Source organism: Lolium perenne, chromosome 4, assembly GCF_019359855.2.
Source record: "Lolium perenne isolate Kyuss_39 chromosome 4, Kyuss_2.0, whole genome shotgun sequence".
Lineage (NCBI taxonomy): Eukaryota > Viridiplantae > Streptophyta > Magnoliopsida > Poales > Poaceae > Lolium > Lolium perenne.
The window spans coordinates 37,021,395-37,093,483 of record NC_067247.2 but is presented as its reverse complement, the minus strand read 5'-3'; the positions used below and the strand labels follow the sequence as shown (position 1 = coordinate 37,093,483).

At 46.8% G+C, this 72,089-nt stretch overlaps 2 protein-coding genes across 2 annotated transcripts; both read left to right on the top strand.

Annotated features, from left to right (window-relative positions):
* Positions 1–42,787: 42,787 nt before the first annotated feature.
* On the top strand, positions 42,788–50,121 carry LOC127292184 (uncharacterized). The gene is made up of 5 exons (XM_051321544.2): positions 42,788–43,092; positions 43,205–43,461; positions 46,941–47,176; positions 47,733–49,015; positions 49,753–50,121. The coding sequence occupies exons 1-4, from the start codon at positions 42,890–42,892 to the stop codon at positions 48,315–48,317; spliced, it is 1,281 nt and encodes a 426-aa protein (XP_051177504.1). The 5' UTR covers positions 42,788–42,889; the 3' UTR covers positions 48,318–49,015; positions 49,753–50,121.
* A 727-nt stretch (positions 50,122–50,848) lies between these two features.
* LOC127346692 (F-box protein SKIP19-like) lies at positions 50,849–52,049 on the top strand. The gene is made up of 2 exons (XM_051372969.1): positions 50,849–51,180; positions 51,734–52,049. The coding sequence occupies exons 1-2, from the start codon at positions 50,849–50,851 to the stop codon at positions 52,047–52,049; spliced, it is 648 nt and encodes a 215-aa protein (XP_051228929.1).
* Positions 52,050–72,089: the final 20,040 nt, after the last annotated feature.

Here is a 72,089-nt window from a genome sequence, read left to right as displayed (position 1 = left end):
GCCCAAGCGCGGAAGCGCTTCGCCGGCGGATACCCAGCGGAGGAGGAGGAATCATCCTCCTCTTCTTCCTCTACTTCTTCTTCTTCCTCCTCCTCGTCGGAGGAGGTGGGGTTCGCCCAGGAGTGGAGGTCGTCTTCGCTCTCGCTCTTCAGTTCCCCTTCGAGGAGGAACCCGAGGTCGTCTTCCCCATCGGTCAGAGGTAAGTCACCATCTGACCCGACGAGTGCTTCGGGTGGGCCATCTGGCACGTGATCAAAGTTCCATTCCTGCTCGCTCGAGGAGGAAGATTGGAGGGAGAGGCCTGAGGAGATGGAGGAAGAAGAAGACATTGCTACAAGGAAAGAGGGTTTTTTAGATGCCGATGGCTGGAACAGAGCGAGGGGATGAAGTGGCGAACCATTCGGCGCAGTTAAATAAAGGGGGTGTAGTGGAGATTCAATGCCACGGCAGTTTCCGAGGAGATGGTGCCCAACAAATTAAGAATTTTTTCCAGCTCACGCGAAGAAGTGGAAGGGGTAAGGCATCATGATGAAGGATATTGCGACGGTTCTGCTCTGCCAACACATGACCCGACGAAGAAAGAGCGGAGTGATTTTGGAATTATCAATTCCAAAACCAGGGGGGCATGTGTTATCACCAGAATTTGACCGAGTCAGAGGTGGGCCGCGATCAAGATGGGCTTGAAGAATATACATGGAAGAAATACGTGAATCGGCCTTATATGCAAAGTTTGGGCTAGTTTGCCCGTGTATCTGTAATATAGTAGGATACGTGTCGGTTAGATAGAGTTTGGCTCGTGCCCGGTTGGGATTATTCCCACGATTAGAAAGTCTACGGACTATAAATATGTATCTAGGGTTTATGAAATAAACAACAATCACGTTCACCACAAACCAATCTAGGCGCATCGCCAACTCCCTTGTCTCGAGGGTTTCTTCCGGGTAAGCATCATGCTGCCTAGATCGCATCTTGCGATCTAGGCAGTACACGTTTATTCACTGTCCATGCGTTGCTCGTACTGAAGCCTTTTTGATGGCGAGCAACGTAGTTATCTTAGATGTGTTAGGGTTAGCATTGTTCATCGTATCATATGCTATCGTCGTGCAACCCTTAGACATCTAGCCGCCCTTACGCCTATCCTAGGTGTAAGGGCGGCACCCCGCTTGATCATTATTTAGTAGATCCGATCCGTTATGGTTGCTCCTTGTTCTTCAAGGATTAGTTTAATATCTGCATAGTTAGGCCTTACAAATGGGTTGAAGGATCCAGTGGCGCGTAGGGTGTAGTTTGCTAGCCCTAGGCAGGATGTTCCAGGGATCAACCTCGTATTGGTTTTTAGGCCTTGTCTAGGGTCGGCTTACGATCACCGTGCGTGGCCGCCAGGCTCAATCACGAGTAGGATGTTCTGATTATGTGGTGAAAACCCTAAATCGTAGTAGGTCGTTTTAGCTTTATTTTGATCAAGCAGGACCACCATATATTCGTACACCCCGTACGGATCATGGGTGGCCGATCCACAGGACAACCTGAGAGCCGATCGAGGCTCGTATTTAATGTTTACGTGTATGCCATGCAGGAAACTAAGCGAGGCACATCCATCACCTTCCTGACCAGGTATAGGTCAGGTGGCACGCCCTTGCACCAGCATCGGACGTGCTTGCCGAGTCTTTGCGAGCCGTCGCTCGGAGAGACCAGGGCCAGCCGCAGTCCTGGGAGCCTCCCGGCTCTACTGTGTTGCCCGTCGCTGCTCGCCGGTGGGTTTTTGACCGCAACAGTCAGATAGAGGATCTCAATTCACCTTAAGATTCTGGCAGAAAGTACATGAAGGACTAGGAACCCGGCTGAAGTTCAGCACAGCCTATCACCCGCAGACTGATGGACAGACCGAGAGAGTCAACCAGATACTGGAAGACATGTTGAGAGCCTGTGTGCTAGAGTAGGGGTCTAAGTGGGAAGACTGCTTGCCTTATGCAGAATTCTCACACAACAACAGCTATCAAGCCAACTTACAAATGCCCCCCTTTGAAGCCCTGTACGGAATGAAGTGTCGTACCCCTCTGAACTGGTCAGAAGTCGGAGATAGTCAAGTCTTCGGCCCAGATATTCTTCGAGAAGCCGAAGATAAGGTTCACAAGATCCGTGAATACCTCAAGACTGCCCAGTCAAGACAGAAGAGTTACGCCGACAAGAGACGCCGAGAGATGACCTTCGATATAGGAGATTTCGTGTATCTCAAAGTATCACCCCTAAAAGGAATGTAGAGATTCCAACTCCGAGGAAAGCTTGCACCCAGATATGTCGGACCCTTCAAAGTTCTGAGCCACCGAGGAGAAGTATCATATCAGCTTGAACTACCAGAAGAAATGTCCGCTGTGCACAATGTGTTTCACATATCACTACTTCGGAAGTGCTTAGAAGTGCCGGAGAAGACGGAGGTGTTCAAGAATATCGATCACAGATCAGTGGATATTAACAAGGACTTTACTTATCGCGAAGTACCTATTCGCATCCTGGAAGAAGCTTTCAGAACCACCCGCACCAGAAGTATCAAATTCCTGAAGATTCAGTGGAGCAATCATACCGAAGAAGAAGCCACTTGGGAGCGAGAAGAAGATATGAAGAAGGAATTCCCAGATCTCTTTAGTACCTAGTTTTCTTTTAGATCTCGGGACGAGATCTTTTGTAAGGGGGAAGGGTTTGTAACATCCCAAATTTCAAATCAATGAGAAAAGGTGGTTTCCCAAATTTCAAATTTTAGACCTAACAAAAACTTTTTTTTGCATATAGTGCTATGCATAGTAATTGTGCATTTATGTGACATTGCCATGGTGTGTGTGTGCAACTCTTGCCAAGCTACCAAAACCCTACCTTTGATCCTTGGAAGATCACAAAGAAAAACAAAGAAGAAGAAAAGAAAGAAAAGAGAAAATCACAAAAACCCTCACATATGGTTTATGCCATTTTTGAAAATCTTCAACCTAGACCAATTTGACTTGTGCCATTGGTTGGAGATTGTTACTAAACACTAATTAACACTTTTGGAGTCAAAGAAACTCAAATCAAATCAAATTTGAATTCAAATTGAGCTCACATGAGATAATGGTCAAATCTGCCATTTATATCATGATGCCCTCTTTGAGCCTCTGTTTTAAGAGATTCTTAAACCAAATTTTTCCAACCCTTTGCACCTCATCCAAGACCTCATCAAGGAGAACAACTTTGGTCAATACCATCCCTGCAAACTCTCTCTGGATTCAAAGTTATGCTCAAGCAAAGTGGAGACATCAAAGCAGATTCAAGATTATGCCCAATTTGGATTTTTGCAAATCAACTCCATTTTGCACCCCACCACCACCATTCTGCTCCAATCATTATTCAAATCGACTCCGCCAAAATTCATTTCAAAATTCGAAAATTACTCTCTTGTGGCCATTTGGTCGAGCACCTTGTGTGCAATGTGCTGCCAACCCTAGACATGTGAATATCCAGTGGACCATGGACTAAACCATCGAGCTTATGTCACCTTGAGTACCCCTATCTACCCCTTGCACGATGCCAAGCCTCAGATACACTTTGCAGTACACGAATTCATCACCATTGAGCCATGCCGTGGCATGACATGGACACACACATGCTCTCCCGCTCTCTGGTCAAATCCAAAGTACACCACCGTGTCAAACGCACCCCTCACACTCCCCTGCACACGCTAGACATGTTGCTCGACGAATTGGTGCACCACACGCGCCGGCACGAGCGCACGCCCAGTGACGCACGCGCACGCCAGAGCGTGCACGGACAAGCACCGGAGCGAGCCAGGCCATGACGTCGCCCCACTGCCTCTGGCCACCCCGTGCCTTCTCCGATCGCCACCAGCTCCGCCACGCCACCCTCTCCACACTAGACAAGCTCACTGGCCCGCGGGAACGCTGTAGACGACGACCACCTCGCCGACGTCCGCCACGGTACTGAGAGCCTCCGTCACGCGCCTGCCCTCGTCCTTGCCTCATTTTCACCTCCGTCAAGCGCTGCATGACCGCACTGACCCCGCCAACTCGCGCGCGTCATCGCCAGTCCATCTGCGCCCCTGTAGCGACGTCGCCATGGACGACTTCGCCGCAGCACCACGGCCTCGCCCCGCTGCTATAAAAGGAGGGCTCCCCGCTCTCAAATCTCCACACCAACAACTTCCCCTCCTCTCACTCAACCTCCTCGACCCCTCTCTACTCAACATTCGCGCCACGGTAGCCACCCACTTTGATCAACGGAGTCCGTGACGCCGCCGCGGAAGGAGGAGACGCCAGAAGCCACCCCCGGAGCTGCCGTTTGTTCCTGGAGCCTCGCCGTCGTCCACAACGCCACCGCAGCACATCGCCGACAATCGCTGCGCCGCCGGTGAGCCGCCGACCCCCTGATCTTGCCGCGCCAGTACCCTCCTCTCGCCGTCGACAACGACGCACTTGAGCCGTTGGATCGTCGCCAATTCGTGCGTCCCAGGATAGCCCTTACCGTTTCGCGTTTTAAGTGAGACTGACGGGTGGAGCCCACCTCGTCAGGCAGCCCACGCGTGCGAGACGCGTGGTGGGCTGGCTTTCTCGTTTTTAAACGGTTTTGGCCCAGTTAGGTTTCCCGCCAGGCCCAGGAATTCAAATTTTTATTTTTAGTTTATTTCCAATTTGCTTGCAGATGCTATTTTCAAATTTGAATAGAATCAAATCCACTGGGCCAAATTTGATGAATTTGGTATTGTTGGAAAGCTTGTGAAAAGCTCTACCCAACCCCACTGGTCTCAACCCTAATTTCGTTGTAGAATTAATGTGAAAAAAGAACAAGGCAGGGCCTTTTACAACTTCAATCAATTATTAAAAATCAACCCTAAGTGATTTTGAGTTGATTCCAACTCTCATAAATCACATTTCACATACTCTGCATGTTTATGTAAAAATATCACATAGTTGTTCGTATGATCATGGACTAGAGCAAAATAATGGCTATGTGGCTATTTCTAGTCCATTTAAACTTATCCAAAATTATTTCTTAAATGGTATGAGAGGTTCCCTCTCATTTAAATCATGGTGCTAAGCAATTCAAGATGAGGTGTTGACTTGGTCTATAGCATCTCATAATGGATCACTTAGAGACATTAAATTGTTGCAATAGGAGTATTTAAGATGCGTGAGGTTTAGTACCTCATTTAAATCTTTTGCCCCAAATAATAGATATGAAGTGTTGACCTTAGTCAACATGTAATCATACCTTATTATTATTTGAGGAAATTAAATCTTAAGAAGATTCAATGAGAGGAAATTATTTCTCTCCTACAAGTTTTCTTAACACACAAGCCAACCCCCTTTTTGTGATTAGTGTTGTGATGCTAGAATAGTGGAGGTGAACCAATTGAGTGATTAGTATAGCTTTAAGACTTTTTTGGTGATTGTATACCTCGTATTCGATTTTAGACGCTAGTACCGAGGAGTACCAGGAGGAGGAGGTCTACTTCCCGGAAGAAGAAGACCACTTTGATCAGTACACCAACCAAGGCAAGCTAATATTCTTGCAAGCTACCTTAGTGCAAAGCTCTCCTTGAGCAAGGCACTATTACCCTATTACCTTGGGTTCTACTTTACAAATCCCAGTTTTTATCTCTCAAAGCTTTACCTTGATTTGCAAGTTTTACTTTGATAGTTAACTTGAGTCTAGATAAGAAGTAGTACAAGAGTATCAAAGTTAGCCTAGACAGCTACAAGCTAGTTAGCACCCCTCATGCCTAGTTGCTAGTGCTAAATTAAAAGTGACTACTCTAGCTGGGAACTTGTGAAACTTTTTGAATTCTGAAAACCTTGGAATGATGAGTCATTCCATTGAAAGATTTCGAAGGTGAATGTGACTGGTTTGAAATGAGGGTTTTGATGAAAAATGATGATTGGGTTCAGATGCGATACCCTTCCAATTCTTGAGTACCCCCACAATACCTGATTATGGGTAAGGCTTTAGCTAGAAATTTATGTGTCTTAGTATGGGTTCCCTCTGAACAAGCGTCATAGAGGTTATGCCGAGGCTGCCTCTGTTGAAAGTGAAATGACGTGAAATGAGGTGACTGTCCTACCCAAGCCCTGTGCAGTTCCCAGGATAGCAGTTGGTTATCACTGGGAGGCCAAGCTCATGGGGAGAGGTGTCTATACTAGGGTGTGTAAGTGAAAGGTTAATGGTTGATGATCCGCATACTGAGTTATGATTATTCAGGGTTATCCCTGACGGATGTAATCAAATGTTGTGGCACAAGTGCGCAACCTCTGCAAAGTGTAAACCTATTCGAATAGCCGCGTCCGCGGTCATGGACAGTTGGAAAGGCCATACTGTTCCGTCATCAGAACCTTTCCCATATGTGACTTGTGTTTTGAACTTGAAAAGGTGACTTTGATTTGAATCACAACAGAGTTGTGGGAATGACACTAATGTTCCCACTTGAGTTAGTTAGCATATGAGGAGACTTTTACAAAATATCTATGAACTAAAGTTGGCTTTATGCAAATAAACCTAGAGCTTAGAACACTCTCAGTAGAACTATTAGTACTTACACTAGTATTAGTTTGCGAGTACTTGAAAGTACTCACGGCTATGTCCCTGGCTATTCAAATGGTCAGACTATGAAGCTGAACAGCAGTATGAAGATGACAGCCAACAGGACGTCTACGACAACTAGGAGCCTCTTCTAACGTCAAGCGTTGCCTGTGGAATAGATAGTCCACTACTACTTCGCTTCCGCTACGTATTATGTAATGATCATTAGAACAAGTGTTGTAATGAGACTGGATCATGGGGTCCTTTTTATTTTAAGACTATTATGGTGTTGTAATGAATGATGACTCTATGATATTCAACTGTTATGTCTCGCAAAAACAATCTTCCTGGGATTGCGATGTATGGCATAATAGGCATCTGGATTTAAAAATCCGGGTGTTGACAGCCCCAAGGAACCAGTACTCCAGCGAAGAGAAATCAGAACTCGGGCGAAGAAGGGGCGGATGCGGAGGAACAAACTGGGCGGAAGAATCGGGTGAGGAAGACTCGGTCGCTCAGCGGCGGAGATCGGGAAGAATAAGAATACTAGCGAGATATTGGGCCGGCCCAAAAGGTACGTGGGGGTGTGCGGCACTCCGTATACACCGACCCGACCTGGTCGGTGTATAGGATCCGCCCCTCCACTCCGGTTTTTCTAAGCCTAGAGGGGGGTGAATAGGCGATTTAAAACTTTTACGAGATGGGCTTAACAAATGCGGAATAAAACTAGCGTTTACTTTGTCAAGCCCAAAGCCTATATACTATGGTTCACCTATGTGCACCAACAACTTATTCTAAGCAATGGTTCATCTATGTGCACCAACAACTTATGCTAAGCAATACAATCAAGTATGAGATAGCAAGATATATATAACTTCAAGCATGATGGCTATCACAAGGTAAAGTGCATAAGTAAAGAGCTCGGGTATAGAGATAACCGAGGCACGCGGGAGACGATGATTTATCCCGGAGTTCACACTCTTGCGAGTGCTAATCTCCGGTGGAGAGGTGCGCTGGCTTAGTGCTCCCGAACACCACAAGAGGCTCACCTTGAGGTGTGGTTGCTCGATGCACACCAACGCCACAAAGGCCTCACCCCAAGATGCAGTACTCACACCACACACCGAACGCCACGAAGGCGCCTCACCTAAATCTCCGGTGACCCTCGCCACAAAGGCCTAGGTCACGGTTCCTGATGCGTGTAGTTGACACACGTCCGTTGGGAACCCCAGGAGGAAGGTGTGATGCGTACAGTAGCAAGTTTTCCCTCAGAAAGAAACCAAGGTTTGTCGAACCAGTAGGAGCCAAGAAGCACGTTGAAGGTTGATGGTGGCGGAGTGTAGTGCGGCGCAACACCAGGGATTCCGGCGCCAACGTGGAACCTGCACAACACAATCAAAGTACTTTGCCCCAACGAAACAGTGAGGTTGTCAATCTCACCGGCTTGCTGTAAACAAAGGATTAAATGTATAGTGTGGATGATGATGATTGTTTGCGAAAAACAGTAAAGAACAATTGCAATAGATTGTATTCCAGATGTAAAGAATAGGACCGGGGTCCACAGATCACTAGTGGTGTCTCTCCCATAAGATAAACAGATGTTGGGTGAACAAATTAAAGTTGGGCAATTGACAAATAAAGAAGGCATAACAATGCACATACATATATCATGATGAGTACTATGAGATTCAATCAGGGCATTACGACAAAGTACATAGACCGCTATCCAGCATGCATCTATGCCTAAAAAGTCCACCTTCAGGTTATCATCCGAACCCCCTCCAGTATTAAGTTGCAAACAACAGACAATTGCATTAAGTATGGTGCGTAATGTAATCAACACAAATATCCTTAGACAAAGCATCGATGTTTTATCCCTAGTGGCAACAGCACATCCACAACCTTAGAACTTTCTGTCACTGTCCCAGATTTAATGGAGGCATGAACCCACTATCGAGCATAAATACTCCCTCTTGGAGTCACAAGTATCAACTTGGCCAGAGCAACTTGACATAGTATTCAATATTCATCGGATCCCAACAAACACAACATGTAGGATTACAAATAGATGATCTTGATCATGATAGGCAGCTCACAAGATCTAACATGATAGCACAATGAGGAGAAACAACCATCGAGCTACTGCTATGGACCCATAGTCCAGGGGTGGACTACTCACACATCGATCCGGAGGCGATCATGGCGATGAAGAGACCTCCGGGAGATGATTCCCCTCTCCGGCAGGGTGCCGGAGGCGATCTCCTGAATCCCCCGAGATGGGATTGGCGGCGGTGGCGTCTGTGTAAGGTTTTCCGTATCGTGGCTCTCGGTACTGGGGGTTTCGCGACGAAGGCTTTAAGTAGGCAGAAGGGCAGGTATGGGGGCCACACGAGGGCCCCACACGCCAGGGCCGCGCGGCCAGCACCTGGGCCGCGCTGCCCTGCTGTGTGGTCGCCTCGTGGCCCCACTTCGTTTCCTCTCCGGACTTCTGGAAGCTTCGTGGAAAAATAGGACCCTGGGCGTTGATTTCGTCCAATTCCGAGAATATTTCCTTACTAGGATTTCTGAAACCAAAAACAACAGAAAATAGCAACTGGCTCTTCGGCATCTCGTCAATAGGTTAGTGCCGGAAAATGCATAATAATGACATATAATGTGTATAAAACATGTGAGTATCATCATAAAAGTAGCATGGAACATAAGAAATTATAGATACGTTTGGGACGTATCAAGCATCCCCAAGCTTAGTTCCTACTCGCCCTCGAGTAGGTAAACGATAACAAAGATAATTTCTGAAGTGACATGCTATCATAATCTTGATCATACTATTGTAAGCATATGAGATGAATGCAGCGATTCGAAGCAATGATGAAGATAATGAGTAAACAAATGAATCATATAGCAAAGACTTTTCATGAATAATACTTTCAAGACAAGCATCAATAATACTTGCATAAGAGTTACTCATAAAGCAATTAATTCAAAGTAAAGGCATTGAAGCAACACAAAGGAAGATATAAGTTTCAGCGGTTGCTTTCAACTTCAACATATTTATCTCATGGATAATTGTCAACACAAAGTAATATAACAAGTGCAATAGGTAAACATGTAAGAATCAATGCACACAGTTGACACAAGTGTTTGCTTCTGGGATAGAAAGAATAGGCAAACTGACTCAACAATAAAGTAAAAGATAGGCCCTTCGCAGAGGGAAGCATGGATTACTATTTTTGTGCTAGAGCTTTTCATTTTGAAAACAAGAAATAATTTTGTCAACGGTAGTAATAAAGCATATGTGTTATGTATAAGACATCTTATAAGTTGCAAGCCTCATGCATAGTATACCAATAGTGCTCGCACCTTGTCCTAATTAGCTTGGATTAACACGGATTATCATTGCATAGCATATGTTTCAACCAAGTGTCACAAAGGGGTACCTCTATGGCACCTGTACAAAGGTCTAAGGAGAAAGCTCGCATTGGATTTCTCTCTTTTGATTATTCTCAACTTAGACATCCATACCGGGACAACATAGACAACAGATAATGGACTCCTCTTTAATGCATATGCATTCAACAACAGATAATATTCTCATAAGAGATTGAGGATTAATTGTCCAAACTGAAACTTCCACCATGAATCATCGCTTTAGTTAGCGGCCCAATGTTCTTCTCTAACAATATGCATACTCAAACCATTTGATCATGAAAATCGCCCTTACTTCAGACAAGACGAACATGCATAGCAACTCACATGATATTGAACAAAGGTGTAAAAGTTGATGGCGTCCCCAGAAGCATGGTTACCGCTCAACAAGCAACTTATTAAGAAATAAGACACATAAGTACATATTCTTCACCACAATAGTTTTTAAGGCTATTTTCCCATGAGCTATATATTGCAAAGACAAAGGATAGAATTTTAAAGGTAGCACTCAAGTAATGTACTTTGGAATGGCAGAGAAATACCATGTAGTAGGTAGGTATGGTGGACACAAATGGCATAGTTTTTGGCTCAAGGATTTGGATGCACGAGAAGAATTCCTCTCAATACAAGGCTAGGCTAGCAAGGTTGTTTGAAGCAAACTCAAGTATAAAAGGTGCAGCAAAGCTCACATATGAACATATTGTAAGTATTATAAGACTTTACATTGTCTCCTTGTTGTTCAAACACCTTAACCAGAAAATATCTAGACTCTAGAGATCAATCATGCAAACCAAATTTTAACAAGCTCTATGTAGTTCTTGATTAATGGGTACAAGGTACATGATGCAAGAGCTTAAACATGATCTATATGAGCACAACAATTGCCAAGTACCACATTATTCAAGACATTAAACCATTTACCACATGCGGCATTTTCCGTTTCCAACCATATAACAATGAATGAAATAGTCCGACTTTCGCAATGAACATTAAAGATAAAGCTAAGAACATATTTGTTCATACGAAACAGCGGAGCGTGTCTCTCTCCCAAACAAAGAATGCTAGGATCCGACTTTATTCAAACAAAAACAAAAACAAACAGACGCTCCAAGTAAAGCACATAAGATGTGACGGAATAAAAATATAGTTTCACTAGAGGAACCTGATAAGTTGTCGATGAAGAAGGGATGCCTTGGGCATCCCCAAGCTTAGACGCTTGAGTCTTCTTAAAATATGCAGGGATGAACCACGGGGGCATCCCCAAGCTTTGACTTTTCACTCTTCTTGATCATATTGTATCATCCTCCTCTCTTGACCCTTGAAAACTTCCTCCACACCAAACTCAAAACAAACTCATTAGAGGGTCAGTGCATAATTCATATATTCAGAGGTGACATAATCATTCTTAACACTTCTGGACATTGCACAAAGCTACTGAAAGTTAATGGAACAAAGAAATCCATCACATATAGCAAAACAGGCAATGCGAAATAAAAGGCAGAATCTGTCAAAACAGAACAGTTCGTAAAGACAAATTTTAAAGTGGCACCAGACTTGCTCAGATGAAAATGCCCAAATTGAATGAAAGTTGCGTACATATCTGAGGATCACACACGTAAATTGGCAGATTTTTCTGAGTTACCTACAGAGAGGCATATCGAAATTCGTGACAGCAAGAAATCTGTTTGTGCGCAGCAATCCAAATCTAGTATTGGCTTTACTATCAAAGACTTTACTTGGCACAACAATGCAATAAAATAAAGATAAGGAGAGGTTGCTACAGTAGTAACAACTTCCAAGACTCAAATATAAAATAAAGTGCAGAAGTAAAATAATGGGTTGTCTCCCATAAGCGCTTTTCTTTAACGCCTTTCAGCTAGGCGCAGAAAGTGTGTATCAAGTATTATCAAGAGATGAAGCATCAACATCATAATTTGTTCTAATAATAGAATCATAAGGTAACTTCATTCTCTTTCTAGGGAAGTGTTCCATACCTTTCTTGAGAGGAAATTGATATTTAATATTACCTTCCTTCATATCAATGGTAGCACCAACAGTTCGAAGAAAAGGTCTTCCCAATATAATGGGACAAGATGCATTGCATTCAATATCCAAGACAACAAAATCAACGGGGACAAGGTTATTGTTAACCATAATACGAACATTATCAATCGTCCCCAAAGGTTTCTTTATAGCATTATCAGCAAGATTAACATGCAAATAACAATTTTTCAATGGTGGTAAGTCAAGCATATCATAAATTTTCTTAGGCATAACAGAAATACTTGCACCAAGATCACATAAAGCATTACAATCAAAATCATTGACCCTCATCTTAATGATAGGCTCCCAACCATCTTCCAACTTCCTAGGAATAGAGGTTTCAAGTTTTAGTTTCTCTTCTCTAGCTTTTATGAGAGCATTTGTAATATGTTTTGTAAAGGCCAAATTTATAGCACTAGCATTGGGACTTTTAGCAAGCTTTTGTAAGAACTTTATAACTTCAGATATGTGACAATCATCAAAGTCTAAACCATTATGATCTACAGCAATGGGATCATTGTCCCCAATATTTTGAAAAATTTCAGCAGTTTTATCAATTTCAGCAGTTTTAGCAGTTTCAGGCAATTTTGCACGCTTTGCACTAGGAGTAGAAACATTGCCAACACCAATTATTTTACCATTGATAGTAGGAGGTGTAGCAATATGTGAATCATTAACATTACTAGTGGTGGTAATAGTCCAAACTTTAGCTACATTATTCTCTTTAGCTAGTTTTCATTTTCTTCTCTTTCCCACCTAGCATGCAATTCAACCATCAATCTAATATTCTCATTAATTAGAACTTGGATGGCATTTGCTGTAGTAACAATTTTATTATCAATATCCTTATTAGGCATAACTTTCAATTTTAAAAGATCAACATCAGAGGCAAGTCTATCAACCTTAGAAGCAAGAATATCAATTTTATCAAGCTTTTCTTCAACAGATTTGTTAAAAGCAGTTTGTGTACTAATAAATTCTTTAAGCATGGCTTCAAGACCAGGGGGTACATTCCTATTATTGTTGTAAGAATTCCCATAAGAATTACCATAACTATTACCATTAGCAGCAGTATATGGCCTATAGTTGTTACCAGAATTATTCCTATAAGCATTGTTGTTGAAATTATTATTTTTAATGAAGTTCTCATCAACATGTTCTTCTTGGGCAACCAATGAAGCTAAAGGAACATTATTAGGATCAACATTAGATCTACCATTCACAAGCATAGACATAATAGCATCAATCTTATCACTCAAGGAGGAGGTTTCTTCAACAGAATTTACCTTCTTACCTTGTGGAGCTCTTTCCGTGTGCCATTCAGAGTGATTCACCATCATATCATCAAGAAGCTTTGTTGCTGCCCCCAAAGTGATGGACATAAAGGTACCTCCATCAGCTGAATCCAATAGGTTCCGCGAAGAAAAATTCAATCCTGCATAAAAGGTTTGGATGATCATCCAAGTAGTTAGTCCATGGGTTGGGCAATTCTTTACCAAAGATTTCATTCTCTCCCATGCTTGAGCAACATGTTCATTATCTAATTGCTTGAAATTCATTATGCTACTTCTCAAAGATATAACTTTAGCGGGAGGATAATATCTACCAATAAAAGCATCTTTACATTTAGTCCATGAATCAATACTATTTCTAGGCAGAGATAGCAACCAATCTTTAGCTCTTCCTCTTAAGGAGAAAGGAAACAATTTCAATTTTATAATGTCACCATATACATCCTTATACTTTTGCATTTCACATAGTTCAACAAAATTATTAAGATGGGCAGCAGCATCATCAGAACTAACACCAGAATATTGCTCTCTCATAACGAGATTTAGTAAAGCAGGTTTAATTTCAAAGAATTCTGCTGTAGTAGCAGGTGGAGCAATAGGTGTGCATAAGAAATCATTATTATTTGTGCTAGTGAAGTCACACAACTTAGTATTTTCAGGAGTACCCATTTTAGCAATAGTAAATAAAGCAAACTAAATAAAGTAAATGCAAGTAACTAATTTTTTTTTGTGTTTTTGATATAGAGAACAACACAGTAAATAAAGTAAAACTAGCAACTAATTTTTTTGTGTTTTTGATATAGTGCAGCAAACAAAGCAGTAAATAAAATAAAGTAAAGCAAGACAAAAACAAAGTAATGAGATTGGAAGTGGAAGACTCCCCTTGCAGCGTGTCTTGATCTCCCCGGCAACGGCGCCAGAAAAAATGCTTGATGCGTGTAGTTGACACACGTCCGTTGGGAACCCCAAGAGGAAGGTGTGATGCGTACAGTAGCAAGTTTTCCCTCAGAAAGAAACCAAGGTTTATCGAACCAGTAGGAGCCAAGAAGCACGTTGAAGGTTGATAGCGGCGGAGTGTAGTGCGGCGCAACACCAGGGATTCCGGCGCCAACGTGGAACCTGCACAACACAATCAAAGTACTTTGCCCCAACGTAACAGTGAGGTTGTCAATCTCACCGGCTTGCTGTAAACAAAGGATTAGATGTATAGTGTGGATGATGATGTTTGTTTGTGAAGAACAGTAAAGAACAATTGCAGTAGATTGTATTTCAGATGTAAAGAATAGGACCGGGGTCCACAGATCACTAGTGGTGTCTCTCCCATAAGATAAACAGATGTTGGGTGAACAAATTACAGTTGGGCAATTGACAAATAAAGAAGGCATAACAATGCACATACATATATCATGATGAGTACTATGAGATTCAATCAGGGCATTACGACAAAGTACATAGACCACTATCCAGCATGCATCTATGCCTAAATGTCCACCTTCAGGTTATCATCCGAACCCCCTCCAGTATGAAGTTGCAAACAACAGACAATTGCATTAAGTATGGTGCGTAATGTAATCAACACAAATATCCTTAGACAAAGAATCGATGTTTTATCCCTAGTGGCAACAACACATCCACAACCTTAGAACTTTCTGTCACTATCCCAGATTTAATGGAGGCATGAACCCACTATCGAGCATAAATACTCCCTCTTGGAGTCACAAGTATCAACTTGGCCAGAGCCTCTACTAGCAACGGAGAGCATGCAAGACCATAAATAACATATATGATAGATTGATAATCAACTTCACATAGTATTCAATATTCATCGGATCCCAACAAACACAACATGTAGGATTACAAATAGATGATCTTGATCATGATAGGCAGCTCACAAGATCTAACATGATAGCACAATGAGGAGAAGACAACCATCTAGCTACTGCTATGGACCCATAATCCAGGGGTGGACTACTCACACATCGATCCAGAGGCGATCATGGCGATGAAGAGACCTCTGGGAGATGATTCCCCTCTCCGGCAGGGTGCCGGAGGCAATCTCCTGAATCCCCCGAGATGGGATTGGCGGCGGCGGAGTCTCTGTAAGGTTTTCCGTATCGTCGCTCTCGGTACTGGGGGTTTCGCGACGAAGGCTTTAAGTAGGCGGAAGGGCAGGTCAGGGGGCCACACGAGGGCCCCACATGCCAGGGTCGCACGGCCAGCAGCTGGGCTGCGCCGCCCTGTTGTGTGGACGCCTCGTGGCCCCACTTCGTTTCCTCTCCGGACTTCTGGAAGCTTCGTGGAAAAATAGGACCCTGGGCGTTGATTTCGTCCAATTCCGAGAATATTTCCTTACTAGGATTTCTGAAACCAAAAACAGCAGAAAACAGCAACTGGCTCTTCGGCATCTCGTCAATAGGTTAGTGCCGGAAAATGCATAATAATGACATATAATGTGTATAAAACATGTGAGTATCATCATAAAAGTAGCATGGAACATATGAAATTATAGATACGTTTGGGACGTATCAGTTCCACTAAGGGATTTCCTTCGAGGCGGAAACCGGGCCTTACACAAAGGTTGGGGCACACTTCCACAACTTAATTGGCGGCTCCCAACAAATTTCCACAAAGGCCTAGAATCCGTCTAGGGTTCCAAGAACCCAAGAGTAACAACCTTCTTGCTTTCACCACCACGAATCACCGTGGAGAACTCAAACTGATGCACCAAATGCAATGGCAAGAACACCATAAAGATGCTCAAGTCCTTCTCTCTCAAATTCCAACAAAGCTACAAAAGCTATTGGGGGAATAAGAGAGGAAGAACAAAGAGGAGAACACAAAATTAATTCTCCAAGATCTAGATCTAGAGGATTCCACTCACAAAGAGAGGGATTTGATTGGTCAAGATGTAGATCTAGATCTCCTCTCTCTTTTCCCTCAAGAGTATGCAAGAATCATGGGATGAATCAAGAACTAGGGCAAGCTTTGAAGGACAACAATGGAGGGGCGAGAGAGAGAGAGTGAACCAACCAGCCCAAGGAGGAAGAAGGGGTGCTTAAATACCCCTCCCATCGAAATATGACCGTTTGGGTATGCCCAGGCCGGATTTTCCGGGCCGGATATTAGAAAACTGCTCGCGGTAAGGGGGCCGGATATTTTGAATCCGAGCCGGAATTTCCCCCCCCCCCCCCCCCCCCCGAAAACTGCAGAAACACCAAAACGAGAATGATCATAACCTGAGCATCTGGACTCCGATTTTGATGATCTTGGGCTTGTTTCGAAGCTAGTAAAAAGCTCTACAAGATCATGTTGGGAACCATCATAGTCCATCAAGGTAGGATAGAAATAAATGACGAAAGGTTTGACCTATCTAAAAAAGACATACTGGTAAAACCTCCAACCTTGAAAATGCAACAAGTAGCCCGTGCAAAAACCATTCTTTATGAACTAGAGCTTGTCATGAGAGTAAACATAAGCTCTGGAACATCACATGGATAAGATCCAAATAAAAACCAAGAAAAATGATGCAAGGATGCAAAAGTTTGAGCTCTCCGAAGGATACGATCGAGTTACTCACCCGAGAGCCCTCTTGATAGTACGACAACTAAACTATAAACCGGTCTCCAACTACACCATGAGACCGGTGAGAAAGAAACTCTATCAAGAGCAAACCTTAACCTTACGCATTCCACTTGAGCTTGATGATGACGGTCTTGACCACAACAAGATGGAACGCCTTTCTTGATTGTGCTTGCTTGACGAAGTCTTGTGGATTGCTCCCCCATAATCCACCATGGGAGGGCTTCTTCTTCGGCGCATCTTCACATATCCATGAACACCATATAGATTGCTCCCCCATAATCCACCATGGGAGAGCTTCTTCTTCGGCGCATCTTCTCATATCCATGATCACCATATGGATGGCAAGAGTCAAGCAAAGAATCTCTTCGAGATGGCTCATCTTGAACTTGCACTTCATTTCGTTGATGTCTTGAAGTTAACCTTGAGAGCTCACTTCATCTTCATCTTCAAGACATACTTGACACTTTGCACTTCATTTCGTTGATGTCTTGAAGTTAACCTTGAGAGCTCACTTCATCTTCATCTTCAAGACATACTTGACACTTTGCACTTCATTTCGTTGATGTCTTGAAGTTAACCTTGAGAGCTCACTTCATCTTCATCTTCAAGACATACTTGACACTTGATCTTCTACATTTGTTTCTTATTGCAATATTGAAGCCAACGTATGGTTCAAGCATTGCCTTCAAGCATATGATCTCTTCAAGTTGGCTCATCTTGAACTTGCACTTCATTTAGTTGATGTCTTGAAGTTAACCTTGAGAGCTCACTTCATCTTCTCCTTCAAGACATACTTGACACTTGATCTTCTTCATTTGCTTCTTATTGCAATCTTGAAGCCAACATATGTTTCAAGCATTTCCTATGAACAACTCCTACAAATATAACTCAATGCAAACATTAGTCCATAGGGATTGTCATTAATTACCAAAACCACACATGGGGGCTCCATGCACTTTCAATCTCCCCCCATTTTGGTAATTGATGACAATCTCTTTGAGAGGGTTTATATAAGGAATTTAAGTAACAAACAAGTTGAATATATAGAGCAAACTTCCCCATAACATATGCATGTGTGAATGATCTTGACTTTCATTGCATATATTGGCATTCAAAGCCTAGTGGGGTTTCCTCTAAATATTCAACTATGCAAAGCAACAAGATGCAATGCAATAAAGGCACATGCTTAAGCACAAAGCAAAGACATAACCAAATTACCTTAAACCCTCCAAACTTCTCCCCCATTGGCACCAATTGCCGAAATGGGTGAAAAATTTAGAAGGCCAATATAGTGAGAGTTCCTCCATAGCGTGTGCATTTCTCATAATTTGAGTGGATTCAAATGCACATATCCAATGACGAATATTCGGAAGGAATCACACTATAGATAGGATCAAAGATTGCAAAAAGATAACAAAGTCAAGAAGCTTCAACAAATGAAGCATGCAACCAAATGAACCACAAAGAAGATACCAAAAGAAAGATAGATATTATGATAAGATCAAGAAGATTGCTCTAAATAATATGAGGAAGCTCCCCAAGGTTTGTGCACAAAACTAGACAATTTGCATTGGAGTATAAAGTGCACAAACATGGAATCATCACTCCCATAATATCATTCAAAACAAAAGATACCAAGTGAATCAAAATCTAATGATCACCACAAAATAGTGCCTTAAATAAAATGAGGAAGCTCCCCAAGGTACATGCATAAATTAAAATGTTGCATTTGAATGCAATATGCATAACATGGAATCCTCACTCCCTCATTACCATTTAAAACGCAAACATTTGCAATAGATCATAGATAGAAAATTAAGCTTAACACTTGCAACAACCAAATGGTTGAGCAACAAGTAAGAGGCACCACAATAAACGGCTCAACCAAGAGGATATGTGAAAGGCATGATAGAGCATATTATACGACTATTACAAGGATGAGCAGAAATCATCATCATAGTCTTCAATGAATTATATTGCTTAGCATGACCAATCAACACGCAACAAATAAATAAGATATCGAATGGAGATGTATCATCTCTTATGTGTATAAGTTTCTCTAAGTGAGCAATATCACAAAGATATTTATCCACAAAGAAACATGCACACACAAAATAGATACACAAGAAATATAGCATGATATCCAAGACAAAGTCATGCAATATACCAATAAGAATTTTTGCTTAATAGCATGGCCAAAGGCTCAATTTTATCTTATAGTGCATTCATGGACTTCAACTACAAACACATCAAAGACATCACAAATATCAACAAGGGAAAGAAGATGGTTGGGATACTTTGAGAGGAGCAACAAGTATTGCAAAGAAAGAATACCAAAACAAATAACTCAATTTGCACTTTCATCGAAATTGCACATGTGATAGGTTTGAGGAATTGATATGCAATAAAATTGCTAGATAGGCATAGTCGGGATGGATGAATCATGAGCATGATTTTATATACTTCCCAACATATGTGCTCATCTCAATTTACTCACATTTGCAATAAAGAGGTTTCATTAAAAACTTTGCAAGAAGCATAATATTTGCAAATCAAGAGATTCATGCCAAGATGCAACCACATGGTTGGATGCTAGGAAAATATGCATGAGAATATACTAGTTACCGAGATAGCATAGGTGTGGATGTAGTAGATATGTGTTCGTTGACCATCCTAGCTTGCCTCAAGTTACCATTGAGTCACCACTTCTCCCCAAGAGTGAGACAAGCATCCAATGCATATCCATTGTACCTAACACAAAGGTAAGTACAAAAAGGTCCCCAAACTAATTGGGTCCAAAGTAGTTAGACACACTACAACATATAGGACAAACTCCACAATACTATGTGCATATAGATATGAAATTGAATTTCATGCACATCTTAGCCAAATTAGGATTTGATGTAGTTTACCCTATATATTGGATCAAAGAAAGTAACACATGCCATAAGATAGACATATATTGAAGATGCATGCACAATACTTTCAAGAACCAAAGAAAGATATAATTTGGACAAGACACCAAATAAATCAAGAGACAATGGTTGTCCAAATTATATCAAAGAATCAAATCAACACAAGATTGACTCCAAAGAATTATCTCATTATAAGAAGCTAATTAAACCTAAACACAAAGGAATGAGATAACCAACTCCCAAGAGAGCAAGGTTCTAACAAACAAACCAAACCCTCAACACTTTTTATGATGGCACAAAGTACCAAAAAGAAAGTTTATGTCTCCCAAAACCAATTTTTTGATAATGATCAAGAGATATTAAGCATTCTAACAAATATAGGAGAGCTCCCCCAAGATTAGTGCATTATCTAGAATTTTGTATATGAATACTAAATGCACAAAACTAGGATCATCACGCTACCTATATCTACTAAAATGCTAAGAAAGTTTGAATAGAGAAATTAGATCCATAAGATGCAAGGAAGACACATGGGAGTCAAAGCACAACACATTCATGGCAATAAATAAGACAATTTAAACACAAGAGCCAACGTAAATATGATCAATAAATTTCTACCCAAAAATAGATTGCCAATTGTCCTAAGACAAGAGGTATTAGGAAATATTTCCCGGTGGTAGTTTGTGAGTATATGTAAGATCATTTTTACACCAAATAAAGCATATGGTAAAAGATAAGAGTTAACCATTATGCAAAGAGAGTTTCTTGATAGCTTCAATTAGTCATACCAACATGCAAAGCAATTAATAGTATTCATACCAACATGCAAAGCAATTAATAGTATTCATACCAACATGCAAAGCAATTAATAGCATTCATACCAACATGCAAAGCAATTAATAGTATGACTTGAAGCACATGGTTTTCCAAAAATGTATTGAGGGACACATTGTGAAAAACCATGCCAAGAATAACTTTCACAAATAAGATCCACAAAGATATTAGCAATGAAGCCATTTAAGCAAATTGGAACTTGTTTGAGCAAACTTGCCACATATGAGAGAGATAATTTACAATATCAATTCTATGTGACACAACCTCAAATGTTCACATTTTATAGGCTTGTAATATACATAAAGCTTATTACTCCCCCATAATGTGTTAAGGAATTTATTTTCACAAGAGGCAAATAAGATCCAACTAGAGATATTAATGGACCTTAGAATTTGAATTTCTCATGAAGATGACATACCACATAGAGAGTAGATAATCTTGCAATATCAATTCTAAGTGATATTCCTCATGTACACGCATTGTTAGGATTGTGAAATTCCTAAAGGCATATCACTCCCCCAAAATGTTATAGTCCATTAATCTCTCATAAGATCCATATAAGATACAACAAGATGCAAAGAGGCTCCAACACAAGCACAGATACATGGTGTGCAACCTAACATTCATAGACTTGATTTCTCAAGAAAAACAAGTAGGATGCACAACATATACAAACACATGTTAGGAACAAAACTAACACATGCAAAGGGGCGAGTAACTTTCAATATAAATGAGTTGAGCACATGTTACCGCAAGGAGGAACATTGGGTATATGATAGAAGTAAGATAATCAAAAGACTTGGCTTGAGATAATATAAATGATGAAGATCCCTTAATCCTTCATGATGTATCCAAGTCTCCAATGCCCTCCAACAATCACCTATTGATCAAGTTTTGGATTGTTGGTCCCCAACTAAGTTGGGTCCTAAGAGGTTAGTCACAATAGGCTTGGCAACCCAAATGGTTCTTTTGTTGACACCACTTTGAGCACCAACATATTTGGCAAACACATTGCCACCCTCATCCTTACGAAGAGAATAAACATCATCAATGGTGATAGAGTTGGATGAGGTACCAATAGTGCAAAAAGATGAGATGTGGCCCTTCTCGCGGCATATGTAGCAAGTTCTTTTCTTCTCATTCTTCTCACTAGATTTCTCCACAATGGGAGCATTGGCTTCATTCTTCTTGGCAAGTGGCATTTCTTCAATTTGAGGTTGAATATGAGTTTGAGCTTGAGGCCGCTTCTATTATCACCAGAATTTGACCGAGTCAGAGGTGGGCCGCGATCAAGATGGATTTGAAGAATATACATGGAAGAAATACGTGAATCGGCCTGTTATGCAAAGTTTGGGCTAGTTGGCCCGTGTATCTGTAATATAGTAGGATACGTGTCGTTTAGGTAGAGTTTGTCTCGTGCACGGTGGGGATTATTCCCACGTTAGAAAGTCCCCTGGACTATAAATATGTATCTAGGGTTTATGGAATAAACAACCAACGTTCAACCACAAATCAATCTCGGCGCATCGCCAACTCCTTCGTCTCGAGGGTTTCTACCAGTAAGCATCATGCTGCCTAGATCGCATCTTGCGATCTAGGCAGCACAAGCTTTATGTTGTTCACGCGTTGCTCGTACTGAAGCCTTTTTGATGGCGAGCAACGTAGTTATCTTAGATATGTTAGGGTTAGCATTGTTCTTCGTATCATATGCTGTCGTAGTGCAACCCTTGCATATCTAGCCGCCCTTACACCTATCTTAGGTGTAGGGGCGGCACCCCGCTTGATCATTATTTAGTAGATCCGATCCGTTAAGGTTGCTCCTTGTTTCTTCAAGGATTAGTTTAATATCTGCAATAGTTAGGCCTTACAAAGGGTTGGAGGATCCAGCGGCACGTAGGGTGTCGTTTGCTAGTCCTAGACAGGATGTTCCGGGGATCAACCTCGTGTTGGTTTTTAGGCCCTATCTAGGATCGGCTTACGATCACCGTGCGTGGCCGCGAGGCCCAATCGTGAGTAGGATGTTCCGATTATGCGGTGAAAACCCTAAATCATCGTAGATCGCTTTAGCTTTATCTTGATCAAGCAGGACCACCATATATTCGTGCACCTCGTACGAATCATGGGTGGATCGGCTCTTTGAGCCGATTCACAGGATATCCTGAGAGCCGATCGAGGCTCGTATTTAATGTTTACGTGTATGCCATGCAGGAAACTAAGCGAGGCATCTCCATCACCTTCCTGACCGGGTATAGGTCAGGTGGCACGCCCTTGCACCAGCATCGGACGTGCGTACCAGAGGCTTTGCGGGCCATCGCTCGGAGGGACCAGGGCCAGCCGCAGCCCTAAGTTGTTCCCGGCTCTACTGTGTTTCCCGTCGCTGCTCGCCAGTGGGTTTCTGACCGCAACACATTCTGGCACGCCCGGTGGGAGGAGCTTCAACATCAACCGCATCGCCATCTACATCTGAGATGGCGGACGGCACCCCAGTCACGTACGAGGATCTGCCCGACGAGCTGAAGAAGAAGTATGACGAGGTCAAAGCAATCCTCGAAGCCGACCTCATCGGCTCTTTTCACAGAACCCGTTCACATGGCATCAGGTGGAAGGGGTTCTTGCCTGATGGTGCACTCGATGGGATAGACCTCTCTGCCCCGTCAGAAGAACGCACCAGGTCCCTACGTCAGGAGATCAACTACTTGGTGGCTCACTCGCTGCACCGCCACTCTGAGAACCTGGTGAACACTCTGGAGCGTGTCGCTCTCCGGGTGATCCAGGAGATCATGAGGCACCAGTACTCTCCGTCAGGACCAGCTCTCGGGACACACCAAGGAGAGATGCCACTCCAGTCCCGTCCACCGCTGCCATTTGCGTTGGCAGCACCAGAAGTGCCGAATTCACCGGCATTCGTCGTCTACAAGATCGGTGGTGACCCTAGTGACTTTCAGTTCTTGCATGAGGCGCCTAAGGAGATCCCTCACGGGTACATGTGCACATACGTGCCAGACTGCGGTAACTGGGCGCTCACAAACCAGGCCGCAACATCAGGGACTTCTGGGAAAGCAGGAGGAACGTCAGCAACAGATCTTGAGAAGCAGACGTGGCTAGCTAAATATGCCACCCCGACGAACCTCCAGAGCACAGCTCCTGCAGTTGGCTCAGAGCTGGGAAAGCAAGCATGGCTGGCTAAGTACGCCACCCCGGCGAATCTTCAGAGTTCGACTCCTGCGGCCAGCACCGCGGATCAGATCAGTACGATCCTCAGGGACCAGTTCGGCATGGTGCCGAAAAGGAGGACAATCGGCTATTCCAAGCCGTACCCAGATGAATACGAGTTGGTCCCGCTACCACCCAAGTATCGGCTCCCTGACTTCTCCAAGTTCAGCGGATCAGATGGTTCCAGCTCCATCGAGCATGTGAGCCGATATTTGGCACAACTAGGAACGGCCTCCGCGTCGGATCCACTACGCGTGAGGTTCTTCGCACAGTCCCTCACGGGATCGGCTTTCGGGTGGTACACTTCGTTGCCACCGGACTCAATCCGGACTTGGAAGCAGTTGGAAGAACAGTTCCATATGTAGTTTCACTCAGAAGCTTCCGAGGCCGGCATTGCCGATCTAGCTCAAATACGTCAGAAGCGTGGAGAAACCGTGGCGGAGTACATCCAGCGCTTCAGGAATCTGAGGAACCGATGTTATTCGGCTCGTGTGACTGAAAAAGAAGCAGTCGAGTTGGCAGTGGTGGGCCTTGCCTCACAAATCAAGGATATGGCCTCCCAAGCAGACTACCCTTCACTGGCGCACATGGTTCAGAAATTGTCAGCATATGAACAGCACCACCCGGACTTGTACCAGGACAAATTCAAGCGTGTAGTAGTCCTGGTCGAAGCAGAGGAAGACGAAGTTTCTGCGGGAGATCAAGAGGTAGCAGTGGCTGAATGGACTCGGGGGGCAACCCCCGTGTCCTGCAAATGGGTAAAGCCACCAGGCCCGCCCAGGGGGTTTGATTTTGACGTGACCAAAACTGAGCAAATCTTCGACCTCTTACTCAAGGAGAAGCAGTTGAAGATACCCGAAGGTCTCAAATTCCCCACGGCACAGGAGCTGAACGGAAAGCCATACTGCAAATGGCATAATTCGCTCTCCCATGCCACCAACGACTGCAGGGTGTGGCGTCAGCAGATCCAAATGGCGATAGAACAAGGACGTCTGATTTTCAACCAGTACGCCATGAAGGTCGACACCCACCCCTTCCCCGCCGTTAACATGGTGGAGTGCACTTATCCTGAAGGTTGCCAGCCAGGATCCTCGTTCACCATCAACATGGTAGGACTTGGACACCACGCTGGCAAGGATGGAGACGAGGGCAGTTGCTCTCGTAGCAAGGACACAGAGGAGGCCGCTCCACGCGATCGGCTCCGTCACGATGGCAAGCGTTACGTCACAGAGGGAGAAGTGAAGAACATAAGATATCAGCGACCCCTCTCTGATCACCTCCTCAACAAGTATGTGAGTCAGTATGACCAACGCCGACGATCCAGCGATGATGATGAAAGAGATCGTCTGGCTAGAGAAGCCAGAAGACATCGTCGGCATGATCGCGATGAGGAGGAGTACGAGCGCCGTGCCAAAGAAAAATCAAGGGAGCAAGGCGACGAAGATAGGCATTGGGACTGCCCCTTCTTCAGACACTGCTGGGATTCAGGAATGAGCCGATTGCCCACAATCGGCAATTGCCTAGAATGCAAACAGAAGAAGAAGGAGGCAGCCAACGTGTCCGTGTTCCAACGCTTAGGGCCTCTCCCGCCTCGAAGCAAACGCGCTGAGTCCCCTCGGTTGGAAGATCTCGAGGATTTGGAAGACGAGGGAGAAGCAGAAGAAGGCAGGTACCACCAGCCAAGGTGGTGCCCTGATGGACTCAGCCGTTCCCAAAAGCGTAGGGTTCAGCGACTGCGTGGTTTGGAGGAAGCCGAAAGGTTATACCTGCACACGTTAAGGAAGGCGCGGCCTGATCTGGCCACGAAAATTCAGCGAACCTTGGATGAAGAGGGTCGACCACGGAAAATGGAGTGGCGCCCCAAGCAAAGGAAAGCCGATGATGAAACATCGGCTGGCACAAACATGGTGTTCATCCTTCCTTCGGAGTTCAGTGCTCCAGGATTAGACGAGGCACCTGTGGCACAACTTGACTGCGGCCCACGGCCGGTTATCTTTGAGAAGCCACGAGAAAGAAGCTACAGACATCTGAAGGCCTTGTACTTGCGAGGTTATATCGATGGGAGGCCTGTCAATAAGATGCTGGTGGACACCGGAGCGGCAGTCAACATTATGCCATACTCTATGCTACGGAGGTTGGGACGCTCTAGCTCAGATCTGATCAAGACCAACGTGACATTGAGCGATTTCAACGGCCAAGCATCTGACGCACAAGGTGTTCTGAACGTGGACCTGACCGTAGGAAGGAAAACTATCCCTACGACGTTCTTCATCGTCGATAGCAAGAGCACCTATGCTGTTCTGCTAGGAAGAGATTGGATCCACGCCAACTGCTGCATTCCCTCCACGATGCACCAATGCGTAATACAGTGGGATGGAGATGAGGTAGAAGTCGTCCAGGCCGATGATTCAGCCGAGATTTCAACGGCTGACACGAATGCTTGGGAAACAGCAGGCCAAGAGCCACTCTCAGGTATCAATTTGTATGACTGCGAGTGCATCGACGTGACGAAGGGCAGGGTTAGGCTGGTCTTATCCACCGGCCTGACCATGTAACTGGAGCAAACCAATGAGCAAACGTGGCGAGGCTGATCCTTGTGATCGGCCCCAAAAAATCTATGAAGGAAAATTACAAGACCTTCATTGAGCGTTTCGATCAATATGGAGGCCGATTTTCAGCAATCGGCCAAAATTATCTTCACCACAGGTTCTGCTTACGATCAACATTGATCTATTGGGCAGCGGTCACGTCGGCGGATGAGAGTCAACACGAATCCTAGCGGAGCCGACGTGCAAATACAGTGCCTTGGCTAACCACAAAGCCGATATCTGCAGTCACCTGGCAGATTCGGCTCGGGGGGCATCTAATCAGATGAACAGGTGCAGATGAACCTGTGTGCAGTGAAACATTGGGGGCCGATAGAAAAAATCGGCCAGTAAAAAAAAATTTGTGACATACAGCCGATGCGGACATCGACTTTAGAACTAAGAGACAAAGCCGATGCACAGCCATCGACTCTAGTATAACTACGCAGGATCTGCTGGCTGCGTGTTCAAAGCACGGATCTTCACCAAGTCAAGTTCAGCTGTGGGGCCTTCTGCTTTCTCGAGGGAGTAAAACAATGAGGGCTTCCTCAGCTACCTTGAGCCGATTCTGGTGCCTGAACCTTCTTATCGAGGATTTTTAGCCCTTAGTGCTAGTTCAGCAGTGCTGTCAGAAGAGATATATCGGCTTTCAAGGGAAGAAAGGTGATCGGCTTTGGTGCATCCTCATCGACGTTCTCGCCTTGAGTAAGGCTCGGGGGGCAGCAGGCCTGATAGATGCTCTGTTTAGGAGCCGATTGGGGTACCATCGGCTAATCCTTCGTTGCAACCTCCTTCACAAAATGATGAGTGTTTGAAGAAGACCATTGGGTCTGGTTGGAAGAATTCAAAGGCTTTCCTGAAGACTCTACATTATCCGCCAGATTTCAAGATCATCAGTTGAAGAATTGAAGGATGACTTTTAAAGGACCGATGCATTGCTATCGGCTCATTACGCATTGGCTAAGGGGACAAATCGGCAAAATCAGTATGAGAGGAAAATCGGCTAAATTAAGCTCAAAGGAAATCGGCAAGATCAAATTTGGGGAAGTTCTTCATTGATAAGCAAGATTTCTTACATAAAGAGCTGATTGCTCTCAAAAGGAAGTACTAGGGGGTACATTGCCCCATCTACTACTACTGATCCTATGCTAATGGTCCTAATCTATGGGCCGTCGCTGCCCTCGTCGTCGCCGTCGTCGCCGCTGTCGGCGCTACTCCCGGCGGGCTCGTCGTCGCTGCTCTAGCGGCCGCCGACCGGGCCTTCGTTGTCCTCGTCCTCCTCGTCAGCGTCATCGTCGTCGCTGTCGAAGTCGCTGAGGTTCCCCGGCCAGGGGCAGAAGTGCTTGGCCGGCGGCTCGTCGGAGGGGGTGTCGTCCTCCTCCTCCTCCTCCTCCTTCTCCTCCTCCTCCTCCTCCTCGGGAGAGGTGAAGTCGTCGCAGGAGAAGCGATCGTCATCGCTCTCCTCCTCCATTTCCCTATCGGCGAGGAAGCGGAGCTCGCTTTCCCCGTCGGTCAGGGACTTGTCGTCCTCCGACCAGATGGAGAAGTCATGGCTAGACTCCTCCCCGGCCTCGAAGGCGCGGCGGGTATTGGCTGCGTGGACCTCCGCCGGGTTCGGCTCCGGCGTCGGCTCGCGAGAGGAAGAGGACTGGGTGGAAAGATCCGATGAAGCAGAGGAGGAAGAAGACATGGTGGCGCAGGAGGGCTTTTGGAGTGCTAATGCGAAGGGGATGCGGAAGTAAACTGTGCGGAGCGGTTAAATAAAAGGGGATATAGTGGAAATTCAATGCCACAGCAGTTTCCGAGGAAGTGGTGCCTAAAAGAAAAAAAAAACTGCCAGGTCACACGGAGAAGTTGAGAAGGCAAGGCATCATGATGAAGGATACTGCAACGGTTCTGCCACGACATGACCCAACGAAGGAAAAGCAGAGTGATTTTGGAATTACCAATTCCAAAACCAGGGGGGCATGTGTTATCACCAGAATTTGACCGAGTCAGAGGTGGGCCGCGATCAAGATGGATTTGAAGAATATACATGGAAGAAATACGTGAATCGTCCTGTTATGCAAAGTTTGGGCTAGTTGGCCCGTGTATCTGTAATATAGTAGGATACGTGTCGTTTAGGTAGAGTTTGTCTCGTGCACGGTGGGGATTATTCCCACGTTAGAAAGTCCCCTGGACTATAAATATGTATCTCGGGTTTATGGAATAAACAACCAACGTTCAACCACAAATCAATCTCGGCGCATCGCCAACTCCTTCGTCTCGAGGGTTTCTACCGGTAAGCATCATGCTGCCTAGATCGCATCTTGCGATCTAGGCAGCACAAGATTTATGTTGTTCACGCGTTGCTCGTACTGAAGCCTTTTTGATGGCGAGCAACGTAGTTATCTTAGATATGTTAGGGTTAGCATTGTTCTTCGTATCATATGCTGTCGTAGTGCAACCCTTGCATATCTAGCCGCCCTTACACCTATCTTAGGTGTAGGGGCGGCACCCCGCTTGATCATTATTTAGTAGATCCGATCCGTTACGGTTGCTCCTTGTTTCTTCAAGGATTAGTTTAATATCTGCAATAGTTAGGCCTTACAAAGGGTTGGAGGATCCAGCGGCACGTAGGGTGTCGTTTGCTAGTCCTAGACAGGATGTTCCGGGGATCAACCTCGTGTTGGTTTTTAGGCCCTATCTAGGATCGGCTTACGATCACCGTGCGTGGCCGCGAGGCCCAATCGTGAGTAGGATGTTCCGATTATGCGGTGAAAACCCTAAATCGTCGTAGATCGCTTTAGCTTTATCTTGATCAAGCAGGACCACCATATATTCATGCACCTTGTACGAATCATGGGTGGATCGGCTCTTTGAGCTGATTCACAGGATATCCTGAGAGCCGATCGAGGCTTGTATTTAATGTTTACGTGTATGCCATGCAGGAAACTAAGCGAGTGTTATCACCAGATTTTGGCCAAATCAGGAGGTGGGCCGTAAGGGAGATGGGCTTGGAAGATTACACGTGGAAGATCTCTGAAGCGGCCTTGCACGAAGAATTTGGGCTAGATTGCCCGTGTATCTTTAGTTATAGTAGATCGCATCTTAGATTAAAAGTTAGAGTTCGTCTCGTGCACGATGGGGATTATTCCCACGTTAGAAAGTCCCTGGACTATAAATATGTATCTAGGGTTTATGGAATAAACAACAACCAACGTTCAACCAACAAATCAATCTCGGCGCATCGCCAACTCCTTTGTCTCGAGGGTTTCTACCGGTAAGCATCATGCTGCCTAGATCGCATCTTGCGATCTAGGCAGCAGAAGCTTTATGTTGTTCATGCGTTGCTCGTACTGAAGCCTTTTTGATGGCGAGCAACGTGGTTATCATAGATGTGTTAGGGTTAGCATAGTTCTTCGTATAACATGCTATCGTAGTGCAACCCTTGCATATCTAGCCGCCCTTACACCTATCTTAGGTGTAGGGGCGGCACCCCGCTTGATCATTATTTAGTAGATCCGATCCGTTACGGTTGCTCCTTGTTCTTCAAGGATTAGTTTAATATCTGCAATAGTTAGGCCTTACAAAGGGTTGGAGGATCCAGCGGCACGTAGGGTGTCGTTTGCTAGTCCTAGGCAGGATGTTCCGGGGATCAACCTCGTGTTGGTTTTTAGGCCTTGTCTAGGATCGGCTTACGATCACCGTGCGTGGCCGCGAGGCCCAATCGTGAGTAGGATGATCAGATTATGCGGTGAAAACCCTAAATCGTCGTAGATCGCATTAGCTTTATCTTGATCAAGCAGGACCACCATATATTCGTGCACCTCGTACGAATCATGGGTGGATCGGCTCCTTGAGCCGATTCACAGGATAACCTGAGAGCCGATTGAGGCTCGTATTTAATGTTTACGTGTATGCCATGCAGGAAACTAAGCGAGGCATCTCCATCACCTTCCTGACCAGGTATAGGTCAGGTGGCACGCCCTTGCATCAGCATCGGACGTGTGTACCAGAGGCTTTGCGGGCCGTCGCTCGGAGGGACCAGGGCCAGCCGCAGCCCTAAGTTGTTCCCGGCTCTACTGTGTTGCCCGTCGCTGCCCGCCGGTGGGTTTTGACCGCAACACATTCTGGCACGCCCGGTGGGACAAGCTTCGACATCAACCACCTCGCCATCTACATCTGAGATGGCGGACGGCACTCCAGTCACGTACGAGGATCTGACCGACGAGCTCAAGAAGAAGTATGACGAGGTCAAAGCCATCCTCGAAGCCGACCTCATCGGCTCTTTTCACAGAACCCGTTCACATGGCATCAGGTGGAAGGGGTTCTTGCCTGATGGTGCACTCGATGGGATAGACCTCTCTGCCCCGTCAGAAGAACGCACCAGGTCCCTGCGGCAGGAGATCAACTACTTGGTGGCTCACTCGCTACACCGTCACTCTGAGAACCTGGTAAGCACGTTGGAGCGTGTCGCTCTTCGGGTGATCCAGGAGATCATGAGACACCAGTACTCGCCGTCAGGACCAGCTCTCGGGACGCATCAAGGAGAGTTGCCACTCCAGTCCCGTCCACCGCTGCCATTTGCGTTGGTAGCACCAGAAGTGCCGAATTCACCGGCATTCGTCGTCTACAAGATCGGTGGTGACCCTAGTGACTGCCAGTTCTTGCATGAGGCGCCTAAGGAGAACCCTCACGGGTACATGTGCACGTATGTGCCAGATTGCGGTGGCAGGCGCTCACAAACCAGGCCACAACATCAGGGACTTCTGGGAAAACAGGAGGAACGTCAGCGACAGATCTTGAGAAGCAGACGTGGCTAACTAAGTACGCCACCCCGACGAACCTCCAGAGCTCAGCTCCTGCAGTTGGCTCAGAACTGGAAAACCAAGCATGGCTGGCTAAGTACGCCACCCCGGCGAATCTTCAGAGTTCAACTCCTGCAGCCAGCACAGCGGATCAGATCAGTACCATACTGAGAGACCAGTTCGGCATGGTACCGAAAAGGAGGGCGATCGGCTATTCCAAGCCGTACCCCGACGAGTACGAGATGATCCCGCTACCACCTAAATATCGGCTCCCTGATTTCTCCAAATTCAGTGGATCAGATGGTTCCAGCTCCATCGAGCATGTGAGCCGATATTTGGCACAGCTAGGAACGGCCTCAGTGTCGGATCCACTACGCGTGAGGTTCTTCTCACAATCCCTCACGGGATCGGCTTTCGGGTGGTACACCTCGTTGCCACCAGACTCGATCCGGACTTGGAAGCAGTTGGAAGAACAGTTCCATATGCAGTACCACTCAGAGGCTTCCGAGTCTGGCCTTGCCGATCTAGCACAAATACGTCAGAAGCGTGGAGAAACTGTGACAGAATACATCCAGCGCTTCAGGAATCTTAGGAACCGATGTTATTCGGTTCGTGTGACTGAAAAGGAAGCAGTCGAGTTGGCAGTGGCGGGCCTTGCAACACCACTCAAGGACATGGCCTCCCAAGCAGACTACCCCTCACTGGCGCACATGGTTCAGAAACTGTCGGCATATGAACAGCGCCACCCGAACCTGTACCAGGACAAATTCAAGCGTGCAGTAGTCCTAGTCGAGGCAGAGGAAGACGAAGTTTCTGCGGGAGATCAAGAGGTAGCAGTGGCTGAATGGACTCGGGGGGCAACCCCCGTGTCCTGCAAATGGGTAAAGCCACCAGGCCCGCCCAGGGGATTCGATTTTGACGTGACCAAAACTGAGCAAATCTTCGACCTCCTGCTCAAGGAGAAGCAGTTGACGATTCCCGAAGGTCTCAAATTCCCCACGATACAGGAGCTGAACGGAAAGCCATACTGCAAATGGCATAACTCGTTCTCCCATGCCACCAACGACTGCAGGGTATGGCGTCAGCAGATCCAAGTGGCGATAGAACAAGGACGTCTGATTTTCAACCAGTACGCCATGAAGGTCGACACCCAACCCTTCCCCGCCGTTAACATGGTGGAATGCACTTACCCTGAAGGTTGCCAGCCAGGATCCTCGTTCAGCATCAACATGGTAGGACCTGGGCACCACTCTGGCAAAGATGGAGACGAGGGCAGCTGCTCTCGTAGCAAGGACACAGAGGAGGCCGCTCCACGCGATCGGCTCCGTCATGATGGCAAGCGCTACGTCACAGAGGGAGAAGTGAAGAACATAAGATATCAGCGACCCCTCTCTGATCTCCTCCTCAACAAGTATGTGAGTCAGTATGACCAACGCCGACGATCCAGCGATGATGATGAAAGAGATCGTCTGGCTAGAGAAGCCAGAAGATATCGTCGGCATGATCGCGATGAGGGGGAACACGAGCGCCGTGCCAAAGGAAAATCAAGGGAGCAAGACGACAATGATAGGCACTAGGACTGCCCCTTCTTCAGACACTGCTGGGATTCAGGAATGAGCCGATTGCCCACAATCGGCAATTGCCCAGAATGCAACCAGAAGAAGAAGGAGGCAGCCAACGTGTCCGTATTCAAGCGCCTAGGGCCTCTCCCACTACAAAGCAAACGCGCTGAGTCCCCTCGGCTGGAAGATCTCAAGGATTCAGAAGACGAGGGACAAGAAGAAGAAGAAGACAGGTACCACCGGCCAAGGTGGTGCCCTGATGGACTCAGCCGTTCACAAAAGCGCAGGGTTCAGCGATTGCGCGGCCTGGAGGAAGCCGAAAGGTTATACTTGCATACGCTGAGGAAGGCACGACCTGATCTGGCTGCGAAAGTTCAGCGAACCCTCGATGAAGAGGGTCGTCCACGGAAAATGGAGTGGCGCCCCAAGCAAAGGATAGCCGATGATGAAACATCGGCTGGCACAAACATGGTGTTCATCCTTCCTTCGGAGGTTAGCGTTCCAAGATTAAACGATGCACTTAAGGTGGACGACAGCGAGTGCATCGACATGACAAAGGATGAGGTTGGGATGGTCTGGTCCACTGGCCTGACCATGTAGCTGAAGCACAGCAATGAGCAAAGGTGGCGAGGCTGATCCTTGTGATCGGCCCCAAAAATCTATGAAGGGGCATTACAGAACCTTCAGTCAGCGCTTCAATCGATATGGAGGCCGATTCCAGCAATCGGCCAAAATTATCCTCACCACATGTTCTGCTTGTGTTCGTCATTGATCCTACCGGAGCCAACGTACAAATTACAGAGCCGATATCTACCGTTCCCTGACAGATTCGGCTCGGGGGGCACCTAAACACGATGAACATGTGAACATGTGCAGGAGAACATGTGTGCAGTAAAATATTGGGGCCGATAGGAAAAAATCGGCCAGTAAAAAAAAATCATCGACTTTAGAATTAAGAAACGAAGCCGATGCGCAGCCATCGACTTTAGTGCAATTATACAAGGTTTACCGGATCTCCACCAAATCCAGTTCAGCTGTGGGGCCTTCTGCTTTCTCGAGGGAGTAAAACAATGAGAGCTTCCTCAGCTACATTGAGCCGATTCTGGTGCCTGAACCTTCTTGTCGAGGATTTTCAACCCCTGGTACTAGTTCAGCAGCGCTGTCAGAAGATATATCGGCTTTCAAGGGAAGAGGATCGGCTTTGGTGCATCCTCATCGACATCCTCGCCTTGAGTAAGGCTCGGGGGCAGCTAACTTGATAGATGCTCTGTTTGGGGAGCCGATTGGAGTTGCATCGGCTGACCTTGCATCGTGGTCTTCTCTGAAAGCAGTGAGGTGTTGCAGAAGAAGACTGCTAAAGTTACGGAGAGAAGCCAGAAAAGGAGGCCGTCGGCTTTTACAAGTTTTGGACCGTTCTGCTGCTGCAAGAAAAGGAATGGGACTGGATTCTCAAAATAGCCGATGAATAGTCATCGGCTATGGGATTGCGAAAATTTATGGTCAGAGGTCAAATCGCAGTCTAAATTTAGGAAGTGCTTGATTGACGGTCTAATCGATATTTGAGTCCGGCTTCTTGGGCGTCTAAAGGAAAAGGAATCCGATACGTTGTTATCGGTCTTGGTGTGGCAAGCGGAAGGAGTGAAATTGGATTAATTGAAAGATGAATTGAAAGAACAATTTTCATTAATTCAAAGGAGCGGCTTTACAAGAAAGAGCCGATGGCTCTCAAAAGAAGGATCTGGTGCCTAGTGCACTGCTACTACTAGTCCTACTCTACTAGTCGTCGCTGTCCTCATCATCGCCGTCGTCGATGTCGTCGGCGCTGCTCCCAGGAAGCTCCTCATCGCTGCTACCCCAGCCCTTGGCCGGAGCTTCATCTTCCTCGTCATCATCATCATCCTCGCTGTCCGCCCAGGAGCGGAAGCGCTTGGTCGGCGGATACCCGATGGAGGAGGAGGATTCATCCTCCTCCTCTTCCTCCTCGTCATCATCATCGTCTTCGCTGTCCGCCCAAGCGCGGAATCGCTTGGCCGGCAGAAGCTTAGCGGGGGAAGAGGGGCCACCCTCCTCTTTTCTTCTTCTTCCTCTACTTCTTCCGCCTTCCCGTCGGGGGAGGTGGGTTTCGCCCAGGGATGGAGGTCATCTTCACTTTCGCTTATCAGCTCCCCATCGATGAGGAACTTGAGGTCTTCTTCCCCATCGGTCAGAGGCAGGTCGCCCTCTGGCGCGTGATCGGAGTTCCACTCCGGTTCGCTCGAAGAGAAGGATTGAAGGGAGAGGCCGGAGGAGACAGAGGAAGAGGAAGACATTGCTACAGGGGAAGAGGTTTTTTTTTGTGCCGATAGCTAGAACAGAGGAAGGGGATGAAGAGGGCTAATCAATCGGCACGGTTAAATAATAAGGAGCCTAGTGGAAATTTATTGCTCAAGCAGTTTCCGAGGGGATGGAGCCAAAATTGTCAAATCGTGCAGAGAAGTTGAGAAGGCAGGTCATCATGATGAAGAATACTGCGACAGTCCGCTTCCGCCACGACATGACCCTTCGAAGGAAAAACAGAGTGGTTTTGAAATTATCATTGCCAAAACCAGGGGGCATGTGTTATCACCAGATTTTGGCCAAATCAGGAGGTGGGCCGTAAGGGAGATGGGCTTGGAAGATTACACGTGGAAGATCTCTGAAGCGGCCTTGCATGAAGAATTTGGGCTAGATTGCCCGTGTATCTTTAGTTATAGTAGATCGCATCTTAGATTAAAAGTTAGAGTTCGTCTCGTGCACGGTGGGGATTATTCCCACGTTAGAAAGTCCCTGGACTATAAATATGTATCTAGGGTTTATGGAATAAACAACAACCAACGTTCAACCAACAAATCAATCTCGACGCATCGCCAACTCCTTCGTCTCGAGGGTTTCTACCGGTAAGCATCATGCTGCCTAGATCGCATCTTGCGATCTAGGCAGCAGAAGCTTTATGTTGTTCATGCGTTGCTCGTACTGAAGCCTTTTTGATGGCGAGCAACGTGGTTATCATAGATGTGTTAGGGTTAGCATAGTTCTTCGTATAACATGCTATCGTAGTGCAACCCTTGCATATCTAGCCGCCCTTACACCTATCTTAGGTGTAGGGGCGGCACCCCGCTTGATCATTATTTAGTAGATCCGATCCGTTACGGTTGCTCCTTGTTCTTCAAGGGTTAGTTTAATATCTGCAATAGTTAGGCCTTACAAAGGGTTGGAGGATCCAGCAGCACGTAGGGTGTCGTTTGCTAGTCCTAGGCAGGATGTTCCGGGGATCAACCTCGTGTTGGTTTTTAGGCCTTGTCTAGGATCGGCTTACGATCACCGTGCGTGGCCGCGAGGCCCAATCGTGAGTAGGATGATCCGATTATGCGGTGAAAACCCTAAATCGTCGTAGATCGCATTAGCTTTATCTTGATCAAGCAGGACCACCATATATTCGTGCACCTCGTACGAATCATGGGTGGATCGGCTCCTTGAGCCGATTCACGGATAACACGAGAGCCGATCGAGGCTCGTATTTAATGTTTACGTGTATGCCATGCAGGAAACTAAGCGAGGCATCTCCATCACCTTCCTGACCAGGTATAGGTCAGGTGGCACGCCCTTGCATCAGCATCGGACGTGTGTACCAGAGGCTTTGCGGGCCGTCGCTCGGAGGGACCAGGGCCAGCCGCAGCCCTAAGTTGTTCCCGGCTCTACTGTGTTGCCCGTCGCTGCCCGCCGGTGGGTTTTGACCGCAACAGCGAGGCATCTCCATCACCTTCCTGACCGGGTATAGGTCAGGTGGCACGCCCTTGCACCAGCATCGGACGTGCGTACCAGAGGCTTTGCGGGCCGTCGCTCGGAGGGACCAGGGCCAGCCGCAGCCCTAAGTTGTTCCCGGCTCTACTGTGTTGCCCGTCGCTGCTCGCCAGTGGGTTTCTGACCGCAACAGCTTCCCTTTTTGCTTCTTCTTCAAAGGGCAAGATCTAACATGATGCCCTTCAATTTTGCACTTGAAGCAAACAATCTTGGCCGGGTCTTTGACTTGTAATTGGCCCTTCTTAAAATGTTGTTCTTGGACTTGTTCTTGTTGTTGGAGTTGAATCCAAGTCCACTCGTATCATTGGGGGATTGTTGCACACTTAACATCGTGTCAAGTTTGCATTTCCCTTCATGACTCTTTACCAAGTCATTCTTCAAAGAAGTGACTTGAGCCTTGAGCTCTTTGATTTCATCTACATGGTTAGTAACAACACAAGTACTAGAGGAAGTAGAACCTTCATTGTTAGAGCAAGAAGGCAAGGAAGATAATTCATCACAAGATTTAGCAATATTATGAGTGGATGAATTACTAGGACTAGCACATGGCAATATAACATTTTGAGTAGTAGTGCTAGTACCCACATGAGGCTCACAAGGTGTTGCCTTAGATATGATAGCCTCATGAGCTAACTTTAGCCTATCATGAGAGGCTAGAAGATCCTCATGGGAGCTAGAAAGCTTTCCATGATTTTCTTCCAATTTCCCATAATTGCTAGTTAGCAAATCAAGTTGAGCCCTTAGCTCAACATTCTCCTTCAAGATAGATGCTTCACAAGAAGTAGAGTTAGTAGCACAAGCATCATTATTAATAGCAATAGGAGAAGGCAAGTTTGCATGCTCCTTTAGATACGAATCTTTAAGTTTCTCATGCGACTCGGTGAGTTTAGTGAGTACACTCTCAATGACCCTTGAGCCCTTTTGAGTTGCTCAAAATCCTCAAGGAGTTTAGCATTAACAAACACAAGCTTATCATTTTTTAGCTTTAGTTCATTTGCCATCTCAAGAGCTCTATCATGGTTTTCCTTTTCTCTAGACAATTCTAGAGCAAAGGTCTCCTCAAGAGCTTCCTTGGTGGTTTGTTCTTCTTCAAGTTCATCCTTTAGGGATGCCACATCATTGGCATACTCACGTTCAAGAGCACCCTTTTTATCAATGGTGTTCTCATGCATCCAAATAAGTTTTTGGCTCTCAATAGCGGTAGTCAAGATTTCAAAGAAGTGAGAGCAAGCAATTTTATCTTTGCAAATAACCTTGAAAACACTCTTACCCTTATCGCGTAGAGAGACAACCCAATCATTTACTTCATATTCATCCTCATCCTTATCCCCACGAGAAATATTAGGTTCCATGGTAGGAGGTACCGTGGAACCCTTGGCCATAAGGCATATATGAGAACCGTGAGATAAAGATGAGGAGTTACTTGAGGCTCCTTTCAAGATCTTGTCTTGACCAATAGAATCTTTGGTTTCCTCTACATTGTTAGCCACACAACAACTAGAGGAAATAGAATCATTTTTATCATGGCCACAAGAAAAATCAGGCATATCATCATGAGATTTATTCAAGCAACTTACACATGATATGCAAGGACTATCAACACAAGCATGTAAATCATTTCTAGTGCTAGATGTGTTTAAGTCCGAAGATGAAGCATTGCAATGAGATAGAGATGAAGAATCATCAATAGTAATCTCAATATCAATATTGCAATTTTCATCACCACTCACCATATCATTACCTTGTGTCTTACCACACTTTGGTGAAGTGGATGAAGATGAGAACTCATCACGGCCGGAAGTGGAAGCAATACAATCATCCTCAATAATATTGGACACATCATATTTGTCTTGAAGCTTTGTCCATAATTCATGAACGCTCCCAAAGGGCATGATTGATGAAGTAACTACATTGCTCACAACAATGGAAAACACATGAGAAGCAAGAGCATCGAGGCAAGAGTTTTTCTCGTCCTCAAGAGATAAACTTTGAGGATCCTTAAGAGAAGAAAAACCCATGTCAAGAAATCGCTCCATGTTCGGAGAAATACCCCGCAATATATTAAGCACATAAATTTTCCATAGAACATAATTTGTGCCATCAAATATAAACAAGTTATTGTGCGCTAATCCCCTAACCGACATCTTTACTCTCAAGGCGGTGAAGCCTAAGAATGAGAGACCTTGCTCTGATACCAATTGAAAGGACATGGATGTCGCCTAGAGGGGGGTGAATAGGCAATTTAAAACTTTTAAGAGATGGGCTTAACAAATGCGGAATAAAACTAGCGTTTACTTTGTCAAGCCCAAAGCCTATATACTATGGTTCACCTATGTGCACCAACAACTTATTCTAAGCAATGGTTCATCTATGTGCACCAACAACTTATGCTAAGCAATACAAGCAAGTATGAGATAGCAAGATATATATAACTTCAAGCATGATGGCTATCACAAGGTAAAGCGCATAAGTAAAGAGCTCGGGTATAGAGATAACCGAGGCACGCGGGAGACGATGATTTATCCCGGCGTTCACACTTTTGCGAGTCCTAATCTCCGGTGGAGAGGTGCGGTGGCTTAGTGCTCCCGAACGCCACAAGAGGCTCACCTTGAGGTGTGGTTGCTCGATGCACACCAACGCCACAAAGGCCTCACCCCAAGATGCGGTACTCACACCACACACCGAACGCCACGAAGGCGCCTCACCTAAATCTCTGGTGACCCTCGCCACAAAGGCCTAGGTCAAAGTTCCACTAAGGGATTTCCCTCGAGGCGGAAACCGGGCCTTACACAAAGGTTGGGGCACACTTCCACAACTTAATTGGAGGCTTCCAACAAATCACCACAAAGGCCTAGAATCCGTCTAGGATTCCAAGAACCCAAGAATAACAGCCTTCTTGCTTTCACCACCACGAATCACCGTGGAGAACTCAAACCGATGCACCAAATGCAATGGCAAGAACACCACAAAGATGCTCAAGTCCTTCTCTCTCAAATTCCAACAAAGCTACAAAAGCTATTGGGGGAATAAGAGAGGAAGAACAAAGAGGAGAACACAAAATTCTCCAAGATCTAGATCTATAGGATTCCACTCACAAAGCGAGGGATTTGATTGGTCAAGATGTAGATCTAGATCTCCTCTCTCTTTTCCCTCAAGAATATGCAAGAATCATGGGAGGAATCAAGAACTAGGGCAAGCTTTGAAGGACAACAATGGAGGGGAGAGAGAGAGAGTGAACCAACCAGCCCAAGGAGGAAGAAGGGGTGCTTAAATACCCCTCCCATCGAAATATGACCGTTTGGGTATGCTCAGGCCGGATTTTCCGGGCCGGATATTTGCAAAATATCCGGCCCCCGAAAATGGCTAAGGACTTGAGAAAACTGCTCGCAGTAAGGGGGCCAGATATTTGGCCGGATATTTTGAATCCGGGCCGGAATAACCCCCCCCCCCCCCCCCCCCCCCGAAAACTGCAGAAACACCAAAACGAGAATGATCATAACTTGAGCATCCGGCTCCGATTTTGATGATCTTGAGCTTGTTTCAAAGCTAGTAACAAGCTCTACAAGATCGTGCAGGGAACCATCATAGTCCAGCAAGGTAGGATAGAAATAAATGACGAAAGGTTTGACCTATCTAAAAAAGACATACCGGTAAAACCTCCAACCTTGAAAATGCAACAAGTAGCCCGTGCAAAAACCATTCTTGATGAACTAGAGCTTGTCATGAGAATAAGCACAAGCTCTAAAACATCACATGGATAAGATCCAAATAACAACCAAGAAAGATGATGCAAGGATGCAAAAGTTTGAGCTCTCCGAAGGATACGATCGAGTTACTCACCCGAGGGCCCTCTTGATAGTACGACAACTAAACTATAAACCGGTCTCCAACTACACCATGAGACCGGTGAGAAAGAAACCCTATCAAGAGCAAACCTTAACCTTACGCATTCCACTTGAGCTTGATGATGACGGTCTTGACCGCGACAAGATGGAACGCCTTTCTTGATTGTGCTTGCTTGACGAAGTCTTGTGGATTGCTCCCCCATAATCCACCATGGGAGGGCTTCTTCTTCGGCGCATCTTCACATATCCATGAACACCATATAGATTGCTCCCCCATAATCCACCATGGGAGAGCTTCTTCTTCGGCGCATCTTCTCATATCCATGATCACCATATGGATGGCAAGAGTCAAGCAAAGAATCTCTTCGAGATGGCTCATCTTGAACTTGCACTTCATTTCGTTGATGTCTTGAAGTTAACCTTGAGAGCTCACTTCATCTTCATCTTCAAGACATACTTGACACTTTGCACTTCATTTCGTTGATGTCTTGAAGTTAACCTTGAGAGCTCACTTCATCTTCATCTTCAAGACATACTTGACACTTTGCACTTCATTTCGTTGATGTCTTGAAGTTAACCTTGAGAGCTCACCTCATCTTCATCTTCAAGACATACTTGACACTTGATCTTCTACATTTGTTTCTTATTGCAATATTGAAGCCAACATATGGTTCAAGCATTGCCTTCAAGCATATGATCTCTTCAAGTTGGCTCATCTTGAACTTGCACTTCATTTTGTTGATGTCTTGAAGTTAACCTTGAGAGCTCACTTCATCTTCACCTTCAAGACATACTTGACACTTGATCTTCTTCATTTGCTTTTTATTGCAATCTTGAAGCCAACATATGGTTCAAGCATTGCCTATGAACAACTCCTACAAATATAACTCAATGCAAACATTAGTCCATAGGGATTGTCATTAATTACCAAAACCACACATGGGGGCTCCATGCACTTTCAGCATCTCCAGCGGCGCGACGCATTTCGGACGCCCAAATTGTCCGCTGGCATCCGTTTGCGTCGTCTGGCGGACGCCAAAATGACCGCAAGGGACGAAATGTCCGTTTGCGTCGGGGGCTACCTCCAGCGGTCCGACGCATTTTGGACATGCAAGTGTTTTTTGTGCTACTTCTTTTCATTTTTGTTGAATGATCAAGTTTAAACGCGAAAAAGTAGTACTCAATGATGTCTTGTTGCTCTAATCGAATAGATTATAGCCTAAACAATTAACCGGATACTTCAATCGAATAGATTCAAACATATTTAACATACAAAGAAGAACAAATTTAAAAACATATAAACTATAACTAATTTTTGACCTTCTTGTTAGAAGGCCCTGCCTCGTCGTCGAAACTCTTGCGCCTCTTGCTTGTCACCTCCTCGTCGGAACTGGAGGACGACGCGCCCGTCGAGGAGTTGAAACTGGAAGAAATGGCGTCGTCGTCGGTGAACGGACGACGACGCGCCGCCCGCGCCAGCGCCCTTGCCCGGGCCCTGGACTTCTTCCTTGCAGCCGCCTTGTCGTCCGCCGCCTCCTGCGCCTCCAACCGGGCGAACTTGGTGTCGGAGTCCTCCTCCTCCTCCTGGCCCTCCTCCTCGTCCTCAGCGTCGCTGGCAGCGCCGCCTCCGTCCTCCTCCTGGCCTTCACTGCCATTGCCGCCTCCGTCCTCCTCCTCCTCACTCGGCGTGGAGGCAGGGTCACTGGGCGTGGAGCCCGGATCGCTTGGCGTCGCAGGGGATTCCCACCACTGCAGAAATCCAGGCGACTTGCCCTCGCTCTCCGAGTCGAACGGCAGCGTGTAGTCGCTCATGGCGTGCCGGTGTTGGAGAAGAAGAACAAGACGAAGAAGAAGGAGGCGGTTGAACTTGAATTACCGTAGACACGGGGGTTATAATGTGCGGGGATTAACGGCGGCGCGTATAACGAAGAGGCCGGCGGTTGCTCTTCCACGGCGGTTCGGCGCTCCATTGCGGCGATTGATCGGCACGATTGCCACACCGGCGCGCGTTCTGAATTCGAGGCCGATCGAATCTGGGTCGGTGCCATGAGGGCCCGTGGGGAAGCGAGCGGACGCTAGGAGCGACCGCGGAGTATCCGCGGAGACGCAAACCTGGCGCATATTTTGGCCAGGTTTGCATCTCCGCGGACGGTCCGGTCACTTTGCGTCGCCCCGCTGGAGATGGTGCCAGACGCATTTCCGGTCCACGCGGATGCAAACTTTACGTCGGGCCGGCTGAAGATGCCCTAAACGAGGAGCAAAGCCGCCCGGACGTGGCTGTCCTGGGCCTCGTGTTGCTGGGCCACTCTTGGGAGGCGTCGGATTGACACCCCCTTGTAAAGAGGGGCGCCGGCGAAGCCCCCTATGCCACCTCGCCGCCGCCGTGCGCTCAGCTGCGGAAAGAGACCGGCAATCGAGATACGAGATGGTGCCTTTGAAATTCCTCTCACGCTGGATTCCTCGTCTCTCCAATGTCGCCACCACTCCTGCCTCAGCGAACCGCCTCGCCTATACAGCTCGACCTCTCCTCACTGCATCTGGTAGGCCTCGCTGGAGGCCATCAGCGCTTGCACAACGAGTTCCTCCAGGCTTCCCTGCATTCAGTTCACCTAGCCGTCGTCTTTCCAGGTGAGTTCTCTTCTTCTCATGCCAATGAATTTATTGTTTCCCCGAGCAAGCACTCTGCCATTACCCAAGACATGGAGGATGCTGATACGACCAAGGTCATTACTCGTTGTAGCTATGCCCCTCCCGCCAATAATGTTGAAGATGAGAGGAAAAGAAGCGGGAACGACAGTTTTTGTTTTAAAGATGCTTCTGGGACAGCCTTGGAGGTCATGGATAGCAAACCTGATGCACCTGGAGAAGTTTTGGCTGCAGCAGCGATGCCTGATTATGTAGAGGAGATATTTCCAAATAGCAGCCATCGTGACGGTTCCATATACAGCGGCACAGACCATTGGAAAACTGATTATCGTATTTCTGACCGTAATGAGAGTAAGTGATCTTTTTCCCTTTTTATTTTTATTTTGTTACGGAGTATTAGGGAACTTTTCAAGCTAGAGTCAACTGATATATTGTCTCCTGAAATCTCGATGTTAATTATTCTTTGCTCTGTTTACGCTTTACTAATTGATGGCGGTGCGATGGCTCTTATAAAGGGAAATCTAGTACTTTCTCCGTCCCACCAAAAGTGTCTCAATTTTATCAAATTTAAATGTATCTGCTCACTAGATAGCGTCTAGATACATCCAAATTTTGACAAAGTTTAGACACTTTTGGTGGAACGGAGGGAGTAGAATATTACCTAGGGGTTTCACTGATTGGTGTTTGCAAAAGTTGGAAACATCCACTCCCACGTCCTGAAAAGGATGTCTCGGGTTTGTCTAAATTCGGATGTTTCTAGGCACTACACTATTTAGTTTCTAGATACATATGAATTTAAACAAATCTAAGCCATCCTTTTTAGGACAGAGGGAGTAACAATTGCACCTTTGGGCTTGCACCATTGGCCGTTGTCTTTGTCTGCCCCTGTCATTCCTCGTTTTTGCCCCTAGCCCACCTCGCCCCAAAGCACAGGATAGCATACTTTCGGCTGTGATTCACCAGACATTATATCTCCTCCCTCTTCTGATTGTTCAGATAACTCCCTAAACCATTTTTCAGGTCAGCTTTACCCTGCTTCCCATCTCCAATTTTTCCCCCGAAATCGTGTTCAGTTCACTCCAGAATGATGTTTATCTCTTTTTATTCCTCATAAAAGTATCTTTTATGTGAAAATTTGTGTGACAGATTGCATCCTCTCCTCTGCTACATCACTTCATTCCTTTTAGCATGTATGTGCGCATAAATTTTTTTAGCCAGGTTTGGTGCTCCCCACATATGCAGATACTCTTGGGAAACCATGAAAATATTTATATGTAGGATATGATGTTATCTCTACCATCGGGAAAAAGTCAACATAAATGAGGACTTACAAAAGGAGAAAACAAAAGAAAATAAATTTCATCAGGGGTGAAATAACCAGTCTTGGTAGTTCTTGGAGTGTAGTGAACCGTGGTATAGTTTATGAGGTTGTGCATTAAATGGAAATTTTCTTTCCTGAGGTGATTATATATTACTCTCTTCTTAGAGTTCCAGTCCATTGCATGCCATCAAGATGAAAATAATTACAGCCCAGTTTTTTGAGAGCACATGCCCTCTGCATGATTTGCAGAAGATTTTTTTTTTAGATAAAAGGCCAAACGGCCCAACGTTAAATTAATAACGCCATCAACGGCGAAGAGGATACAAAGAGCTGAACCCAGCTTACACGGTAACACTACACCCACACACAAGAACCGGGCTAACAAAGAGCTACAACCAGGTGCAGGGATCAAAGAAACGGCTAAGGCTAGACTACTCCGAGGAAGGGCAAACACTGGACGGGCTGCGTTGTCGTGCCGGAGCTCACCCTAGAGCTCGGGGAACCGACAAACACACCGCACCAACAGACCAACTCCATTGTTGTAGATCGCCACCGGAAGATCAGCGCCACCCACGCACCGCAGCTGAAGCACCAAGGCAGAACCCAGACAAAGGAAACCGCGGGCGCAGAACACCATGACAGCCTTGCCCATGCTGGCCAGGCGGAGGACCAACGCCGCAGCACCGCCACTCCACCACACCAACATCGGAGAACCGCACGCCGTGAGCTCCAAGGCGGCATCTTCAAGAAGAGAACGACGCATGAACGCCGCTACCGCCCGATCGAAGATCTTGGGCTTTCACCCGGAGCACGCAGAACGACCGAGAGCCGCCGCACCAACGCCTTCAAGAAGGGGACGACGACCGTAGCCGCCGCCGTTGAGGCCCTCACGGGCAAGGGTTTCCCCAGGCAAATGCGCTCCGTCGCCCGCAAGGAGGTAGCCAACGCGGAAGCATCAGCCAAACCACCCCCACACCGCGCAGTTCGCCAGACCCTCGTCGCCCACACGACCGAGGAACCCAGCCAGCCCCAGAGTCTTTGGCTCGCCCGCCAACCAGCAAGACTCCCACCGCCCAGGGCCGCCACCCCGGAGACCCTGCTGAGCACACCGAAGAGCTGAAGAAACCAAGATTCACCCCTGTGAGATCGCCGAAGAACGGCGAAACAGCGAAAGAAGCTCCCTTTCTAGATCGATGCCTGAGAGCCCCCTTGGCTGTCTGCGCCATCGGATCTGGGGCGGGGGAGGGGTGACGGCCAAGGGGCCAAGACCCCTGCCGTGGCCCGGGCGCGCGGCCCTCCCCGGCCAGGATCTCCATCCGCCGTCCCTGCCGCGCCGCCAGCCAGGCTGAGGACGCGCAGGTCCCTCGCTGGGCGCATCTGGTCACCCCGCCAGATCGGGCGCCAGCACGCGTCCCCCGCAACCGTCGCCGACAGGACGCCGGCAACCGCCGCGAGCATGCCGAGCACACGCAGCCGCCACGCCGCCGCAGATCAGCCACGCCGCCGCGCCCCACGCCAGCGCCGCGCCCCCGCCGACAGCACCAGCCCGCGCCACCACCGCCGGACGAGGGGGAAGAGAGGCCCCGCCGCCGCCCACGCCCCGGGACTTTGCCCGGCAGCGCTCCCGGCGGCGGCGAGGGAGAGGGGAAGGAGGGGAGGGGGCCGGCGGCGCCTAAACTAGGGTTTCGCCCCGCCGCTCGCGGGAGCGGGCAGGGCGAAGAGTTTTTCGGTTCCGTCCTCTAGCTGAGAATCTGCAGCACCTCCATGATGCTAATTAGTCTGATTTGCAGAAGATAGGAAGATACAACCGTGCAGCTCAGAGTGCAGCCAAGCCCAGTTCCTACTTCTCTTCCTCACATTGTTCTGATTCTTCAGTCTTCTTGTCGCTCTCCAGCAAGCATGAACACTGAAAGGTTCTTCAACAAGAGGCACCAGTCTCCATCCATACGAGCATTTCCGGTGTGACTGCCAATGCCTCCAGCCCTGACAGGCTGACACCCACTAATTGTAGTATTCCAAATTTCATGCTGGACAAAGCAGTGTGCAACTCTTAACAGTGGGGTCATGTTTTGCCAAATGAGCGACGAGTTCTTCCAGTTTCCATTCCGAAACCACAAACAGTTTCATAGTTTCCAAAGCAACCGTGTAGCTGCTTCACTGAACATTTAAGCACCTGTTCAAAACTACTGCCCACATGCATTCTTATGATTTTAGCTAGGACCGCCCACTTTCTATTAGAGACAGCACACTGGAAGAACGTATGTTGGATGGATTCCTTGTAGAAAACATGATCAAACTTGGACTCCTGGTACTACTTTCTTTTTCCTTGGGGTTTCCTAGATTTTTTTTTCAACGGAGCAAAATTCTTACTAAAAAGAACAACGGTAGTTTCACTTGGATGAGAGGGAATAGGACCGTGGAATCCTTAAATGGCATGTTTACTTTTCGTATGGCAAGCATTCGTTTCTTTTATTACTTTCCAATTCTGATAAAACTTGTTTCTTTAAAGCTTGGCTGGAGGCAATGATGTTTTCAGATCCCACAGATTGCAGAATGCGCAATGGAACTTGCATGTCACACACAAGTTGTCACATGTTGCAGTTTTTGTCATTAAGGTTGGCTAAAGTTCCTGCGGAGCTTGGCTCAGTCGAGTTATATGGATACATTGCAGCTCGGGATAATATGAATCCATTACTTAATTATATCGTTAATTTTAGCAGGGATGATCCCATCATGGTGAAGCAGGTGTGTGCATGTCTGAACTTTTTCAATGAATAAGTCTATTAATAACCCATCATCGAAGCAGGCATTTGGGTCCATGGGATCTTTTGAGCCAAGAAAAAAAACCATTAGCCACTTCTATGCCAAGTCTTGTATTATAAAATGATGATTTTCTATAAGAACAAGAATAAATTATGAAACTATGTTTCACTTAGTTCGTTAGTCAATAGAAAATCAAATAGAGTATTTCTGTACTCTTTGTTGCTATCAAGTAAACTATGAAAAATTGATTCCATTCATTTATAGGCATATAAACATGCATAACATGAATGATCCCATCACGACATTTATTACTTACAAGCTTATCTAATTAAGTATTTGCGATTGTAAACAAAATCAAATAAATAGCATGAGCTGATTTTCCTTTCTAACACCGTTATCTTTGTTTGATATGTGGAGAAAATCTTGGCCGTCAATTATAGAACATGCCTTTAACTGAATTTCAAATATTGCTACAAGTAAAACATTGTAAAGGGAGTATTCAAATTTAGATATTTCTTACTTTTGTTCGGTTATGTAGGGCTCTCTCATCAACATGTCTGGCCCTAAGCGAGGGATCGAATTGGTCGGTACTATTCTAATCGAATATGACATGAAGATCAAGGCAGGCAAAGATGAAAAAGAAGATCTACAGGTCATCGATGGTGTATCATGCTTGGATAACATAGACACATGGGATCGTACCCCGTTCACATTTCGCATCGAGGGCGATTGTGGCGCAATTGATGTAGGTGTCTCACGTGTTAGCTTTGCGTATGAGGCGACCATCGAAGTTGTTGTCTCACAAGTTCAAAACGGTTTCAGCATGTGTGTCGGTTGTTTTACCAGTGGGTTAGATGAAGAAATCCGGCTCTTTGATGGTGCTATTGGTGGGTCATGTGTCCTAAAGAGGTCTGTGGTTGCTGTATCGAGCGATGATGAGATGGAATTGAAGTTGAAGATAGCTCCAGACTCGTGCACCCCTGCTGAATACTGCTGTTGCTTCGAGGCGAAGAAGCATGGGCGTGCTACTCAAGAGATATACACTGGTTTTGCATTAATCACGGTGAAGGTGACTTGGTCTACTCTAATTAAGCCAAGAAGAACAGTAACAACCTTAGCCTGAACTTTTTCAAAAATAAAAAGGTTGGGTCTATGATGAATGAGGCAAGAGTAAGCAAAGAAGCTAAGGTAGTTTATTGTTGTCGGCCTGTGTGGCAGGAACCAAATACTCTACTAATGATGTTACATCCGCCGAGGCCCACATGATCATTTAGTCTCAGATGGACGTGGAAGAGAGGATGATTGTCAAGGATTCGGTGACAAGTGTCAGGCAGGAGCTACATCCATAGCCCAGATAGAGGCTGCTCGTGAGGCTGTGATAGAAGAAGTGGTAGCAGAAGCCTAAATAGTATAGAAGCAGAAGCTGGTCACGCAGCAGGAGTTGATCACGTAGCTGCAGCCAGAGTCGTAGCAGGAGCAGAAGCCGTGATCAGGGTGCAGGATCAGAATGCAGGCCGCGAGCAAGATCTTGCTTAGATGTGCCGCCACTGAAGTGGGGCCTGTTTTAGCTGGGCCCATACCTGTACCTTGACCAGTAGTGGATGTTGCTGCACTCAAACCTGGACAATTGTTTGCCGGCGTATCTGATGTCACCTATGTCGCCTGGTGGCTTGGTTCAGGTCCAGCATGGGTGGGGGCAATGCCAACATCAGAGGTGCATAAACTTACCAGCCTTCTCATGGGAATGATCTTGTGATACCAACAAGCTTTTCTGCAGCTGAAAATTCTGCAGTTCAGCAGAATGCCCCATGATGTAAGCTGGTAATTATCTATACAACTTTGTGTTATACGGGTGCCTTTATTTTCCTGTCCGTTATATGAAAAGACCTAACAACTGCCATAATTGATGTGTAGGAGTCCCTCAAAAAAAGATATGATTAGGAGGATATATCTTATACTCCGTCAGATTATTATATTTTCTGAGCTTTCACTTCAACCTTTAGGTGGTGCAACGAACGTAATCCAACTATGTTAAGGTTAAAGCAAACTGAGATATCATATCAAAATCATGCTAACTTGTCATTTTTATTATGATTCTTGATGTAAGGATCGGGTTGTAGTTTATGGGACAATTGTCTCTGCTACTCTCTCTTTCTGCATGGAAGGCAACAAACTGGACAAAGCAATTTGTAGGGATGTGGAAGTGGGATAATCAAATTCGGATTTATTAAGAAGGAAAAAAGAGAGTCTAGAGTCTAGAATGAAAGTCAAATGAAAGTTAGTGCCACGTATCCCACTTCTGCATCCTTGGCAATTTCTCAATACATTGAAGTTTAGGAATAAATGTTAAAGTAACTACGGCGGTATACACTTGTCCTAATGCATCTCCATTGCACTCATGAAATTTTTCAGTCTTAAATTCATTTTTTTGCAAGGCATGGCAGTACATATGTATTGGCTGTGTACAAATATAATGCATTTCTTATAGTATGAATGAAAATTCTCACGAGTTTTCATATTTTAGATAGCTCATATATGATTTTTTCACTGCATTTTAGGTGGATAGACCAGGGGCAGGGGCAGGGGCAGGGGCGGAGCCACACCCTGGGCAACCCTGGCCACGGCATGGGACGTTACTGTAGCCACAGTCAATGAAGGTGGCCCGGGGCGCTATGATATTCTGCCTAGGGCAGGTTCACCTGGACGGCCATACTGAAAACATTGATAGAATTGCAAAGATTGTCATTTGTGAAACTGAGTTGTATTCCTGTTCTCCAGACCTGTACCTCTTATGCAGGTGCCTGATTATCCCGGACTCCTTGTAGATTGTTTTGTTTTCTTCCTTCTCCGGTAGGGATGATTGGTCCATGTGATGTAAATTTCCCCGTAGATGCAGCTGGATAAATGCTGATAGGATTGAGATGTTATTTCCGTGCTGTTGTGAACTTGTGATTCGGCAATTCTTTGCTCTTGGCGATCTGGTTTGCCGGTTTGTTTCTAGATTTGTGAAACATATGTGGCTCCTAAATTATTGCACCACAACACAAATTACTCTTGGTTGTAGTCATTCATACTTCACGAAGAGATTACACCAGTTCAACTTTTGGAGTGGCATTAGCCATTGCCATGATTGGGCTGCTTGTTTGCAAGAACTTGAGGAGATTAAATTCTACGCCTTTCACTCTGCAAATCTTTATGACAAATCAATTTTTTGTTGATAAATATATTCTTAATTCTTTGTTGATAAATGAAGTTGGAGCTTTGTAGAAAGCCGTGTATTTACAAACAGAGTTACTACTACTACCTATAAGTCTCTCCTGATGCAGAAGGTGACAATGTTTCTTAGTCCACTCCCACTCCCAGTGCTTGTCTTTGTCGACACATCAGTTTTGCTGTCTCCGTGGTGTATATTTAGCGAGGATAAACGTGTTAAAGTATATAAATAATCGGTTGGCATGGCTACAGATGGGCTCGACAATTTGGCCCAGAACGCAAGAGGCCGCATGACATGTCCAGTCGAGCCACGTCCCGACTCACGAGCAGGCTCTATAAATAGTTTCAACTAATTACATGCATCGGCTTAAGAAAACCTTCTCGGCGGCGGAGAGTACGCTCGGGCTGTTTTGGGTTTTCCAAATCTTAGGAGATCCATCGATGGACGCCGCCCCGCCGCCAGTGACGGAGGAGCCGCCGGCCCAGGACTGGTCGCTGCTGCCCCTCGACCTGCTCTCCGCGGTCTTCGTCAGGCTCGGCTTGGTCGAGGTCCTCAGGGGCGCAGGCATGGTGTGCCGCTCGTGGCTCGACGCGGCGAAGGTGCCAGACCTGTGGCGTGTCGTGGACATGGAGAACCACATTATCGCTTTCGAGTACTTAGACGTGTGGCGCGCGAGGGCGAAGGCGGCCGTCGACCGTTCCGATGGACACCTTCGGGAGTTCGCCGGGAGGCGGTTTGTCAACGCGGAGCTCATGCAGTATATCGTGGAAAGGTGTGTTTTCTTTCATCATCTAGACATCTACGAATCCTTCCATCCTCAAATAATTGTATGTTAGTACTCCCTCCATCTCAGTTTACTAGTCTTCCCCGTATTTCTCGGTTGCTAATTTGATCTATATAATTTAAATTATATAATGTAAAAATTATATCATTAGAAAATAGAATATCTAAACTTTCTAATAATATAATTTTTATAACATATAACTAATTCTACCTTGATCAAATTTACGATCTAGGGGTCGCGCACGCCTAATAAACTGTGAGAGAGGGAGTACATGTTTTAAGTCAAACCTTTTTATAACTTTGATCAACTCACTAGAAGCAGTATTTATGACACTAAATTAATATTGCTAGATTTATCTTGACATGTAATTTAATAATATAGTAATTTGATGTCACATATGTTGGTATTTTCCTGTAAAAATTGGTCAAATTAAAAATATTTGACTTCTAGAAAAGGAAAACGCACACTTATTCAAGAACGGAGAGAATAAATCTATCCTTCGGTAACACTGAAACGGTGCCATACAAACTTTTTTTTGCAGGTCACCTTTACTGACAACCCTTCGTCTTGTATCCTGCTCGTCCGGTGTCTTCAGTTACCGACTCGCCAGTCTTATGAGAGAGTCACCTCTTAGGGAGCTCCGTTCCCTTATACTTGAGAACGTTGACATCACCGTGAAAAAACTGACCTCTGTCCTTAAGAGGTGTCCTGCCTTGGAGGTTCTTACTGTCCGCGATTGTTCAGGTATGTACGTGGAAGATGAGGAGACCCTGCGAGCGAAATTCGCCCGGATCAAGACCCTGACGTTCGAGTGTGAGGATGATGATGGCGGCTGCTGCTGTGGTTGTGATTTCTAGAGCCGTGAAGTCGACTTACCATTATTATTTTCGAAGATGAGAGGACAGATTAAGCATGACTTGAGTACTCCCGATCTTTATGATCGGTACCATTTATGAGGCTGTACCCTCTTTGTTTATGGCACTACGGGAAAGACAGGCGCTGCAGTGCGGCCGATCGCACGGCAAAGAGCCTATTTTGCACGGCAAAGGCTTTGCCGTGCGTCGACGCACGGCAACGTCTGCACGGCATAGTCTCCGACGGCAAAGGCAACATTGCCGTGCGCATGACCAACATGCCCGGCAAAGGGCTTTTCCGTGCGCGCGTTGCGTTGCCGTGCGGCAGCCGCTTTGCCGTGCGAGCCATCGTTGCCGTGCGTGCGCCTCGTTGCCGTGCGGCTGTTCTTTGCCGTGCGGCAGATTCTTTGCCGTGCGGCCACCCTTTGCCGTGCGGCCACCCTTTGCCGTGCGGCAACACTTTGCCGTGCGGCCACGCCCCAGCACGCACGGCAAAACTCCCTCCAGGCACGCAGAGCAGCATACCAGGTCTACAGGCTTGCGCCACGTGGCGCCTTTGCCGTGTGTATGCACACGGCAAAGTGACCAAATGTCCTTTGCCGTATGCATACACACGGCAAAGGCCCCTGGTTTTTTCATTTTTTTTCTGTTTTTCTTTAATCCCTGCATTTCAAAATTGCATTTCACATATATATAACATATACAACATATATATTCACCATAGCATCACCAAACACATGAACAACACCACAAATACATCGAGCACACATAGTTTATGCATAACAAGTGCAATGTCCACAAATACATCAACACACATCAAGTACAAGTACAATCCATAACAAGTGTAATGTCCACAAATCCATCAAGACCATGCCATCAACCTTATTGTCCTCCTCCGCTTCCGCCGGCCTCATCGCCATTTCCTTGTGACATATTATCTATAAGGTTGATGGAATGAACATTTGCATTTGCATTTGCATATTGAACACTTGAATAAGTACAAGTAGCGGGTTGGGCACAAGAGGACTCACCGAGGTTCATGCTCCGGATGATGTTCATGTTGTTGACGGTGATAGGTGTCCCCGGGGTATGAGTGGGCGGTGGCGGCATCCACGGCAGGGAGTAAGGTGGAGGAGGAAGACTCCCCGGTGGAGAAGACAGAGCCGTCTGGCTCATCAGCCAGCTCATCTGTGCCTGCTGCTGCTGCTGTTGCATCTGCTGCATCATCTGTGTCTGCTGCTGCTGGTACTGCAGAATCTGCTGCTCCATGTCTTCCCTTTGCTCCTGGGCCGCCTGCTCCTTCGCTGCCATCTCCTCCTACGTTGTGTTGCCGCGATGTCATTAACATTTCAATGGAAAGCATTTAAAGGAAATGTAGAGACCCGAGGAAGAACATACCCGTAACCGCTCGATAGCTAGATCCGAAGCCCGTGGCCGGGGCTCTACCTCAGGCTGGCCGCTCTTATGACCACGACGGATCTGGCGGAGAGAGGGAACCCTCGCTGGGTCGACGCACCCGTCACCAAACCATAGGCGGCCATGCTTCAAGCCTTCTCCCGCAAGCACCGCGACCTCAGGGTCAAAGTCCTCGGCCTCTGGATTGGCGTCCTCGCCGTACTTCTGCTTGAACTTGGAGACATACGACGTGCACTGGGTCTCGGATTGCGGGTTAACCCACACGGACCCCGTCTCAGGATCAGGCGTCTTCCTTTGCTTCATCTTCTTTAGCACGGCAAAGACGTTAGGCTTCGCTCCTGTCCTGACTTCCTGCAAAAGAGAACATGTAATTGAGTGAAGTGACACACCCTTGCGGAGTTAACAAATATATAACATGAATTCAAAGAATGAAGGAACCATTAATTTGCTCACCTCCTTCTGCAGGTGAAGAGAGATGGGGATGCTGCCTTGGATATGCGATCCACCTCGCATCTCTGCCCGCTTCGCCTTGCCCTCCTCGTGCTTCTTGAGGTACTGGGGGCATGTCCACCACATGACCATCGCACGAAAGCACCTATCGTCGTTGCCGACGTACTGAGGAGGGTTCTACATGCACAAGATAAACCCATTATGGTAAAATAAACTACATGGCGATAAAGAAATCAATAACACATAAATGCAAATACCTGCAAGTACTGCCACGGCTGCATGAGCGTGTCGCGAGCGTCCTCCTTACTCATGTGGACGAAGCGGTCGGCGTGCCAGTCGCGGACGCATTGAATACGTGCCTCGTAGTGCATGCCAGTCACCCTCTTCCTTGCAAGCTGGTGTAGGACATCATCGCACGCATTCTCCTTGCCCTCGGCCCTCTTGAAGTATTTCTGCAACCATGCACATAGGTAAAACAAGGGGCATTAGTGCAATTATTGTGAACCAAGGAGAGTGTATGAATGGTAAGAAGTCAAAAGTCACGTACCCAGAATTTGGCAGCAACCATATCCGCCGCGGTGCCGCGGCCAAGAGGATCTTCCGCGAGGCTGTAGTGCGCCCACCTCCAAGCTACGTCGCAGCCACCAGTAGGGAAATTGACTATCCCAGGGAAATACCATCTAAGTAGGCCCCCAAGGATGTTCGAGTACCCACGTGGCGGTCTCTGCGTCGGGTCTTCAAACTGGAACAAGCTGCACCATGAAACGACAACATCAATATGTATGTGATAATAATTTTGATAATGACAAAATTGCGATAACGAAATGCCAAAAATTAACATGTACCTCCTTCCATAGGGCACAAGAACAACGTGCCTGTAGCGCCAGCTCTTCAGCGAGGGGAGCTGTGTTATCCCACGCCGATATGGCTTCCTATCACGTGGCCTCAGCCTCTCCACAGCTGGAACGTACTGGTAATCCTCCGGCTCACACCACTCTAGGCTTGGATCAGGATCGAACACTAAGTTCCCCAACCCCTCATCCTCCGAGAGGTCCTCCTCGTCCCCCTCCTCCGCCTGGTCCGCCCCACCCCCTCCTCCTCCCCGGTCCTCCCCACCCACCTCCTCCTCCTGGTCCTCCCCACCCCCGTGGTGCTCCTGGTCCTCCTCCTCGTCATCATCATCGGCTGCGGGAGGGGGGCTAGGACTAGGAGTGAGTACCCGCGTCGCATTCTTCCTACGCGGCCGCCCTGTGGGAGCGACAGGAGGGGGGCTAGGAGGGGGGTAGTAGCTCAGCCCCGCCTCGAAGTCCCTACACCTACCAAGTCCTTGAGCTTCTTTTTAAGACCGCCACCCCTTTTTTTTGGCGGCATGCTTCAATCACCTGCAAACACAAATGAAGAGAGTGGTTTATTAGTACGCAATATTGTAAAGAGATAAATATTAGTGAAAGCAACAGAAATATAAGTAGATGAACATTAATGAAAGCAACAAATAATGCAAAAGGATGAACATTAATTAATTAGTGGAAGCAACAAATAGCTACCATAGAGTTCTCTCAAACATAGCACGGAGTTCTTACAAATAACCTAGCTAGACAATCTCTATTACACGGAGTTATTACAAATAGGCTAGCCTCACAATTACTACTACATAGATCGTGCTTTGTGTCGCCATCCGTGATTGGACCGCGTGTCTCCTCATCGTCATCGAGGCTCGGCGAACCAATAATCATCAATGAAACCTGGAGGTGGTCCATCCGCATCGAGGTCAATCCCTGCGTTGCACGCCTCGAGCAAACTCAGGTCTTCCGGGGCACAGACATCCTCGCCTTCATCTTACTGCATTGTCTCCATCCATGCCCGCGTCTTCTTGTTCATCGTCTACGACCATGTCATCGATAGTCGGCAAGCCGATTGTGAAATGGCCGGGGAGCCCTTCTTCCTGATAAAACTCGACACTCCTTGCTGAGGGGTCTACGCGGCGGTAATCATCCTTGTTTGGCGGGGGCGGCCTATTGCGTGAAGGCACCGTCATCACAACATCCCATCCATGTAGACGTTTTGTCGGGTTTCTGCACGCGTACGGGAGATAGAATACTTGAAAGGCCTGGGTTGCCAAGATGTACACATCCTCTCCCTTATAAACGGAGTTCCTTTCAACTTCGACCAACCCAATTTCAGGATCCCGTCTCACCCGACGTGGGTCAAACCAATGGCATTTGAAGACGATGGGATTTAGCCCTTTCTGAAACCCGTAATTCAGCTCGTATATACCCTCGACTCTTCCATAGTAATGGAGCCCATCATCACCTTGACATACCACCCCACTATTTATTGTCTTCGCGTTGGGCCGGCTTGTTGTGTATTGATGGGTCTGGAAGCGATACCCGTTCACGTCATAGGAGTTGAACGCTTCTACGGAATGGTCAAAGCCCCTAGCAATTTTTCTTAGCTCTGACTTCATCTCTTTGTCAGTTCTTGCCTACAAGTTTAGCACAAGAAGTTTAGAACGAGAAATGACCGATAAATGTCGGAAGTGCTAGCTAATTTGGATAGAATAGTACCAAATTACAAAACCAGCTACTGAAACCGAAACCGCCTCCCTTATCGAAAATTTGCTTGGATTCTTCCGGGGTAGGCTCCCTGTGGGTATTCTTCCAATGTATAGCCTTGAATTTCCTATACCGATGAAAAGAGGAAGAGTTAGCCACGAACATACGAGTGAATGTTTGCGAATAATTAAATGGTTCGCACTTACTCGATGTACGGCTTCACTTCGACCATGGTGTTTAAGACATACGAGTGGATCAAGGTCCGCTCATGTAGGTCCGTTCTGTACGGCTTCGAGCCACTTGACTTGCCACCAAGCCCCACGAAGATGCTAAGCTTGGGTACTTCTTCATTGTTGGCGGCATTGTAACGGAGGACCGGGTTGTGCTTTGTGGGAATGTTGGGATCATAGTGCTTAGTGGTGAAGTTTGCCACCTCCACGTTCAGGACTGCCTCGGCTATGGATGCTTCGATCTTGCATTTATTGCAGTCATTTGACGAAGCTTTTGTCTTTCTCTCTCGGGACCAAACTGCCAACGGCCCCAATTCGGGCCCCCCTTTAAGCACTCCTCCGCGAGGTGCAGGATCATGTGTTGCATCGGATTAAAAAACCCTGGAGGAAAGATCTTCTCCAGATCGCAAAGCAACACGGGTGCCTCTTCATCCAGCTTCTCAATCACTTTAGTGTCTAACTCCCTAGCACAAATCTGGCGGAAGAAAAAACTCAACCTCGCTAGCACTCGCCAAGTCTTCTCAGGGACATAGCCTCGAATCATCACCGGCATTATCCGCTCAAGCCATATGTGGTAGTCATGACTCTTCAGTCCTTGTACTCGCAGCGTTTCAATGTTCAGGCCCCTCATCCAGTTGGCTGCGAACCCATCGGGGAAAAACAAGGAGTCCTTCATCCATTGGAAGACCTCCCTTTTTGGGCCTTTGTGAGGCAGAACGGAGCGTGTGGCTTAGTCCAAGTTTTTTTGGCACCATTAGGTGGCTGCATGTTCAACTCCGGCCTATCACACCACATTTCTTGATCAATTCGAGCCTTTATGTTATCCTTCGTCTTCTCAGTGTCCACAATCGTGCTCCAAATGGCTTCACTGATATTCTTCTCGGTGTGCATTACATCAATGATATGCGGGAGCTCGAGAAACTCAAAGTAAGGGAGCTTCCATAAGCACGGCTTGTGAGTCCATTGGTGTGTCTCCCCATATCCTAAGAAACCATTCCCATCAGGGCTAGGCTGAAGAGCATCTAACTCGGCCTTGATTTCCGTTCCGGTCTTCGGAATTGGCTTCGGGCCACGGACAACACGGCCTTTCTTGAAACTCTTTACATCACTCCTGTATGCATGCCTCCGCTCAAGGAACTGTCGAGCTTCATCAAAGCATGAATACTTGCCTCCCTTGTTTAGCCAGAAGAAAGTCACGGCCTGTCTGCACTGTGGGCAAGGCCACTTCCCATGTGTACACCACCCGCAGAACAAAGCACGTGCTGGCAGGTCATGCAGGGACGTGTGGTACCACACATACATATCGAAGTACTCCTTCTTTGATGCGTCATATGTTCGGATCCCGCGACCTTCCCAGCCACGAACCAAGTCATCCACCAGCGGTTCCAGGTACACATTCATGTTCTTGCCCGGGTATTTGGGCCCTGGGATTATCATCGACACAAACATGTTCTCTGATCTCATGCAGACGCCAGGGGGGAGGTTCATGGGAATAACAAACACTGGCCAACAACTGTATACTGCAGCCGACATACCATATGGATTGAACCCATCGGTTGATATCGCAACTGCTACGCTCCTCGGGTCACCTGCTTTCAGTGGAAATTTCTTCACAAAGTTCTTCCATGCAGTACCATCCGACGGATGTATCATCTTGTCGGTGTATCTGTTTCCTTCCACGGCCCACCTCATCTGCTGGGCAGTATCCTCGGTCATGAAGAGCCGCTGGATCCTCGGTAGAACTGGAAGATAGCGGAGGATATTCTTGGCAACCGTGGTCCGCCTCTTCGACCATCACCATTGCGGTCTACCTCAAAGTACCTAGAGGAATTGCATTTGATGCAATAATTTGTGTCAGCGTGCTCCTCTACGAATAGCATGCATCCCTTTGGACAAGCGTGTATCTGCTGAGATGACATCTTAAGGTCACTGAGCAATTTGGTCGAATAGTAGAAGTTTTGCGGCAAGAGGTGCCCTTTCGGCAGAAGGCTGCCTACGATGACCAGAAGTTCATCGAACCCATCTCTGCACAAGTTCCTATGGCACTTCAAGGCCATAAGGCGAGCGATGGCATCTAGTTGGGTAACCTCTGTATTTTCATGTAGGGGTTTCTGCGAAGCAAACAGAGCCTCATAATACTCCTTTGTGTTTTCCTCCGGGTCCTCACTTGTCTCCGCATCCTGAGGTGTCTCCACCTCTACATGAGAGCTTTCAGGCACATTACCATTAGCCAAGTTTTCTAAGCACCTATCAAAACCAGTGTCATATTCCCCCCTAGGTTGAATCTGCCGCACCTCCTTCCTAGCACGTTTCTTTGCCTTTTCTCCATGGTAAGTCCAAATCCTGTAGGACGGTGTGAACCCAAACTTGATCAGGTGCATACTCATAGTTTCCTTGTCCTGTGCCTTTCGGTTAGCGCACTTACTACAAGGGCACCAAACACTTATAGGTCTGCTAGGGATGGCAAACGCCCTATCCACAAACTCGCTTCGGTCTTTTCTCCCCATTCATCAAGATAGTCCCACCGACCGATTCTCGCCATCGTACATCCAGCCACGATTATCCATCCTCTAATCAGCAACAAAACAAACGAACATAGCATTTATATATCAAATACGAAATAAATGCATCATATATTTATTTATTTTACGCGTGCATCAACCTGAAACTCTACTAGGTGGGCTCCTAGCAGCCGCCGGATCCGTAGATTGAGTACGTTCTCCCAGCTCTACCCCGATCCGAGACAGAATTTTGGCAGCACCTCCCCGCTGCTCTCCCGATACACGTCTCGGCAAAAAGCCGAGAGGGGTGTGCATCCGGAGAACAACGGGGAGGCGCTACCGAAATCCTGTCTCGGATCGGGGTAGAGCACGGAGAACGTACCCAACTACGCATCCGCCGGCTGTCCCGATAAATGCCGTAAGAGTTACGGTTCATAATATGCGAGACCACTAATGCATATTTATCCGCGTAACCCTTACGGTCGGGAAGAGACGCCTAGGTATCGCGACAGACTTGGTGATCTAGACACAAAAAAAAAACCTAGGTACATGTAAAGCTGGGAGGGCCGGAGATTTATACCCTAGACGCGTGAGAGAATCGTCGAAGAAGATTTGGGACGCCGCCCCCCGTCAAACACCCCCATGACGCCGCCCCCCGTGTCCACCTCAAAGCTTCACCTGCATAGCGAGAAAATAAAATTGTCATGCAAGTGAACATGAAATCCCCTAAATAAAATCATCTATACAATAAAATCATCTACACTAAAATCCGGCGAGCACGTCCGGCGAGCCGGAGAGCTTCTTGTCGCCCGCCGTGGTTGTTGAGCAAGAGGCCAAGAGCATGTATACACACGAGGTGAACACCTTGACTACATTTTGCTGCACCCTCACGGCTGCCTTTTCTCATTCATCAATGCAACATATATACACACGAGGTAGGCACTTCTCACATGCCACTCATGCCACTCTTTGACCCACTACTCCACTAACATGCACTAACTATCCCTACTAACCATGGGCATCTCAACTTCTCACCGCGTCGCACGGCAGCCTGGCATCTCGCCTCTTTCGCCCACACAGCCGAAGCATCATTGGCATACCTATACTTCCCTAGATCGCCTAAACTACATGCAATGCTTGAATAAAAACATGTAGATACATGGAATCAAGATTAAGACTAAGAACCTTACATATGCAGGGGCTCGGGAGGACTGCACTGCGTGCGCGCAAGGCGGCGACGGCGTGGGGGAGGACTGCAGGAGGTGGCCGGGGGAAGGGGCTGCGGCGGCGTGGTCGTGGGGCCGGGCAGCGGCGGCTGGGAGGAGCAGGAGGTGGCGGCGACAGCGTGGGGGAGGACTGCCGTAGGTGGCCGGGGGAAGGGGCTGCGGCGGCGTGGTCGTGGGCCGGGCAGCGGCGGCTGGGAGGAGCAGGAGGTGGCGGCGGCGTGGTCGTGGGGGCCGGGAGGAGCAGCAGGTGGCGGCGGCGTGGTCGTGGGGCCGGGCAGCGGCGGCGCCTGGGTGGAGCAGCAGGTGGCGGCGGCGTGGTCGTGGGGCCGGGCAGCGGCGGCGTGGTCGAGGTGGCGGCGGCGGCGTCGTGTGTGGGGAGGTCGATGCGGCGGCGTCGTGTGCGTGGAGGATGGGGAGAAGGTTTTCTGGCTCAGGACGTCCCGACACTGCGCCTTATCCTCACTCTTTGCCGTGCGGCCTTCTTTGCCGTGCGGCAAAGAACCATTGCCGTGCGGGGCATCTTTGCCGTGCGCAGGACTGCCTTTGCCGTGCGGCAGGCTTCTTTGCCGTGCGCCTGCGCACGGCAAAGAATTTTCATTTTATTTTTACCACTTCTATAACACTAAGAATTTTATTTGTAAATTATCAATAACATTAAGTTTTATTTGTAAATTATATTAAACTTGTTTTTCAAAATGTGTATTATTTAATACTATATGTTTCATGTTTTTCAAGAAATGTGTGATCCTAACCCTAACCCTAAATCCTAACCCATTGATCTAGCCACATTAATCATAACCCTAACCCTAAATCATATAACCCTAAATCATATAACCCTAAATCATAACCCTAACCCTAAACCCTAACCCTAAATCCTAACACATTAATACTTAACCATAAATCCTAACACATTAATACTTAACCATACATCATAAACCCTAACTCTAACCCTAAACCCTAAACCTATACCTAACCATAAATACTTACCCTTTAACCTAAATCTTTGGTTCTCCATGTGTATATGTACTAAACAAACCTAAAAGAATGAAAAGTTACATTGGTGCACCCTCGCGCGGAGAAATCTAGGGGGGTAGACCCGCCGGGGCACACGTTCCGCTGTTTTGGGGGAGGAGGGGGATAACGACCGCCGGAGCACCGGAACCCCACCAAACCTTGCATGTGGACCTATGATATGTGTCAAAGTGTGGTGCAAGGTGTAATGGTGCAAAAGTAGCTCCCCTAAACCCTAAACCCTAAACTGGGGAGGCTTCGAGCCCTAAACCCCTCTAAATCCCTAAACCACGACGCCGGAGCTGCAGAACCATGCATCATAAACCCTAACCCTAACCCTAAACCCTAAACCTATACCTAACCATAAATACTTACCCTTTAACCTAAACCCTAGCCCTAGCCCCTAAACCCTAGCCCTAACCCTACACCTAACCCTAACCAGTAGACCAGGCACACCGTCGATCGTGTGATAATGGCTCTAGCTGCTGGTATATGTGCCAAAGGGTCCCAATCTTTGGTTCTCCATGTGTATATGTACTAAAAAAACCTAAAAGAATGAAAAGTAACATTGGTGCACCCTCGCGCGGAGAAATCTAGGGGGGTAGACCCGCCGGGGCACACGTTCCGCTGTTTTGGGGGGAGGAGGGGGATAACGACCGCCGAAGCACCGGAACCCCACCAAACCTTGCATGTGGACCTATGATATGTGTCAAAGTGTGGTGCAAGGTGTAATGGTGCAAAAGTAGCTCCCCTAAACCCTAAACCCTAAACTGGGGAGGTTTCGAGCCCTAAACCCCTCTAAATCCCTAAACCACGACGCCGGAGCTGCAGAACCATGCATCATAAACCCTAACCCTAACCCTAAACCCTAAACCTATACCTAACCATAAATACTTACCCTTTAACCTAAACCCTAGCCCTAGCCCCTAAACCCTAGCCCTAACCCTACACCTAACCCTAACCAGTAGACCAGGCACACCGTCGATCGTGTGATAATGGCTCTAGCTGCTGGTATATGTGCCAAAGGGTCCCAATCTTTGGTTCTCCATGTGTATATGTACTAAACAAACCTAAAAGAATGAAAAGTAACATTGGTGCACCCTCGCGCGGAGAAATCTAGGGGGGTAGACCCGCCGGGCACACGTTCCGTTGTTTTGGGGGAGGAGGGGGATAACGACCGCCGGAGCACCGGAACCCCACCAAACCTTGCATGTGGACCTATGATATGTGTCAAAGTGTGATGCAAGGTGTAATGGTGCAAAAGTAGCTCCCTAAACCCTAAACCCTAACTGGGGAGGCTTCGAGCCCTAAACCCCTCTAAATCCCTAAACCACGACGCCGGAGCTGCAGAACCATGCATCATAAACCCTAACCCTAACCCTAAACCCTAAACCTGTACCTAACCATAAATACTTACCCTTTAACCTAAACCCTAGCCCTAGCCCCTAAACCCTAGCCCTAACCCTACACCTAACCCTAACCAAGAGACCGCCACACCGTCGATCGTGTGATAATGGCTCTAGCTGCTGGTATATGTGCCAAAGGGTCCCAATCTTTGGTTCTCCATGTGTATATGTACTAAACAAACCTAAAAGAATGAAAAGTTACATTGGTGCACCCTCGCGCGGAGAAATCTAGGGGGTAGACCCGCCGGGGCACACGTTCCATTGTTTTGGGGGAGGAGGGGATAACGACTCGCCGGAGCACCGGAACCCCACCAAACCTTGCATGTGGACCTATGATATGTGTCAAAGTGTTATGCAAGGTGTAATGGTGCAAAAGTAGCTCCCCTAAACCCTAAACCCTAAAGCTGGGAGGCTTCGAGCCCTAAACCCCTCTAAATCCCTAAACCACGACGAGCCGCAGAACCATGCATCATAAACCCTAACCCTAACCCTAAACCCTAAACCTATACCTAACCATAAATACTTACCCTTTAACCTAAACCCTAGCCCTAGCCCCTAAACCCTAGCCCTACCCCTACACCTAACCCTAACCAAGAGACCAGTCACACCGTCGATCGTGTGATAATGGCTCTAGCTGCTGGTATATGTGCCAAAGGGTCCCAATCTTTGGTTCTCCATGTGTATATGTACTAAACAAACCTAAAAGAATGAAAAGTTACATTGGTGCACCCTCGCGCGGAGAAATCTAGGGGGTAGACCCGCCGGGCAAACCTTACCGGTGTTTGGGGGGAGGAGGGGGATAACGACCGCCGGAGCACCGGAACCCTACCAAACCATGCATGTGGACCTATGATATGTGTCAAAGTGTGATGCAAGGTGTAATGGTGCAAAAGTAGCTCCCCTAAACCCTAAACCCTAAACTGGGGAGGCTTCGAGCCCTAAACCCCTCTAAATCCCTAAACCACGACGCCGGAGCTGCAGAACCATGCATCATAAAACCTAACCCTAACCCTAAACCCTAAACCTATACCTAACCATAAATACTTACCCTTTAACCTAAACCCTAGCCCTAGCCCCTAAACCCTAGCCCTAACCCTACACCTAACCCTAACCAGTAGACCAGGCACACCGTCGATCGTGTGATAATGGCTCTAGCTGCTGGTATATGTGCCAAAGGGTCCCAATCTTTGGTTCTCCATGTGTATATGTACTAAACAAACCTAAAAGAATGAAAAGTAACATTGGTGCACCCTCGCGCGGAGAAATCTAGGGGGGTAGACCCGCCGGGGCACACGTTCCATTGTTTTGGGGGAGGAGGGGGATAACGACCGCCGGAGCACCGGAACCCCACCAAACCTTGCATGTGGACGTATGATATGTGTAAATGTGAGATGCTCGGTGAACTGGTGCAAAGGTAGCTCCCCTAAACCCTAAACCCTAAGGGGAGGCTTCGAGCCCTAAACCCCTCTAAATCCCTAAACCACGACGCCGGAGCTGCAGAACCATGCATCATAAACCCTAACCCTAACCCTAAACCCTAAACCTATACCTAACCATAAATACTTACCCTTTAACCTAAACCCTAGCCCTAGCCCCTAAACCCTAGCCCTAACCCTACACCTAACCCTAACCAAGAGACTGTGCACACCGTCGATCGTGTGATAATGGCTCTAGCTGCTGGTATATGTGCCAAAGGGTCCCAATCTTTGGTTATCCATGTGTATATGTACTAAACAAACCTAAAAGAATGAAAAGTAACATTGGTGCACCCTCGCGCGGAGAAATCTAGGGGGGTAGACCCGCCGGGGCACACGTTCCGCTGTTTTGGGGGAGGAGGGGGATAACGACCGCCGGAGCACCGGAACCCCACCAAACCTTGCATGTGGACCTATGATATGTGTCAAAGTGTGATGCAAGGTGTAATGGTGCAAAAGTAGCTCCCCTAAACCCTAAACCCTAAACTGGGGAGGCTTCGAGCCCTAAACCCCTCTAAATCCCTAAACCACGACGCCGGAGCTGCAGAACCATGCATCATAAACCCTAACCCTAAACCCTAAACCTATACCTAACCATAAATACTTACCCTTTAACCTAAACCCTAGCCCTAGCCCCTAAACCCTAGCCCTAACCCTACACCTAACCCTAACCAGTAGACCAGGCACACCGTCGATCGTGTGATAATGGCTCTAGCTGCTGGTATATGTGCCAAAGGGTCCCAATCTTTGGTTCTCCATGTGTATATGTACTAAACAAACCTAAAAGAATGAAAAGTTACATTGGTGCACCCTCGCGCGGAGAAATCTAGGGGGGTAGACCCGCCGGGGCACACGTTTCGCTGTTTTGGGGGGAGGAGGGGGATAACGACCGCCGGAGCACCGGAACCCCACCAAACCTTGCATGTGGACCTATGATATGTGTCAAAGTGTGATGCAAGGTGTAATGGTGCAAAAGTAGCTCCCCGGTGTGTGACCTTCCTCACATTTGGGCGATAACACTTAGCAGATTTTCCGAAGCGCGTACGTATTAATTGCTCTGAAACCCTGATATATGTGGGGGATGAACATGGAGAGTAATTTTGTATTGCACATTGTCTTAATTAACACTAATAAATATTCATCAAAAAGTAGAACTAAAAAAAAGTATTAGATGAAATAAAATAGAAAGAAAAACAAATAAAATGAAGTATGGCGCACGGCAAAGAAGAAGTCGCACGGCAAAGGAGGCTTTGCCGTGCACTTTCTCTGGCCGCACGGCAAAGGGTGGCCCACGGCAACGTCCCGGCCCTTTGCCGACCATATTTTCTTTGCCGTGCGTCGTTTATTGGTTTTGCCGTCCTGGATTCTTTGCCGTGCGCATTTGATGGACTTTGCCGTGCACATTTACTTTGCAGTGCGGCACTGGTGAGTTTGCCGTGCACATGAACTTTGCCGTGCGCCCCGCTCTAACTTTACCGTGCGTATATTGTTTGCCGTGAGTTCCTCTTTCGGCGCACGGCAAAGATTTCTTTGCCGTGCGGTGCCTCACGGCAATGATAGGCCGCACGGCAGCGCCTGTTTTTCCCGTAGTGTGGTGAGTATGATTTGTTTGCGAATTATATCTTGGTGTTGCATTGTAGCAGTAAAATAAATTGGCATCTAATTAAGATGAGTTGCGAGTGAAAAATATATGTTTTGAGTATATTGTAAAGAATGTTTAATTGACTGAACGCTTTCATGCAAGCCATAACACTTATTTTTTCGAGAATATGTTCTGGAAGACATATCAGTCATATAGGAGTGGCCGACGGCCAAACACGCACCCAAGTAAGGATAGTTTTGGCCCATGGGAGACTTCATGAGTCCGTTAAGGACGCCCAGCTCTCATCAGCTTGAATCCAGCAGGAGTCAAGAAAATTCCAACCTGATGAGAGCCTGCAAAGCCGTGGATGGTCTGACCCCAGCAATTGATATCGCCAAGCTGCCGAAGATGCCTCGTCTTGGTGGCTCCAAGGACCTGTCCAAAGTTCTAGAGATAGTTCTGCCGATAGCATCAACATCACTCATTCTTGTTGTTGGCACCGCCGTTCTGCTGCTTCTAAGAAGGCATCTGAGGTATGCAGAGCTAAGAGAAGATTTTTTTTCAAAGAACCTCCAAGAGATCTGCACGTCACGTTCTGTTCCTAGACGAAACGGAATACCTATTATATTCAAATTCATTCCTATTATACAAAAGGGTCCAGATAGACTGGGCAAAAAAGGGCTTCATTTCGATTCTCCAATTTGGAAAATTCAATATTAATTTATTAAGCTTGCAAAGAAAGAGTCATCATATACATGTCCCATAGGACTAGAACCCCACCACCACGCTGCAACTCGGCAGGCAAAAATCCTAGGGAACACCTCTCACAGACCCACGCCTACAAGACAGCCAAAGGCTCCACTCCTGAACAATGCCATCTAGCACTCTACCGGCAGGGGTCGCGATGTTGTCGAACACCCTAGCATTTCGCTCAATCCATAGTGATTGCAAGATGAGCATGATAGCTGAGTTCGCCACTTTAGCATCCGTTCGGGGGAGATGATCAATCACGTCAGGCCACCAGGCGGGAAGCTAACTGTCCACGGTAGGGGTGGGAGAACAAAGCCAGCACGTCGACAGAACTCCTACCAAATGTATGTAGCAAGGGGGCATTCAACGCGAGGTGATCCGAGGTCTCATCAGCTGCATCACAAAAGCATGCACAAAACGTGGGAGGGAAGGCTGTGCCGCAACCACGGTCTACCGTCCAGCACCTGCCACACAGCGACAACCACACGTGGAATCTGAATTTGTAGGGGGTGAAGGAGTTCCATATGTGGGTTGCGCCAGGAAGCACAGTAGTGCAGTGAAAGAACACGCGGTACACCGACTTAGAAGTGAACTCGGCGATATGGATTCTGGTTGCACCCGCTTGGAGATGGTAGCACGGGATTTGTGCAACCGGTTCGGATGGCGGTAATAGATTGCTGAGATAGTTTCATTTCCATGGCTGGCTTTTCTGTTTCTATTTTTAAGTGGCTGGTGTTTGCAGCAACACTTTGTGATCCATAATTTGTAACACATACTACGATTAATAAAGTAATAAAGGCCATATGCATTGTTCGATGCAGAGGCTAGGGCATTGTCCTCCTTTTCAAAAAAATCCTCCATCCACTTCTGAACAAACTCGTCGTCGTGGTCACTGAGCGGCACGGCCTCCACGGCGTTCCACAGCCGAAGAAACTGCATGACAGCGTCCACGGACAGCTCTCCCACGATATCCCTAGCCCAGGTGTGATTGAGGACCCTGTTGCACACCCCGCGTGTCAACACCCGGATTTTTAAGTCCGAATGCCTATTATGTCATACATCGCAATCCCAGGAATATTGTTGTTGCGAGGCATAATAGTTAAGTATCACAGTCATCATTCATTACAAACCATAAGTCTTACAAATTGGAATCACATGATCCATATTACACGAACAATTGATCTATTGATCAACGAACAAACACAAGTACATAGTTCAACATAGCGGAAGCGTAAGATACAAGGACTCTCTAGTCCACAGGCCAACGCTTGACGTTGGAAGGCGCTTAGTTGTCGTAGGCGTCCTGCTGGTCATCTCCTTGGTTGTCTTCACACTCTGGCCATTTGAATAGCCAGGGACAAAGCCGTGAGTACGTTGAGTACTCGCAAACTAATACTAATGTAAGTGCTAGACATTCTAGTATGGTTTGCTAAGCTCTAGTTTATTTGCATAAAGCTAGTTTTAGTTCACAAAGTTTTGGGAAAAAAAGCTTATCCAAGAGCTAACTAACCCAAGTGGGAACCTTAGTGTCATTCCCACCATTCAAGTGGTGATTTCCCTTCAATCCACCACAAGTCATTTCACCGTCACCTTTCAACGTCATTTTCAAAGATATGACATCGGAAACCGTATGGCCTTTCCAACCGTCCGTAACCGTGGACGCGGCTATTCGAATAGGTTTACACTCTGCAGAGGTTGCACACTTGTGCCACAACATTTGATTTCATCCGTCGGGATTTCCCCGAATCATCGTAACACAGTACGCGGATCATCAACCATAACCTTTCACTTACAAATCCTAGTATGACCACCTCTCCCCATGAGCTTGGCCTCCCAGTGAAGACAGACGGTCCACTGGGAATCGCAGAGGGCTTGGGCCGGACATTCACCTCATTTCGCATCATATCGTATCGTTTCTTTTGTGGTAGAGGCAGCTTTCGGCATAACCCCGATGACGCTTGTTTAGAGGGAACCCATACTAAGACGCATAAACTTCCAGTTAAGCCCTACCCATAATCAGGTATTGTGGGGGTACTTGATAATTGGAAAGGTATCGCATTCAAACCAACATCATGTTTTATCAAAAATCACCATCGTCTCTTGGTCATATTCACCTTCAAAAATCATTCAATGGAATGCATCTTCATTCCAAGGTTTTTAAAAATCCTTTCAAAGTCACATGGTTCCCATCTAGAGTAGTCAAGTTTTAATTCATTAGCACTAGCTCTAATTCATGAGGGGTGCTAACTTGCTTTGCTTGGGGGAAGACTAACTCACTACTCTAGTAATCAACTTGTACTTTGACCAAAGTTAACTATAAAAGTAACTCATTTCGAAAACAAGTAAAAACTTGTAAAGCAAAAACTTGGGATGGGTTCATATAAGAAAAGATAAGAATCATGGTGCCTTGCCCCAAGGGGGCTTTGCACTTTGCAAGAATAATAGCTTGCATAGTAATTTAGCTTGCCTTGGTAGTTCTCAAACTGTTCCTCCTCCTCCTCCTCCTGGTAGCAACCTTCTTCTTCGGCGTACTCTCCGGTGCTACCGTCTAAATTTGAATACGAGTATAATTACTCACTAATTCAATGGCTATTCCACACATCACAAATAAACACACATACTACTCTATGCACACCAAATAAATAAACTAGGGTGCATGGGTTGTGGGACTTAAATAGAATTTGTATTCCATATGTAAATGATGGTTTCCATAGGGTTCTTGAGAAATAACTTCCTCTCATTGAAATCTTCTTAAGATTTAATTTCTCCAACAATCATGGATGAACTCATATTGACCTAAGTCAAATGTTCATCATCATCATTTGGGAAAATGATTTAAATGAGGTGGATCACCTCATACCATTTAAACAACACTACCTTTAATTTAAATCTCAAGTAATCCATATAAGAGAGTTTGGAACCAGGGGTCCAAACCTCCCATGAATCCATGTGAGACAAGTTTTAATGAAGTGTAAGACTTCACACCATTTATCTTAATAGTTTTGGATAGTATCAACTAGTTAAACTAGCCATAATATCCATTCATTAAACCATGGCATGATCATGCAGAGTGACCACACCATTTTATTGCATAAACAATTAGTGTAAGTCAAATGTGAGCTATTAGAGTTGGAATTAACTTAATATCTATTTTGGTTGATTTTTGAGAATTATTTGAATAGGGAAAAGTCCCTGCCTTGTTATTTTTATCACATTAATTCTACAAAGAAATTGACCATGAGGCCAGTGGCATGTTGTAGAGAATTTCAGTGGCTTTCTAACAATATAAAATTTACTAAATTTGGTTTAGCCAATTTGAAATGGTTGAATTTCAAAGTTTGGGCAGTATTAGAATTCATTTGAAATAATTAAACTGGTTTTGAATTTAACAGGCCGGCGGGAAAAGCTAATTGGGCCAAATGGTTTGAAAACGGCCCGAGCCAGCCCACCACGGTCCAGTGCCGCGCGAGCTGCCTGACAGGGTGGGGTCCGCCTGTCAGCGGCTCATCTAACCCGAATCGGTACGTTTTAAAGGGAGGCGTTGGATTAGAAGTGAATCCGACGGTCGAGGTTCATCGTCTTCTCCGACGAGAACCCGACGCTGCGGCGGCGGACCTAGGGGGTCGGAGGGCTAACCGGTGCTCCAGCCGAGGGATGGCAGTGTGCGTGGGGAAGTTGTGGACGACGGCGGAGCTCCTGGTACCGGCGGCTCCTCCTGGAACAGCTCCAATCGACGGCGGCGACCTCCGGGTACGGGCGGCGTCGATCTTCAAATTGGAGCAGCTCCGGCGACGATCGAGTGAGTGGAGTGGTGGTGGAGAAGCGGTGAGAGGTGGGGAGCGAGGTGGTGTGCTTGGTTTGGTCCAGGGAATGCTCTATTTATAGGATTGAGCAAGGGGTGCGGGGCAGTGATGCGGGCGACATGGGTGCGGCGTCTACGGCGAGCTAGTGAGCTAGGCGAGGGCGTGGCACTGTTCTGCGGTTCCTGGCGATGCTGTTGGCGGCGACAGTTTGGTCGGGCGGCGTCAGAATAGTTCGCGTTGCTTCCATGTCGTGCGGCGGCAGTGGCGGGATCTTCTTCCCCGTCTACGGCGACGGCGGTCCAGGGTCTGGTTGTGGCCCTGTCTGGCGGTGTCGTGGTGGCGTGGTGATGCTCAACGGCTAGTCAGCGGGGCCAGGGCGAACGCGAGATGGTGGCGCGGCGCGTGGCCAGTACGTGTCCGCGGTGTGCACATGCGCGACGCGAGCGGCGTCCAGGGCGCCATGGACGCGTGCTTGTCTGGCCGGTGCGGTGCTCCTCCTCGACAACGGCCGGTGCTAGGCGACGTAGAGGAGCGAGGTGGCGTGATATGGCAGGGTGGGCAGGGCAGAGAAGCAAGGAGAGAAGAGGGAGCTCGACGAGCTCGGCATGTGGCCGGCATGGCCTTGCCATGCTTGCTATGCCTCTCCTCCTAGGGTTTTTAAGTTGGTGTTAGTGAGAGAGGGAACCAGGGGACCAATTGGTGTAGATTGGGGTAGGTTAGTTAGAGTAGAATCACTATAGCAAATAGTGTCTAAATAGTGTTCAATTTTGGAAAATACAAAATTATCCAAATTGGAAATAATTCAAAGGTTGAAAGTTTTTGAAATGTGAGTGTTGAGATAAGTTGTAAATGACCAGAGGTGATTTGAGGTGGTGGTGGAAAAAGTAGAATTCAAGAAGTGGCCAAAATGGCTAAGTGGAGATTGTTGCACTTGTTAAAATGTTGCAACTTTGGATGAGCATAGCTATTGATCAAGGATGAATTTGGCAGGGTGATCTTTATCAAAGTTGTTCACCTTGATGTTGACTTTGAAATGGTGCAAGGAGTTAGCAAGAATTGGTTTGAGAGAATTGAATTGCAGGGGCTCAAAGTGGTGATCAGACTAAATTTGGCAGATTTGGCCATTATCATATGTGAGTGGGAATTGTGTTTGAAATTTATTTGAAATGTGAAACCTTGATTCCAAAAGTTGTAGTAGGTGTTTAATAACATTATCCAACTAATGGTGAAGACCAAATAGGTCTAGGGTCAAGATTTATAAAAATGCCATAGGGCATATGTGAGGGTTTTTAGGGTTTTTCAAATATTGGAATTTCTTCCTCTTTGATTTATTTGGTTTGTGATCTTCCTATGATCACTCTAGGGTTTTAGAGCATATCAAATACAAGTAGTAACAATCATCATGGCATATCACTCAAATGCACAAGTCCTATGCATGGTCCTATATGCAAAAGAAAAGTTTTTGTTGGTTTGAAATTTTGCTTTCTGGAATTCTCTAACTTTCTTTTTATTGAAATTTGGGGTGTTACAAACCCTTCCCTTACAAAAGATCTCGTCCGAGATCGAAAAGAAAGTTAGGTACTAAAGAGATCTGGGTATTCCTTCTTCATGAAGTCTTCGCGTTCCCAGGTGGCTTCATCC

Excerpts from the sequence above, each read along its gene's own strand:
- LOC127346692 (XM_051372969.1), top strand. The coding sequence starts at position 50,849 with ATGGACGCCGCCCCGCCGCCAGTGACGGAGGAGCCGCCGGCCCAGGAC. Across the intron at positions 51,181-51,733 it reads ATGCAGTATATCGTGGAAAG|GTCACCTTTACTGACAACCC; the intron begins GTGTGTTTTCTT and ends TTTTTTTTGCAG.
- LOC127292184 (XM_051321544.2), top strand. The coding sequence starts at position 42,890 with ATGGTGCCTTTGAAATTCCTCTCACGCTGGATTCCTCGTCTCTCCAAT. Across the intron at positions 43,093-43,204 it reads CCTAGCCGTCGTCTTTCCAG|CTATGCCCCTCCCGCCAATA; the intron begins GTGAGTTCTCTT and ends TACTCGTTGTAG. Across the intron at positions 47,177-47,732 it reads ATCCCATCATGGTGAAGCAG|GGCTCTCTCATCAACATGTC; the intron begins GTGTGTGCATGT and ends TCGGTTATGTAG.